This window comes from Lampetra planeri, chromosome 38, assembly GCF_965212315.1.
Source record: "Lampetra planeri chromosome 38, kcLamPlan1.2.h2, whole genome shotgun sequence".
NCBI lineage: Eukaryota > Metazoa > Chordata > Hyperoartia > Petromyzontiformes > Petromyzontidae > Lampetra > Lampetra planeri.
Genome location: NC_136144.1, coordinates 3,798,455 through 3,859,402, shown reverse-complemented (window position 1 = coordinate 3,859,402; position 60,948 = coordinate 3,798,455). Strand labels below are relative to the sequence as shown.

Sequence of the window (60,948 nt, the reverse complement as noted above, 5' to 3'; positions counted from 1 at the left end):
CCTTTGACTCCATTAAAACGGTCGATGGACAACTTTGTGATACGTTTAAACAAGCGTGCCAAGGTTTGGACCTTCTGGAAAGCGAACATCATTTGCACCAGGCCATGCGAGAAGCAGTAGACTGTCGAGGACCGTCAAAAATACGCGATCTATTCGCTATTATTTTGACTACGTATACTCCAGCTAATGCGAGGGACCTGTGGGATGCTTACAAACATCACATGGCTGAAGACATTCTGTTTCGCTTTCAAAATGAGTCCAACGACCAAGGACTTGAATTGTCCGATGCTATGACTAATGAGGCTTTGATCTTGATTGAGAACATCACTTTGTCTATGGCGGGCCGACCGTTGGACCACTTTGGTCTGGATCCACCTCGACGAGACCTTGGAGTGCCCCTTTGTGCTGAAATTGTTCGGGAGCAGAACTACGATACTATTGCTCTCTCATGTTTAGTGGACCACAATCTGCCTCTATTGCAGAATGTGCCTGCGCAACATACGGCATATGTATCATTGATAGAAAAGATCTACTCCGGACAAGGTTCCGTCACCTTCCTCGACGCATCTGCTGGCACTGGGAAGACGTTCCTCATCAACACCATAGTAGCCTCTGTCCGGTGCAAAGGAGATATTGCGTTAGCAACAGCTTCTTCTGGCATTGCTGCTACTCTTATGGATGGGGGACGCACAGCTCATTCCACATTCAAGCTACCTCTGAATTTGACACGTGAAGATGCCACTTGCAATATCTCCAACCAAAGTGGTACTGCCAAATTGTTACGTGCTTGCAAAGTCATTGTTTGGGATGAATGTACCATGGCACACAAAAGAGCTGTAGAACTCCTCGATGAGACTTTACGCGATATACGCGAACACGGTCAAGTCATGGGAGGAGTCTGTGTCATTTTATCAGGGGACTTTCGTCAGACCCTGCCTATCATTACCCGGGGAACCATGGCGGATGAGGTCCATGCGTGCTTGAAGAAAAGCCGGCTTTGGACCCAGGTCGATAAGCTAAAGTTGACTACTAACATGCGCCTATTGACCAGTGGCGATGTGTCGGCTCAACGTTTTGCCGACACATTACTCCACATTGGGAATGGGACTATGCAGCCAATCCATAACGATGACGTTGCACTCCCTATCGACTTTAGTCATATGTTGTCGTCTCCTAGCGACTTAAAAGACAAAGTCTATCCTGATATCGCCACCAAACCTATGGGAGATGAATTGTGCACTTGGCTATGTGCACGAGCTATACTGTCACCCCGGAACGATGATGTCAATGCAATCAATGCTCATATTTTGGGGTTGCTGCCACAGCCTGCTGTGACGTACAAGTCGTTCAACAAGACACTTGAAAATGACGATGCAGTACGCTTTCCCACTGAATTTCTTGACTCTCAAGAATTGCCAGGCACGCCTCAACATAAACTGGAGCTGAAAGTTGGTGCACCTATACTTTTGTTGCGAAACCTCAATGCTCCAAAACTCTGCAATGGTACAAGACTTTGTGTCAAGTCTTTGTTTCCTAACTTAATTGAAGCACTATGGGAACCTCATTTGCCAGTAAAAATATGATAATTGGTTCTTTACCCTTCTATCTGTCAACAAAACTGACACCTTTTTACAAGGAGTCATGTTTGCATAGACCGCAATACCTGCAGTCATAATACAAACAAAAGAACATAACTCTGATAATGTGCACTGTCCTTAAAGTTGATTGATCCACACCCGAGACAGCTTTCCTTAGAGCCTTTTGGCGTCATCTGGTCCAACCCATATGAGACTAGGCTCTAAGGAAAGCTGTCTCGGGTGTGGATCAATCAACTTTAAGGACAGTGCACATTATCAGAGTTATGTTCTTTTGTTTGTATTATGACTGCAGGTATTGCGGTCTATGCAAACATGACTCCTTGTAAAAAGGTGTCAGTTTTGTTGCCAGATAGAAGGGTAAAGAACCAATTATCATTTTAATTGAAGCAGTTGTGTTGACTGGCAGTCACAAAGGGGTTGAAGTGCTATTGCCACGGATCCCCATTATTGCCGAAGATGTCCCATTTCCCTTCAAGCGAACGCAATTCCCCATTAGTTTGGCTTATGCAATGACCATTAACAAATCTCAAGGTCAAACATTGCTAATTGCTGGGATCAATCTGTAATGTAGTAACTCGGCGGGAGACGACTTCACGGGTAGCACACTCTTTATTTCACCAACTTCGTTTCACAGGTGACTAACACCCACTGTAGTTACTCGGGTGACTAACACCCACTTGGTTACTCGGGTGACTAACACCCACTTGGTTACTCGGGTGACTAACACCCACTTAGTTACTCGGGTGACTAACACCCACTTAGTTACTCGGGTGACTAACACCCACTCAGCTACTCGGGTGACTAACACCCACTGAGCTGCCCGGGTGACCAACACCCACTTAGCTACTCGGGTGATTAACACCCACTGAGCTACTCGGGTGACCAACACCCACTTAGCTACTCGGGTGACTAACACCCACTGAGCTACTCGGGTGACCAACACCCACTTAGCTACTCGAACACGGCCCCGTAGCCTCTCGGAACACACCCAGCCGGGGTGTTCCTCTCGACTCTGGGTCCCACAGTCCCGACCCACATGGGCGTCGGACCACGGGTCCCACAGTCTCGCCTCCGAGCCACACAGGGCCCCGGTCCCAACAAGGACAGCGGGACTAGGGGTCTCAGGGCACTACCTCTTCCCTCCGTCTTCGATCTTCAACTGGTTAACAACAACCTCGAGTGCTCTCGCGCGTCACCCTTTATACACTCCCTGCGGACGTCGCTGAGAGCACTCATCCCATTTGACCAATCACCGGGCGCTGGCTACGATCCTGTTTTCCCACAGTGTCAGCGCGCCCCACCACTCACGCCGCGCCGCCCCGTGATCTCTCACTCCCGGCGCGCGCGTCCACACCACGCCCACAACGCGTGCCCAACCCCGCACCCCGTGCCGCCCCGTGATCCATCACTGTCGGCGCACGTCAACACCACCACTACAAATCTACAAACGGCTTGCTTTGCCCACGGCCAACTATACGTGGCCTGCTCTCGCGTCGGATCCGCCAAAAACGTATTTGTTTACGCACCTGGCGGTGTGACAAAAAACATTGTGTACCCACAAGTTCTCATTGATTAGTTTTTAAACTTCCCTAATAAATTATCTTTAAACACTTCACTTAAACACACTCTTTACTTACCTATTTCTAACACTCCTTAATAAATTATTCTATACACTTTTACATCTTTCTCTGTCCCCACTTATGTACCCGCCACAAGCGGAACGCGTCCTCATGCAAACCTCAAAATACAAAGCCTCCAACTCAGACAACACGTGAGGACCCGTGCAACGCCGGGTTTTACTGCTAATTGCCAAAGTTGTCAATATGTGTGTCTGTTCAACATGTTAACCGTATTTCCCGACATGCAACAAACAGCTAATTTCTCATGGGGGTACTTTGCAGACTGTACACCATGCAAACATTCTCAAAATACACTTTTTTTAGGGGAGGGGGTGAGCTCAATAATGCATATATTTTTGCACAACAATTGAGCTGTGACGTCAAATCTCTCATGTGACCCGCGCATGTGTCAGCGTAACGCATTGGAGTGTCGTGGTTAGCGCGCCGCGCTACGAACCCGGCGACCCGAGTTCCATTCCCGCTCACGGCCACCACCGGTGACGATTATTTGAACCGGTCGTGGGCCTCCCCGACTGATGTGGCGTATGGACATCGCCACTGGGGAGACAAAGGCGGTCGGCCATGGTGGATCCAAGTCCCGGGCGAAGCCGGGTAGTACAGCTAGTTAGTAGATAAAATAGTGAATGTGTGAGTGGGTGGGTGAGTTAGAGAGTGAGTAGGTGGACGGATAAGTGAGTGTGGGTTTGAATGGGTAAGTCTGTGGGTGAGTTACTGAGTGGCTTGGCAAATGAACGTGTAAACAGACCCCAACCTTGAACTGAGAAATGCGGGAAAACGGAACACGCTGCGACTTCTGGCTGCCGCCGTGCGGTTTGAACGTCTGCGCGTGACCATTGGTGTATTCGTTATGACGTTTTCACCAGAACTGACGACCATTCATTCTCTTTGGTTCTTTCGGTAAAGTCATGTAGAAAGAAATTTAAATATATCATAATAAAATACGACGTTTTGATTGCAACACAACGTGATGGTTGCTTGTTTTGCAATCGAAACGTCGTATTTTATTATTATATAATTTAATTTCATTATACGTGACTTTACCGAAAGAACCAAAGAGTAATTCCTGCAGTCACAAAAACTTAGAATCTAGTTTGGACCATTCCTTCCTTTTCGCGTCGATAAAATAAACAAGAGAGTTAAATATATTAATTTTCCTGAAGTTCACTGGCAAAGTATCCATGGCAGAAGCAACAGCAGAGAAGCAGGGAGGCAAATGTCAAAAACACTTCAGCCAGTTCCTGACCTCGACGTGATTTGAACACGCAACCTTCTGATCTGGAGTCAGACGCGCTACCGTTGCGCCACGAGGTCCCCTCTATAGTGTAGGGGGCCTGATGCGCTAAATATAAACAAGGTGGATATCGACTATTGATTGCGCAATAGGGAGATGCCGACAATCGACAACTTTTCCACTATCAGCCAAACCCAGTCAGCCTATGTGAGTGAGCAGATGGGTGGACGAGTGAGTGGGTGGGTGAGTGGGTGAGTGAGTGGGTGGGTGAATGACTGGATGGTGGGTGAGTGGGTGATTGAGTGGGTGAATTACTGGTCGGGTGGGTGAGTGGGTGAATGAGTGGGTGAATAACTGGATGATGGGTGAGTGGGTGATTGAGTGGGTAAATTACTGGTCGGGTGGGTGAGTGGCTGAATGAGTAGGTGAATGACTGGATGATGGGTGAGGGGGTGATTGAGTGGGTGAATTACTGGATGAATGGGTGAGTGGGTGAATGAGTGGGTGAATAACTGGATGGGTGGGTGAGAGAGTGATTGAGTGGATGAATTACTGGATGGATGGGTGAGTGGGTGAGTGGGTGGCTGAATGACTGGATGGTGGGTGAGTTGGTGGTGAGTTATTTGGCAAAGAGATCAAATAATCAATGAGTGAATGCGTGAGTGGGTGGGTGAGTGAATGAGTCGAGCGGTTGCCACCTTTTCCACTGGCCACCAAACCCGGACACATTTTTCAGTCAGCCAAGGTTAGTGACCGAGTCACTGGGTGGCTGAATTAGGGAGTGGATGACTAAACGGGTTAGTGGGTAAGTCAGTGGGTGAGTGTGTTACTGAGTGACTTGCAAAATTAATTAGTATTTGCGTGGGTGAATTAGTGTATGAAATGGTGAATGTGTGAGTGGGTGGATGAGTGATTAGGTGGGCGGATAAGCGAGTGGGGGATTGAATGGGTAAGTCGGTGGGTGAGTGAGTTACTGAGTGGCTTCGCAAATAAATGAGTGAACAGGACCCAACCTTGAACTGAGAAACGACCGCAAATGTAACACGCTGAGACCGTGGGCTGCTGCCCTGCTGATGACCATTCCTTCCCTTTAATGTCGATTAAAAAAAACATGATGATTAAAAAAGAGATTGAGTGATGTAGCACAGGAGGATGTGTTAAAATATATTAGTTTACCTGAAGTTCACTGGCAAAGTATCCATGGCAGAAGAAACAGCAGAGTAGCAGGGAGGCGAATATCAAAAAACACTTCAACCAGTTCCTGACCTCGACGTGATTTGAACACGCAACCTTCTGATCTGGAGTCAGACGCGCTACCGTTGCGCCACGAGGCCCCTTCTGCAGTTTGGGGGCCTGACGCGCTAAATATAAACAACAAGGTGGATATCGACTATTGATTGCGCAATCGGGCGATGCCGACAATCGCCAACGTTTCCACTATCGGCCAAACCTAGTCAGCCTATGTGAGTGAGAGGATGGGTAGACGGGTGAGTGGGTGAACGAGTGGGTGGGCGAGTGGGTGGGTGAGTGGGTGAATGAGTGGGTGATTGACTGGATGGGTGGGTGAGTTGGTGGGTGAGTGATTTGGCAAAGAGATCAGATAATTAATGAGTGAATGCGTGCGTGGGTGGGTGAGTGAATGAGTCGAGGGGTTGCAACCTTTTCTACTGGTCACCACCCCGGACACATTTTTCAGTCAGCCAAGGTTAATGACCAAGTCACTGGGTGGCTGAATTAGGGAGTGGATGAGTAAGCACTTTAGTGGGTAAGTCAGTGGGTGAGTGAGATACTGAGTGACTTGGTAAATTAATCAGTAAATGCGTGTGCGAATTAGTAGATAAAATGGTGAATGTGTGAGTGGGTGGGTGAGTTAGTGAGTGAGTAGGCCGGCGGATAAGCAAGTGGGGGAATGAATGGGTAAGTCGGCGGGTGAGTGAGTTACTGAGTGGCTTGCCAAATGAATGAGTGAACAGGAAACTACCTTGAACTAAGAAACGAGGGCAAACGTAACACGCTGCGACCTAGGGCTGCCGCCGTGCGGTTTGAACGTCTGCGCGTGACAATTGGTGTATTCGTTACGAAACTTTCACTAGAACTGATGACCATTCCTTCCCTTCAGTGTCGATAAAAAATGATGATTAAAATATATTAATTTTCCTGAAGTTCACTGGCAAAGTATCCATGGCAGAAGCAACAGGAGAGAAGCAGGGAGGCGAATGTCAAAAAACAATTATGCAAGTTCCTGACCTCGACGTGATTTGAACACGCAACCTTCTGATCTGGAGTCAGACGCGCTACCGTTGCGCCACGAAGTCCCCGCTGAAGTTTAGGGGCCTGACCCGCTAAATATAAACAACAAGGTGGATATCGACGATTGATTGCGCAATAGGGCGATGCCGACAATCGCCATCTTTTCCACTATCAGCCAAACCCAGTCAGCCTCTGTGAGAGAGGTGAGTGGATGTGTAATTGGGTGAGTGAGTGAGTGGGTGGGTGAGTGGGTGAATGAGTGGGTGATTGATTGGTTGAATGACTGGATGGCGGGGTGAGTTGGTGGGTGAGTGATTTGGCAAAGAGATCAGATAATCAATGAGTGAATGCTTCAGTGGGTGGGTGAGTGAACAAGTCGATGGGTTGCCACCTTTTCCACTGGTCACCAAACCCGGATCCATTTTTCATTCAGTTAAGGTTCGTGTCCGAGTCACTGGGTGGCTGAATTAGGGAGTGGATGAGTAAGCGGGTTAGTGGGTAAGTCGGTGGGTGAGTGAGTTACTGAGTGGCTTGGCAAATGAATGAGTGAACAGGAACCAACCTTGAACTGAGAAACGACGGCAAATGTAACACGCTGAGACCGTGGGCTGCTGCCCTGCGGTTTTAATGTCTGCGTGTGACAATTGTTGTATTCGTTACAAATTTTCACCAAAACTGATGACCATTCCTTCCCTTTAATGTCGATTAAAAAAAACATGATAATTAAAAAAGAGATTGAGTGATGTAGCACAGGAGGTTGTGTTAAAATATATTAGTTTTCCTGAAGTTCACTGGCAAAGTATCCATGGCAGAAGAAACAGCAGAGTAACAGGGAGGCGAATATCAAAAAACATTTCAACCAGTTCCTGACCTCGACGTGATTTGAACACGCAACCTTCTGATCTGGAGTCAGACGCGCTACCGTTGCGCCACGAGGTCCCTTCTGCAGTTTGGGGGCCTGACGCGCTAAATATAAACAACAAGGTGGATATCGACTATTGATTGCGCAATCGGGCGATGCCGACAATCGCCAACGTTTCCACTATCGGCCAAACCTAGTCAGCCTATGTGAGTGAGAGGATGGGTAGACGGGTGAGTGGGTGAACGAGTGGGTGGGCGAGTGGGTGGGTGAGTGGGTGGGTGAGTTGGTGGGTGAGTGATTTGGCAAAGAGATCAGATAATTAATGAGTGAATGCGTGCGTGGGTGGATGAGTGAATTAGTCGAGGGGTTGCAACCTTTTCTACTGTTCACCACCCCGGACACATTTTTCAGTCAGCCAAGGTTAATGACCAAGTCACTGGGTGGCTGAATTAGGGAGTGGATGAGTAAGCACTTTAGTGGGTAAGTCAGTGGGTGAGTGAGTTACTGCGTGACTTGGTAAATTAATCAGTAAATGCGTGTGTGAATTAGTAGATAAAATGGTGAATGTGTGAGTGGGTGGGTGAGTTAGTGAGTGAGTAGGTCGGCGGATAAGCAAGTGGGGGATTGAATTGGTAAGTCGGCGGGTGAGTGAGTTACTGAGTGGCTTGCCAAATGAATGAGTGAACAGGAAACTACCTTGAACTAAGAAACGAGGGCAAACGTAACACGCTGCGACCTAGGGCTGCCGCCGTGCGGTTTGAACGTCTGCGCGTGACAATTGGTGTATTCGTTACGAAACTTTCACTAGAACTGATGACCATTCCTTCCCTTCAGTGTCGATAAAAAATGATAATTAAAATATATTAATTTTCCTGAAGTTCACTGGCAAAGTATCCATGGCAGAAGCAACAGGAGAGAAGCAGGGAGGCGAATGTCAAAAAAGAATTCTGCAAGTTCCTGACCTCGACGTGATTTGAACACGCAACCTTCTGATCTGGAGTCAGACGCGCTACCGTTGCGCCACGAAGTCCCCGCTGAAGTTTAGGGGCCTGACCCGCTAAATATAAACAACAAGGTGGATATCGACGATTGATTGCGCAATAGGGCGATGCCGACAATCGCCATCTTTTCCACTATCAGCCAAACCCAGTCAGCCTCTGTGAGAGAGGTGAGTGGATGTGTAATTGCGTGAGTGAGTGAGTGGGTGAGTGGGTGAATGAGTGGGTGATTGATTGGTCGAATGACTGGATGGTGGGGTGATTTGGTGGGTGAGTGATTTGGCAAAGAGATCAGATAATCAATGAGTGAATGCTTCAGTGGGTGGGTGAGTGAACAAGTCGATGGGTTGCCACCTTTTCCACTGGTCACCAAACCCGGATCCATTTTTCAGTCAGTTAAGGTTCGTGTCCGAGTCACTGGGTGGCTGAATTAGGGAGTGGATGAGTAAGCGGGTTAGTGGGTAAGTCGGTGGGTGAGTGAGTTACTGAGTGTCTTGGCAAATTAATCAGTAAATGCATGGGTGAATTAGTGTATGATAGGGTGAATGTGTGAGTGGGTGGGTGAGTTAGTGAGTGAGTAGGTGGGCGGATAAGTGAATGGGGGATTGAATGGGTAAGTCGGTGGGTGAGTGAGTTACTGAGTGGCTTGGCAAATGAATGAGTGAACAGGAACCATCCTTGAACTGAGAAACGACGGCAAATGTAACACGCTGAGACCGTGGGCTGCCGCCCTGCGGTTTGAATGTCTGCGTGTGACAATTGTTGTTTTCGTTACAAATTTTCACCAGAACTGATGACCATTCCTTCCCTTTAATGTCGATTTAAAAAAACATGATAATTAAAGAAGAGCTGGATTGCTGTAGCACAGGAGGATGTGTTAAATATATTCATAAGATTGCAGAAGCAACAGGAGGAATAGAGGGAGGCGAATGTCAAAAACATTTAAACCAATTCCTGACCCCGACGTGATTTGAACACGCACCCTTCTGGTCTAGAATCAGACTGGCTGATGCACCACCTGTGCCCCCTACTGTGCCAACTTGCTGTGTTTTAGCCACCCGGCCGTCCGCTCGTTGTTGTGAGCGTCGCTCCTCCGCCCTCCGTTATTGTTGGAGGGTGACTGCCTTCAACTGCCCAGTCGCGTCCTTCACGAGCCTCCTCCACAGAGGCCGATCTTGACACGGCTGGTACCAGTCATCGGCAGTCCATTGAGCTCCACATCCTCCTGTGCCACATTACTCCATCTCTTCTCTAGCCCGTGCCGCACCCGTTTAGCCCCCTCGATCCGGCCAAACAAAACCTGTTTAGGCATGTGGTGGCTGGGCATGTGGGCTACATGACCCAGCCAACGCAGCCTTGCCTGTCGGAGGAGCTCACCGATGGGACTTTGTCCAGATCTTTCGAGGATTTGTGAGCTCCTCACACAATCCAGCCTGCTTAAACCCAGGATTGGTCGTAGGCAGGCCAGCCTAAATGTTTCTAACCGGCGGAGATGTTCCATTAAAGGGGTCCACGTTTCACAAGCGTAGAGAAGGGAGGGAATGACTGGCCGAGAAGACCTGGATCTTCGTGCGGAGTGATAGACCAGGTAGTTTCCACACAGCCTTACGCAACTGATGAAAATATAATGCCGCTCGACCGATTCGGAGTCAGACCTCTGCTGTTAAACCGGAGCCGGTCATGAGCACACTGCCCAGGTATGGGAAACTCTCCACTCTCGCCACAATTGCCCCATCACCGATTGGGAGTTGTGGGGGTGGAGTGCCCGATGGTACAAAATACCCAGGCAGGTGCTTCGTTTTGGTGGGGCTGATGCTAAGGCTCCACCTCTTGGTGGCAAGCTGGTTTACACACGGAAGAACAAAGTACATTTGATACATATCATCACACACACAGTAACACACACACAGTAACACGCACACAGTAACACACACACAGTAACACACACACAGTAACACACACAATAACATTAACACAGTAACACACACACAGTAACACACAGTATCACACACAAAGTAACACAACAACAACAACAACCGCCATTCGCCACTAAGTGGCGGTGACGTCACCACGACGCTTGTGCCAGGCCATGTGCACCTTGAGGCCACGTGAAGTGTCGAACGCCCGCTGGCAGGAGGTCACGGGGCAGACCCAGGTGCCACGGGTCGACTGACCGAGATGACCGAGATGACTGGCTGATGCACCACCTGTGCCCCCTACTCTGCCAACTTGCTGTGCTTTAGCCGCCCGGCGCTTCGCTCGTTGTTGTGAGCGTCGCTCCTCCGCCCTCCGTTGTTGCTGGAGGGCGACTGCCTCCAACTGCCCAGTAGCGTCCTTCACGAGCCTCCTCCATAGAGGCCGATCTTGACACGGCTGGTACCAGTCATCGGCAAGTCCACTCAGCTCTTGTACCACATCGCTCCGTCTCTACTCTATCCCGTGCCGCGTCCGTGTGCACACAGACACACACGCGCGCACACAGACACACGCGCGCGTGTGCACACAGACACACACGCGCGCACACAGACACACGCGCGCGTGTGCACACAGACACACACACACGTGCGGACACAGACACACACGTGCACACACAGACACACACACACGTGTGCACACACAGACACACACACACGTGTGCACACAGACACACACGTGTGCACACAGACACACGTGTGCACACAGACACACGTGTGCACACAGACACACGTGTGCACACAGACACACGTGTGCACACAGACACACGTGTGCACACAGACACACGTGTGCACACAGACACACGCGCACGTGTGCACACAGACACACGCGCGCGTGTGCACACAGACACACACGTGCGCACACAGACACACGCGCGCGTGTGCACACAGACACACACGTGCGCACACACACACACACGTGCGCGCACATAGACACACACGTGCGCACACAGACACACACGTGTGCACACAGACACACACACACGCGTGCGCACACACACACACGTGTGCACACAGACACACACACGTGTGCACACAGACACACACGTGTGCACACAGACACACACGTGTGCACACAGACACACACGTGTGCACACAGACACACGCACGTGCGCACACAGACACACACACACGTGCGCACACAGATACACACGCGTGCACACAGACACGCACACAGACACACACACACGTGCGCACACAGACACACACGTGCGCACACAGACACACACACACGTGCGCACACAGACACACACTTGCGCACACAGACACATGTCCGCACACAGACACACAAACACGTGCGCACACAGACACACACGTGCGTACACAGACACACACACGTGTGCACATAGACACACACACACGTGTGCACACAGACACACGCACGTGTGCACACAGACACACACGTGTGCACACAGACACACGTGTGCACACAGACACACACGTGTGCACACAGACACACACGTGTGCACACAGACACACACGTGTGCACACAGACACACACGTGTGCACACAGACACACACGTGCGCTGCTGAAGTCAGATCTGAAATTGACGAAGCCCGCCACTGGGAAGAGACGTTAACGGCCTCGGATAACGACGAGATGTGCCAGACGTCACCTATTGTGTTCATTTATAATTTGTGTATATTATTAACAACGTTTATTTACACTTCTAAAGCCCCCTTTCATCCGGAGGTCACAAGGCTCTATACAAAACACGCAGCGCACACGCACTCAGGCTAACCCCAATCACATCCCACTCCATAACAAAGGAATCAAGGAATAGAACAAAGCCCTTAGAAGCGAGTTGCGTCTTCAGGCGCGATTTGAATGCAGCGGGCTTGGTGGGAGTGAGCAGATGGAACTTTCGGCTTTAAATGATTTTGCTGCTATCAGTTTGCATGTGATAAGCCACTTCGTTGAGCTATCATTTTTTGGCAGGTCGCTTCCTGAAGAAAAGCTTAATAGCTCAGTGGGCATTCCCATGTGTTTTAAAACAATTTTGACATAAAAAAAATATTTTTTAAACACATGGGGCAAATTAGGAGGTGCTTTGTTTGTGTGTATTGTATATTTAACTTCTTTCGCACCGTACGTATCCAACCGTGCTGATCGGAGCTGCGGAGGAAGGACAACAACCTAAACACAAAAATCAGTTCTAAAGAGATGAGTTCGTCAATCTAGACGAGTGTTTAAACGTGCACAACCCCAGTGGATTCCTGCTATCGGAAGGGAAGAGCGTTCCAGACGGCCGAAGAAGCAGCGCATCTGAAAGTGCGCGGTGCGGTGACTGCCGTCTTTGTATTGTGAACACGCGATCTTATGGGACTCAAGATTGAGAACATATCATTGTAGAGTTGTTCTGAGCACAGGGCATTCCGAACACATACAACACAATTATCAACACCCATGTTCTGAGCACAAGACTCAACGCATCAGTCAGTAACACTGCGTTAATAGGAAAATACGCGCGTGACGTTTCGCGCATTTGCCCTTCTTAAGGGTTAGAGACGACACTTTACATAATCACATGGCTGAGTCGACCTAGAGGAGGCTCAGGACCGGTTCAGATAATCGTCACTGGTGTTTTGCTGCGAGTTCGGGTGCAGCGCGCTAACCGTTGCACTACCGCTTGGAACAGTTCCTGACAGAATCAGTTCCTAACACAATCTGTTACTGACATAATCAATTCCTTACACAACCAGTTCCTACCACAATCTGTTCTTCACACAACCAGTTCTTAACACAACCAGTTCCTCACACAATCAGTTCCTCATACAACCAGTTCCTAACACAATCAGTTCCTAACACAATCAGTTCCTCATACAACCAGCTCCTCATACAACTAGTTCCTAATACAATCAGTTCCTCATACAACCAGTTCCTAACACAACCAGTTCCTAACACAATCAGTTCCTAACACAATCAGTTCATCATACAACCAGCTCCTCATACAACTAGTTCCTAACACAATCAGTTCCTCATACAACCAGTTCCTCATACAACTAGTTCCTAACACAATCAGTTCCTAACACAATCAGTTCATCATACAACTAGTTTCTAATACAATCAGTTCCTCATACAAACAGTTCATGACACAATCAGTTCCTCATACAACCAGCTCCTCATACAACTAGTTTATAATACAATCAGTTCCTCATACAAACAGTTCATGACACAATCAGTTCCTCATGCAACCAGTTTCTAATACAACCAGTTCCTAACATAATCTGTTAATCACACAATCTGTTCCGAACACAATTACAGCACTGTAGTTCGAAACGCACACAGCTCCGAACACACACAGCTCCTTAAACAATCCGTTCCCAACACACACATCTCCGAACACAATCCGTTACGAACACAATCCGTTCCGAACACACACAGCTTCAAACACAATCCGTTCCGAACACAATCCGTTCCGAACACACACAGCTTCGAACACAATCCGTTTCGAACACAATCCGTTCCGAACACACACAGCTTCGAACACAATCCGTTATGAACACAATCCGTTCCGAACATACACAGCTTCGAACACAATCCGTTCCGAACACAGTCCGTTCCGAAGACAATCCGTTCCGAACATACACATCTTCGAACACAATCCGTTCCGAACACAATCAGTTCCTCACACACACAGCTTCGAACACAATCCGTTACGAACACAATCCGTTCCGAACATACACAGCTTCAAACACAATCCGTTCCGAACACAATCCGTTCCGAACACACACAGCTTCGAACACAATCCGTTCCGAACACAATCCGTTCCGAACACACACAGCTTCGAACACAATCCGTTCCGAACACAATCCGTTCCGAACACACACAGCTTCGAATACAATCCGTTCCGAACACAATCCGTTCCGAACACACACAGCTTCGAACACAATCCGTTATGAACGCAATCCGTTCCGAACACACACAGCTTCAAACACAATCCGTTCCGAACACAATCCGTTCCGAACACACACAGCTTCGAACACAATCCGTTCCGAACACAATCCGTTCCGAACACACACAGCTTCGAACACAATCCGTTCCGAACACAATCTGTTCCGAACACACACAGCTTCGAACACAATCCGTTATGAACGCAATCCATTCCGAACACACACAGCTTCGAACACAATCCGTAATGAACACAATCCGTTCCGAACATACACAGCTTCGAACACAATCCGTTCCGAACACAATCCGTTCCGAACACACACAGCTTCGAACACAATCCGTTCCGAACACAATCCGTTCCGAACACACACAGATTCGAACACAATCCGTTATGAACGCAATCCGTTCCGAACACACACAGCTTCGAACACAATCCGTTATGAACACAATCCGTCCCGAACACACACAGCTTCGAACACAATCCGTTACGAACACAATCCGTTCCGAACACAGTTTGTCCGGAACGCAGTCAACTTCAAACAAAATTCGTTCCGAACGCAATTACAGTCGTGCAGTTCGGAACAACACAATCCGTTCCAGAACACAGTTCAGTTGGGAACAACACAACACGTGTTGTTGTGTTGTTGTTGTTGTGTGTTTGTGTGTGTGGTGTTTTGTGTGTTTGTGTGTGTGGTGTTGTTGTTGTGTGTTGTGTGTGTGGTGTTGTGTGTGTGGTGTTGTTGTTGTGTTGTGTGTTGTTGTGTTGTGTGTTTGTGTGTGTGGTGTTGGTGTGTTGTGTGTGGTGTTGTTGTGTTGTTGTTGTTGTGTGTGTGGTGTTGTTGTTGTGTTGTTGTGTGTTGTTGTTGTTGTTGTTGTGTGTGTGGTGTTGTTGTTGTGTTGTTGTTGTTGTGTGTGTGGTGTTGTTTTGTTGTTGTTGTGTTGTTGTTGTGTGTGTGTTGTTGCGCATAGGCAGCAGCAGTAGTAGCAGCATCAGCGGTAGCAGCAGCAGCGTTCGCTGCCGCGTTCGTCTCGTGCCGCACAAACGCCGCAACCACCGCGCCCGCCCGCCCGCTCGCTCCTGCGAATACGGCGAATGATAAACACCGGCGAACACACACACACCGCACACCAACAAACAACAACAACAACCACCACAGATAAAGACGACGACGACGAAGACCAACAAACAGCGAGGGTGTTAGAGGGCCGAGGCCGCGGGGTGTCGACGCTGCGAGGCGGCCGTGGCTGTTCAGGAAACCGCGGCGAAAGCCTGCCCTAGGCCCCACGGTGAGACATTCGCGGGCGAGGGGCATTCAACACGCGACTTCTTTAAATGTTTATTAAGATCGCGAGATTTCGGTTGGTTTTTAAACCACTATCGGCGTTATTGAGTATGTTTAGATTAATATTTATTTATTTTTTTAAACTGCCGAACGATTGTTAATTGTCGCGTTCATGCGCTTGCCGTTGGCGGTAATTTCTTTTCGTGCGATTATAATGTTGGTGGTTGTTGAATGGTTTGGATGTTGGTTGGCTGGGGCCTGTTCACGCGTGTTCATGTGTGTTTGTGTTCACGCGTGACAGCAAGGGAACGCACCAGTCAACACCGTTCTTATTACACTATCATTGTCCATGTGCTGTACACACACACCCACACCCGCATGAACACGATGTCTATGTGCATAGGTGAACACCTTACAACACGCATAGCTACACGCGTGAACGTTGTAATCGGTCAAGGCACGGCTGTACATTTAAACATTTACACGTGGACATTCAGCTGTGTTGTACAAGCCTGCACGTGAGCGCGCGATGTAGATTGTCCCTTACAGGTGAATACACCTGCAATGCACCGTAGTTTTACACATGAACGCGCATTCAGTAAACACAGCGTAAAAACTAAATTAAGTACACGCGAACAGATATGCTGGACAAACCCACATGAGCATTAACAAAGATACAGATCCCCCGGCCGTCTTTGTCTTCCCCAGTGGCGATGTTTACACCCCGCACCAGGTTACTCATTTGAGGCTGAGTCGACCTAGGGGAGACCCAGGACCGGTTCAGGTATTGGCCAGCGGTGTTGGTCCTGTGCGGGAATCGAACTCGGGTCGCCGGGTTCGGAGCGTAGCAGAGTGCTCACCGCTACAAGTTTGACACGTTCACGTGTTTAGTAAAATAATAACACAGTTATTAAAACCACATATTTGTCAGTAACAATACTTGTGTGTGTGTCTGTGAGGCCTTAAAAGGAAACGTATGATGGGCGACGTTTCGGGCAATGGCCCTTCTTCATAGCACACAGAAAGGCGATGGAGACAGAGCGGATAAAAGTACTTTGTGAGACTGCGTATCACACCGTGGCATATATCTACACGCTAAATTAAACATCGTGAACATTCATGGACGAACATCTTTATCACGAATAGCATCGGTCGTGAACGTCTACGTTCAACGTGCACACACGGATTTAAATCCCTTCGCACGCCCAACGGAGGGCATTTAAATGCCCAAGAGATGACATTCTTACGAACTTTGGCAGATTAACTGTCGTACACATACAGGAGACAAAGATCCCCCGTATAGCCTGAACAGACTGTTGGGGCAAGTGCTGTTAGCGAGCACCTATGAAGGCCACCACGGCACGCGAGGGGGTGGGTGGCCAACACCACGCCCGGCCGCCTTTGTCTCCCCAGTGGCGATGATTACACACCGCACCAAGTACTCGCTTGAGGATGTATCGACCTTTGGGGAGGCCCAGGACCGGTTCAGATCATCGTCACCGGCGTTGGCCGTGAGTCGGATTCGACCTCGGGTCGCCGGATTCGTAGCGCAGTGCGCTGACCGCCACACGATCGCTCCCCGCATACAGTAGCAGACACTCACGGACACGCATACGTTTATAGCACCCGCACACACGCGCGTGGACACGCTGTCAGTGTATGTGTTTGCGAAACACAGGTATTGTTAGGAATGCGCCACTTGTGCAACACCATTCTTTGCACGTTTCGCACTTTACCTACCTTCCACGTTCTGTGCTGTCGTGACTGCATTGGAGCTCACCGCTCCCCCCCCCCCCCGATGGTTACTCAAGCAAATTGTGCTCCCAGTTCTCCCAACGCTTTGTCAGCGAGGTCGGCCACTCAAGAGATGGAGCGGCGATCAAACGGCGGCGAGATGTTAACTACCTCGCCTGGTGTACAGGAGGCCGCGGGTTCGATCCCGACCCTGACGCCTGCTGTATATTTGGAGTTCAGTGATACACTTCGCTGCTCCTGAAATTTTAGTTGTTGCTGTGCATCTACATTAGTAGCCGTACGATCGAAGAAGATTGTGTGTTCTCTCTCTCTTCTCGTAGTCGCGTGGATTTTTTTCCGGGTCCTCCGGTTTTTCCCTCCACGTTTTGAATTCGCACGCGTTTAGAGTATTTGGATGCTGTAAATTCCCACGCGATAAGCCACTTCGTTGGGCTATCATTTGTGGCCAGGTCGCTTCTGAAAAAGAGCCACATAGCTCAGTGGGCCTTACCTGGTGAAATAAAACATCGTTTTATAGTTTTAGTGTAGTTCATAGTTTAGCTCTGTGACAGGGGACCGCAGGTTAGGATTGCACCGCAGGATTGCGAGAGATGGCATTGGCTTAGAGGACGCTTTCATCCAGCAGCGGATTGACCATGGCCGACGATGATGATGAATTTGTACACGAGAAAAGTCTCTCGCTAAACCAATTCTATCGCTTTCTGATAGCGACCCCACACAAGAACTCTCTGGGGATTCGACCCCTAACCCAGGACACGGTGGTCAGCCCTAAATCTCTGCAGAACAGGGAATGGCAGATGCAGCCACCTCCTTTAATCGGTGAATAATAAAGAGCAGTCGGCAATGCGACTGGTACGGTACGTTGCACGGGTGGCTACGTACGGTGCGAAAGAAGTTCAACATACCAGAGCCAGACCATGGATCACGTGATCCCACGCTGCACCCTGCACCTCCGATTCACAGACCACGGGTTGCACGATTCCACACTTCACCCTGTGCCACCGATATCGTGAGCAATATCACGTCGTCTGTCAAGTCTCCAAAGAGGCTTTCGAATGGCTTAATGCCCTCTATATGAGCGGGTGGCCAACCCATAGCAGACCAAGAGCCAACCAGTACCCATGAGTTCTGCAAAGAGCCAAGTATATATTATATGAGTGTATATAAGTGAGCTATATATGTCTGGCCATCACAAATGATAGCTCAACGAAGTGGCTTAACATCACGTGGAAATGTATAGCAGCCAAATACTCGAAATGCACGTTGATTCTATATATGGGGGTAAAACCCGGAGGACCACGTGACCATGAGGGGAGAGAGAGAGAGACACGCAAACTCCAAATTTGCAGGCGTCATCAGGGTCGGGATCAAACCCACGACCTCCTGTATACCAGGCGAGGTAGTTAACATCTCGCCACCGAAAGTGCGTAGCGGTTCGCAAGCGGAATGTCGCGAGGTCAACTCCTCGATTGGAGTTGACCTCGCGGGGGGGTCGATGATACCAGCACCACATTGCGGGGAGGTCAAGAGTGGTTGTCCTATGGAGAGACTCGGCCCCTGCCCTAGCAATGTGGAATTTCCACCACTGGCTCTGCAGGGCTGTAAACAGGAGGTGAGCACGGATGCCTCGATGCTTGCTTGAGCAAGAAATCACTTTGATCTCTTGGCTGTTTTAATAGGGTGCCACAGTCGCGAGATGTTAAATACCTCGCGAGGTATACAGAAGGTCGTGGGTTTGACAATAACGCCTGCTGTACAGAGAGTATTTGCCTGCTATGAAGTTCCACATGATAAGCCACTCACATTGAGCTATCATTTGTGGCCAGGTAGCTTCTGAAAAAGACCTAGGTAGCTCAGTGGGCTGCCGCTGCATAGTGGTCTGCGCACAGGGATCCGTTGCCGCGAGATTGTTTTATTGTCTTGACACCGCGGCAAGCGTTTCCAGGAAGTACGGACGACGCGTTAGACGGTCTCAAGCGAAGTCTCACGAATCTCAAATTTAACTAACACATCTTGTCGTGGGAGTTGCTCTCTTGAACTCGCCCCGCGGTGAGTGGGTGAGCAGGCGGGTGCGCAAGGTACCGGAGAAAGTGAGTGAGCGCCGATACCTCTGTGGGGAGCGGTGGTGCAGCGGTTGGTGCACTGAGCTATGAACCCGGCTACCCGAGTTAAATTCCAGCTCACGGCCAACACCCAGTAGCGATTATCTGAACCGGTCCTGGGCCTCCCCTAGGTCGACTCGGCCTCAAATGAGTACCTGGTGCGGTGTGTAATCTTCACCACTAAGGAGGCAAAGGTGGTTGGGCGTGGTGCTGGCCACCCACCCGTGCCAGCCTTCATAGAACTGCTTTCTGTGTTTAGTTTGTTGTCCTTCCCCCGCACGTCCGATTAGCACGGTTGGCTATGTACGGTGCTAAAGAAGTTCGCCATACATCGTTGTGCTACTCGCTAAGAGCACTTGCCCCAACAGTCTGTTACGGGGATCTTTGTCCTTGCTGCTAAATCTGGCTGTGCGAGTCACTCTTTAACTCACCCGCAGTGAGAGGGTAAGCCCAGTTGGTGTGTTAGCAGGGTGAGTGGGTGAGTGTGTGCTGCTGAATATGGCTTTGAGAGTCGCTATCCAACTCCTCCCACGGTGAGTGGGTGAGTGGGTGAGTAAGTGAGTGAGCAAGTGCATGAGTGCTGCTGAATCTGGCTGTGAGAGTCACTCTCTTACTTAGCCATGGTGAATGGGTGAGTCATTTGGTGTGTGAGCGGGTGAGTCGGTGAGTCTTGTTGAATCTGGCTGTGAGAGTCACTCTCTTACTTAGCCATGGTGAATGGGTGAGTCAGTTGATGTGTGAGCGGGTGAGTCGGTGAGTCTTGTTGAATCTGGCTGTGAGAGTCACTCTTAGCCATGGTGAATGGGTGAGTCAGTTGGTGTGTGAGCGGGTGAGTCGGTGAGTCTTGTTGAATCTGGCTGTGAGAGTCACTCTCTTACTTAGCCATGGTGAATGGGTGAGTCAGTTGGTGTGTGAGAGGGTGAGTCGGTGAGTCTTGTTGAATCTGGCTGTGAGAGTCACTCTCTTACTTAGCCATGGTGAATGGGTGAGTCAGTTGGTGTGTGAGCAGGTGAGTCGGTGAGTCTTGTTGAATCTGGCTGTGAGAGTCACTCTCTTACTTAGCCATGGTGAATGGGCGAGTCAGTTGGTGTGTGAGCGGGTGAGTCGGTGAGTCTTGTTGAATCTCGCTGTGAGAGTCACTATCCAACTCACCAGTGGTGAGCGAGTGGGTGAGCGATCTGAGATGATAGTAATAATCGGCGGGTCAATCAACAGCTTGTGCACCGCGTGGCAATTACCGTAATTTCTCTCAGTTGTGTCTGGTGGTGGAGGGTCTTGTGACACAAATTTGGCCAAATCATTACGTAGTTTAACGCAAAAATATATTTTAAATTGTACAGTGATTTGTCGCGAGGAATGGCGTTCAGTGAAATCCTGTTATTCAGATTCCAAGAACACAGGATGAGATGTTACTATCCTTTGTGCAAGCACTTCCAAGAGTTCATGAACAGTGAGCCTGGTGAAATTTGGGGAGCGCATCGTCAGTAGTGAACCTTTGGTTCCTAGGGTGTTTCGGCCTTTCATACTATACACCCTCCCCAAAGGCGGGCAGCGACAGGGTGATCAATCCTACGCTTGCGTCCCATTCCCAATTAGTCATAGGAGTTGCCTTGTTGTTGATAGCCAACATTCCATGGGACTATGCATGGCAGGGGCTTCCTTCTCCCTGAGTCAAGCATTGTTGACCGCATACCTCCTGGCCCTCTCACTTCGGGGCCCAGCTGGGGTCTTTCCTCTTCATCCAGAGCCACTGACTGCTGCCTTCTGCCGCCTCCGATACAGCTCTGATTGCCGAACGCTGGCTCTGGCCCTTAATTCCCAGGTCTCTAAGCAGTCTGGTTGTAGATGTTGCCAAAAAAACCTCTGCAGCCCACCTCCACTGGTCGGACTTCTGTGTTCCAGCCATGATGCCGTGCTTCTGCAGCTAGATCGGCATAGTGCAGATGTTTTCGCTCATAAGCCTCATCTACTGAGTCCTCCCAGGGTACTGTGAGCTCAATGATGAAGACCTTCTTGAGCGAACGGGACCAGAGCACCATGTCAGGTCTTAGGGTGGTGGTTGCGATCTCCGGAGGAAACACAAGTTGCCGGCCAATGTCGGCTAGCATTTTCCAGTCGCGGGCCAAGCGCAGCTGGTCTCGCTCTAATGGTGTAGAGCCGCTCTTCAGTGGTTTAACCCCTTCGCGGACAAAGGTCGTCCGTAAGGGGTGTGATGCTGCTGGGGGTGGTAGGGAGTTGTTGGCAGCTCGCTTGTCCTCCAGGGCGGACGCAAGGTTTTTAAGGACTTGGTTGTGACACCAAGTGTAGCGTCCTTGGGTGAGGCTTGTTTTACACCCTGTGAGAATGTGCCTGAGGTTGGCTGGCATGGAACAGAGAGCACAGTCCGGATCTTCACCATACCATTGGTGAAGATTAACTGGTGTTGGAAGGACGTCATATGTTGCTCTGATGGAAAAGCTCAACCGCATCGCTTCCATGGCCCACAGATCCTTCCACTTTATCATTGCTTCGCTTGCAATATCTGTTCATGTTTGTTAACTTAATTTTGTAATTGTGCTATGGTCGACCTAAATATAATCTCTGTCTGAGCCAACTTGTACTACAGGGACTGTAATATTTAAAATTGATTTATGTAAGTGCAATTTTTGTCATTTGGTTAAGTTGTTTTTGCTCTGATTTTTTTTTGCTTCATTGCTATAATTGATTTATTTAGCTTTTGTCATTTTGGTAGACCAGGTGACCATTGCAAAAGTGTAGCGGTTAGCGCGCTGCGCTACGAACCCGGCTACCCCAAGTTCGATTCCCGCTCACTGTCAAAATCAGTGACGATTATCTGAACCGGTCCTGGCCCTCCCCTAGGTCGACTAAGCCTCAAATGAGTACCAAGTGTGGTGCCTAAACATCGCCACTAGGGAGACAAAGGCGGCCGGGCGTAATGCTGGCCACCCACCTCCTCGTGTGCTGTGATGGCCCTTCATAGGTGCTCGTTAACAGCACTTGCCCCTACAGTCTGTTAAAGCTATACGGGGGGCCTTTGTTTTTTTGGTGTGTGTGTGTGTGGCTTGGCGCTCCGCACGGTGACATCGGTGATCGCCAATTGTCTTGCTCTTCCCCCGACCCTTAGGATGATGAAGAAAAGAGTCGTGAAGACTCCGAACAGCCCGAGTGAGACTGTGGAGAAAGGCACTCAGACTGCGCAGTGTGACCATGTCTGCTGCCTGGGTACGCACGCACACACGTGGGTCTGTGTGATTCTATGGGTCTTTATGTGATTTTTATGGGTCTCTGTGTCAGTCTATGGGTCTCTGTGTGAGCCTATGGGTCTCTGTGTGATTCAATGGGTCTCTGTGTGAGTCCATGGGTCTTTGTGTGAGTCTCTGTGTCTCTCTGGGTCTCTCTGTGTGAGTCTCTGGGTCTCTCTGTGTGAGTCTCTGGGTCTCTCTGTGTGAGTCTCTGGGTCTCTTTGTGTGGGTCTCTGTGTCTCTCTGTGTGAGTCTCTAGGTCTGTGTGAGTCTCTAGGTCTGTGTGAGTCTCTGTGTCTCTCTGTGTGAGTCTCTGTGTCTCTCTGTGTGAGTCTCTGTGTCTCTCTGTGTGAGTCTCTGGGTCTCTCTGTGTGAGTCTCTGTATCTCTGTGTGTGAGTCTCTGTGTCTCTCTGTGTGAGTCTATGGGTCTTTGTGTGATTTTATGTGTCTCTGTGTGCGTCTATGGGTCTCTGTGTGAGTCCATGGGTCTCTGTGTGAGTCTCTGGGTCTCTCTGTGTGAGTCTCTGGGTCTCTCTGTGTGAGTCTCTGGGTCTCTCTGTGTGAGTCTCTGCGTCTCTCTGTGTGAGTCTCTAGGTCTGTGTGAGTCTCTGTGTCTCTCTGTGTGAGCCTCTGTGTCTCTCTGTGTGAGTCTCTGTGTCTCTCTGTGTGAGTCTCTGGGTCTCTCTGTGTGAGTCTCTGTGTCTCTGTGTGTGAGTCTCTGTGTCTCTCTGTGTGAGTCTATGGGTCATTGTGTGATTTTATGTGTCTCTGTGTGCGTCTATGTGTCTCTGTGTGAGTCCATGGGTCTCTGTGTGAGTCTCTGGGTCTCTCTGTGTGAGTCTCTGGGTCTCTCTGTGTGAGTCTCTGGGTCTCTCTGTGTGAGTCTCTGCGTCTCTCTGTGTGAGTCTCTAGGTCTGTGTGAGTCTCTGTGTCTCTCTGTGTGAGCCTCTGTGTCTCTCTGTGTGAGTCTCTGTGTCTCTCTGTGTGAGTCTCTGGGTCTCTCTGTGTGAGTCTCTGTGTCTCTGTGTGTGAGTCTCTGTGTCTCTCTGTGTGAGTCTATGGGTCATTGTGTGATTTTATGTGTCTCTGTGTGCGTCTATGTGTCTCTGTGTGAGTCCATGGGTCTCTGTGTGAGTCTCTGGGTCTCTCTGTCTCTCTGTGTGAGTCTCTGTGTCTTTCTGTGTGAGTCTCTGTGTCTCTCTGTGTGAGTCTCTGGGTCTCTGTGTAAGTCTCTAAGTCTCTCTGTGTGAGTCTCTGGGTCTCTCTGTGTGAGTCTCTGTGTCTCTCTGTGTGAGTCTCTGGGTCTCTCTGTGTGAGTCTCTGGGTCTCTCTGTGTGAGTCTCTGGGTCTCTCTGTGTGAGTCTCTGGGTCTCTCTGTGTGAGTCTCTGGGTCTCTCTGTGTGAGTCTCTGGGTCTCTCCGTGCCCACTGCGAATGTCCTCGCCGCTACAAAGCCAGCCGCTCGATTCACAACCTGGGCATCGATTTTTCATCGCCAGCTCGGCCCGACATCCGCTACGAAAGCAGCACGGGAAGGGAGGCGGGGACCTCCCGATGTGGCCTCGCAGGCTCTGCGTTGTGCCTTCACAGCACTCACTGCCACGCTAGTCTCTCTGTGGCTCTGTACGGCTCTATGTATTAACAACCATAGTCTCTTCTTGGTTCTTTCGGTAAAGTCACGTAGAATTGAAATAATAAAATAATAAAAATAAAACATAATAAAATAATTATCACGACGTTTCGGCCACAACGCAAGTAGCCGTCCTCAGGTGGAGAACAGGTCTGTCGAGGAGACAGAGGAGACAGAGTCATTCAGACTCTGTCTCCTTTGTGGCCGAAACGTCGTGAGAATGATTTTATTATGTTTTATTTTTATTATTTTATTATTTCAATTCTACGTGACTTTACCGAAAGAACCAAGAAGATGAATCCCTGCAGTCACGAAAGCTTTAAATCGAAACCATAGTCTCTACACGAGTCCGTGGGTCCCTACGCGAGTTTGTACGTTGCTGTATCTTCACGACGCATGCCTCGTAATAGGTTTTTACCCTTTCAACTGGTACAAAAACTGACACCTTTATACAAGGCATCATGTTTGCAATAACCATAACACAAGCAGTCAAAATGCAAACAAAAAGAAACAACTCTGATGATGATAATGATATGCACTGTCCTTGAAGTTGATTGGTCCACACCCGAGACAGCTTTTCTTAGAGCCTAGTCTCTATTGGTGTTGGACCAGATGACGCCAAAAGGCGTACAACTCAAAGACAGCGCACTATCAGAGTATTTTGTACCAGTCGAAAGGGTAAAAACCTATTACTATATTTTGTCACTAGTAAAGGAGATGTCTCATAGTGACGCATGCCTCGTTGCTGCTCGCAGGCCACAGCACGGAGCTTGGAGACCCGCCGCTCCTGCAGAGACAAGCTTCCACTTCCAAGGCTGGCATCCAGCAGATCATCGAATGCTTCCGCTCCGGTACGGCCAGCGCAACGGGCAAAACGCTCTCGCAGCCTCTTCCCCTCCGTGGTAACACGCAGGGCGAGGTCTGTGAAAAAGAGCTTCATAGCTCATCGGATTCCTCCTGTATAAATACATATTCTGATTATGATTCTGAACATGTAACGTGTTATGTACGTACGGTATGTTCTCATTTAACGTGGTAGAACGCCGCGTTTATGGAAAAATTGCATTATAATAAAGATAAATAATATATAATATAGGGTACAGCACAGTCTGCGATAACACACAAGATGCGTACGCAGGCTAAGCAAAGACTGAGGCGCATGAGTAGGCATCCGGTAGCATCCCAATGCCTTGTGTGATGCTATGCTGAGTCAGCCGTACAACCCGCTTATTACTGCTCGGGCGACGATGTTCTGTTTTCTCGATCGCGTTATTACCAATTCGCATCCGCGTTATAAAAAATGCATTCCCTAATATATTCATCGGGTTATATCCAATTCGCGTTATAAAAACACCACGCGTTATAGGAGAACAACCCATATGTATGTTGACTTTCTTTCGCACCGAACGTAGCCAGCCATGCTAATGGGAAGTGTGGGGGAAGGACAACAAACTAAACATAAAAAGCAATTCTAAAGAAATTAGCTTTCAATCCAGATGACGTAAAAGTGCACCGCTCCAGTAGCTCCGTAATCTCGAGAAGGAAGAACTTTCCAGACGGCTGCAGAAACGCATCTGAAAGTGCGCGATGCGGTGAGCGTCTCTTTTATCGACGGCTAGCTAAAGGCCGCTGCTGAGAGGATGACCGGAGTTCGCGTGATGATGGTTTATGCTCCTTGGCGAGATCAGCGAGGTCTCATTTGTGGCAAGCACTTTGTGTGTCATGAGCACTCCCCTGTAATGTATTCGTTCAGCCACTGGAAGCTCTGTAACGCGCACCGCTCTTGTGTCAATCCGGGGGTGGGGGGGTGGTCACCCTTGCTAGGGTAAGGGGCAGTGGGTGGTGGCGCGGTGGTAACGTTAATGCCCAGCTGCAAGGACGGACCTGGGTTCAATTCCTGAACCCGGCCGCATTGTTGCGCGGAGTTTGTGTCTTCTCCCCCTGTTCTACAGTGTGAGTTATATGATTGGAGTTTATTTATTCTCTCCCCCTGTTCCACGTTGATTCCCTCCGTCCCTCCCTCCCTCCCTCCCTCCCTCCCTCCCTCCCTCCCTCCCTCCCTCCCTCCCTCCCTCCCTCCCTCCCTCCCGCCCTCCCTCCCTCCTCTCCCTCCCTCCCTCCTCTCCCTCCCTCCCTCCCGATAGGCACCCGGGAGCTGAGGAATCTCCTGCTGCGGGAGGTTGACACGATCTTCGAGTGCCGTCTGTGCCGGGGCCTCTTTCGGGGGCTGCCCAACCTGGTGACGCACCGCGAGCACTACTGCCGCACCGCGCTGCCCGGCAGCCAAGGTTCGATCTCCCCGCCCACCCGGCCCACCCCGCCCACCCAACTACCCGTCCACCCTCCCGCCAACCCGCCCAACTACCTGCCCAAATACTCGCCTACCCACCCAACTACCCACCTGCTTGTTCAAACACCCGCCCACCCACCCAACCGCCCAACTACCTGGCCACCCTCCCGCCAACCCGCCCAACTACCCGCCCAAATTCCCACCCAAATATTCGCCTACCCACCCAACTACCCACCTGCTTGTTCAAATACCCGCCCACCCACCCAACCACCCAACTACCTGGCCACCCGCCCAACCAAGTACTCCGTGCCGTGTGTGAGCATCAGCACTGGGGGAGACGGAGGCTGGCCGAAATGAGTTTTCAATCGATAGGCTTTAAAAGTGCGTAGCTCCAGTGGCTTCCTAATATCGGAAGGAAGAGTGTTCCAGACGGCCGCAGAAGCGCATCTGATGGCTAGCCAAAAGCCGCTGCTGCTGCTAGGATGACTGTGGTTCGCGCGATGGTTTATGCTCCTTGACGAGATTGTGATTAATTTGTGTGTCATCTTTCTTCTTCCGTGCGGCGGATGTAGATGCAGAGCAACAACTACAATTTCACTTTCAGGTGGTCTCGGCAGATAGCCGCATCAGGAGCGGTAGTGGAGTGTATCGCTGCGATGTCTCCTTCGTATTTATAGATTTGGCATTGCGTCGTTATACGGTCTGTTCAGGATGACCACAGTCGCACACTACTGGAACGTTTTTAATTGTTAATTTGTGCATCAACTATCCCCATCTGCCATGGTTTGTGCAGTGGATGTGGTTTAGGGTGGACCATGAGACTAGGGTTGCTAATGTCTAACGTATTTCTTCGGCCACCGGAAGCCAATGCAACTGGACGAGCACTCGACTGACACGATCGTGTGTGTGTGTGCGCACGTGCGTCTCGTGTGTATGTCTGTGTGTGCATCTCGTGTGTATGTGTGTGTGTCTCGTGTGTATGTGTGTGTGTGTGTGTGTCTCGTGTGTATGTGTGTGTGTCTCGTGTGTATGTGTGTGTGTCTCGTGTGTATGTGTGTGTGTCTCGTGTGTATGTGTGTGTGTCTCGTGTGTATGTGTGTGTGTCTCGTGTGTATGTGTGTGTGTCTCGTGTGTATGTGTGTGTGTGTGTGTGCGCGTCTCGTGTGTGTGTGTGTGCGTCTCGTGTGTGTGCGGCATGTGTGTGTGTGTGCGTGCACGTGTGTCTCGTGTGTATGTCTGTGCTTGCGTCTCGTGTGTGGCTTGTGTGTGTGTGCGCGTCTCGTGTGTGTGTGTGCGTCTCGTGTGTGTGTGTGCGTCTCGTGTGTGTGTGTGTGTGCGGCTTGTGTCTGTGTGTGCGTCTCGTGTGTGTGCGCGTCTCGTGTGTGTGTGTGTGTGCGCACGTCTTGTGTGTGTGTGTGCGGCGTGTGTGTGTGTGCGCGTCTCGTGTGTATGTGTGCATGTTACGCAGACGAGCTGGGCCGTGGCGATGAGCCAGGCCACACGCGCGTCGCTCGGGACCTGCTGGACGCGATGGCGCCGCGAGACGACATCGGCGAGGGCGGCGACGGCGACGCCCGCGCGGCGCCGGACTACGTGCTGCGTCTGCAGGCCATCGGCGGCAACCCCCACGCCGTCTTCCAGCACGTGAGCAGCGCCGGCGCCTCGGCACGCCGGGGCCCTCCGCAGGACGGGCAGCCCGTGCCGCAGCCGCCCGCCGCCGCCCTGGCCGGCGGGAGAGACGCCGGCGCGGTGGGTGAACTGGGCGGTCTTTCGTCGATGCCGGCTCATTGTCGCCGTGGCGAGATGTTAACTGCCTCGCCTGGTATGCAGGAGGTCGTGGGTTCGATCCCGACCAGAGGTCGCAAACGGGTTTTGATTCCTTACCCGTACCCGTACCCGGCCGCACCAGGGTCGCAAATGGGTACCCGGTACCCGTACCCGGCCGGGTACAGGTACCCGTTCCCTACCCGTACCCGTACCCTACCCGAAATGAGCGACAAACGGTGACTCACCAGTGACTCACGGCCTACCCGTACCCGACCGCACCAGGGTCGCAAACGGCTACCCGTACCCATACCCGGCTGGGTACGGGTAGCCGGGTGTAGGGTACGGGTATCGGGTACCCGGTTGCGACCTCTGATCCCGACCCTGACGCCACCTGTTATGTATTTGGAGTTTGCGTCTCTGTCTCTCCCCCGGTGTTGGTCGCTTTTTTGGCCGCTTTAAATTTCCACGTGATAATAGGCCGCTTTGTTGAGCGATCATTTGTGACCGGGTCGCTCATTGGGCCCCTTACCTGGTCAATTAAAAATAGTTTAGTTTTGGCGTCTCTGATGTAACCGCTGTGATTCCCCTGCAGGAGAGAGAGGGACACCCAGGCCAGAGTTGAGATCCAGGGTCTTGGTACAGACATACCTCCTGTAGCGCGACGGATGCATCCTTCGTAATGCTGTACGAAACGGCGCTTTCGGAGGTCATGAGAACATGGTTCCGCTGGAGATGCGTGTGCGCTGATCCACGCACGAATTTTCCTCCAGGACAAAGAGCGTGATGAGGAAACGGCGTTATAGGAGGCAGCACTGTAAGAGGAATGCCGGTATTGCTGGCTTGGTGTCTCCATTGCCACCGCTCGTGCAGTGCCGGCCTTCATAGGCGCTCGCTAACAGCACTTGCCCCAACAGTATGTTAAGGCTATACAGGGGATCTTTGTCTTTGTGCACGTGTGTGTGCGGTAGTGCAGTGGTGAGTGTGCTATGCTACGTATGTATGTGTTGAACTTTTTTCGCACCGTACATAGCCAACCGTGCGAATCGGGGGTGCAGGGAAACAAACGAAACACAAAGAGCGGATTTAAAGAAGCCGTTGTCAAAGGAAAGAAATGCGCTGCGAAACCGGCGACCCGGGTTCTAAATCCCGCCCACAGCCAATACCGGTGACGATTATCTGAACGGTTCCTGGGCCTCCCTTGGGCCAACTTAGTCTCAAATGAGCACTTTGTACGGTGTGTATACGGGGATCATTGCCTATGTTGTGTGTTCCACTTGAGAGCTTTTGACACTACTTTGGCCTCAAAGTTTAACCATCCCGTAGCTGGGTCTGATAGCACTGTGGTGCATTCCTGGTGTGGTGCGCATGCGTCTTCACGCGTCTTCACGCGTCTTCACGCGTCTACCACGCGTCGTCACGCGTCGTCTAGGGGGGAGAGGCAACGGCGGCCGGGCCCTCGCCCCACCAGCCCGTTGAGGCCTACACGGGGGACCTTTGCCCTTTGCCTGTCGTGAGCAGGACCGGGGCGAGCGGGGCAACGCGGCGCAGACCGCCGCCGGCGCCCCCTTTGCCGGCGTCGCCTCTGCCGGCGCCGCGACCGCGACGACCCAGCCGAGCGGCGGCAGGGAGCGACCGCGCAAGAACCGCAAGCTCTCGCGCTGCACGTTCTGCAAGGGCACGTTCACCTCCAAGATCGGCCTGCGCCTGCACACGGCCCGGGCTCACCTCGGGCTGCTGCGCACCGGGCGTCCGGACGCCGCCTCGGCCGGCGTCGGCGCGGCGCCCGCGTCCCCGTCGTCGCCCGCCGCCGAGGGCCGCCGCGACCGGACGTTCGGCTCCGGGGCCGAGCTCCTGGAGCGCTTCCCGGAGCGCGACGGCGGCGAGCGCGGGGAGGGGCCCGGCGACGGCACCGCGTCGCCCGTGTCCGGCTCGCGGCCGCGGGGAGCCGCCGCCGGCGGCCACGGCCACCCCGGCGCGGAGGAGGCCTTCGCGTCGGGTCTCTACTCCCCGCTCGGCGCGCCGCCGTCGCCCGACCCGCCGCCCGGTGGGGCCCCGGGGCCGTCCCGGCGGCTCTCCGCGCCGAGGGCCGACGCCGGGTTCGTCGACTCGGCCGGTGGCAGGGAGGGGACGGCCCTGGACGACGACGGAGTAGACGGCGGCAGAGACGGCGGCGGCGGCGACGGCGGAGGAGGAGGAGGGAGGGGGAACTCGGCGGTGGCCGAGCCGGGGGAGGTCGGGTCGTCGGCGACATCGGTGCTGGCGGCGACGCCGCAAGGCGACGGGCCGGCCGGCGGCGACGCGGGGCGGGCGCGGGGCGGGAGCCGGCGTTCGCTCAAGGCTCGCAAGAAGAAGTTCTGTCCCCTGTGCTGCAAGGCGTTCTTTGACCACCGCGGGGTCAAGAAGCACCTGAAGAAGGTCCACAAGGTGAGGAGGAGCCAAGCGACGGCAGCGGCGTCGGCGTCAGTGGGAGACACCGAACGGAAATGCGAGCCCCCCGGCAGAGCGTCGGGCGAGCCGGAAGCGCGGGCCGCCGATCCGGGTCTCGACAAATCTCCTGGCAGAGCCGCGGGTAGGGTAAGGAAGCCCCGCGGGGTCGGCGATGCGAGTGAGCGCACCGAAGGCGGCGGCGGCGGCGACGGCGGTGGTGGTGGGGTGGGTCGGCGCCCCAACAACGTTTGCCCCGTGTGCGACAAATCATTCTCGAGGTCTAGCCACATCGTGCGGCACATGGAGACCATGCACACGGCCACGCAACAACCCGGCGCCACCGCCGGCGCCACCGCCGGCGCCAGTGCCGGCAACGCCGTTGTCGGGGTGAAGGAGACGCCGCTCAAAAAGAGCCGGTGCGGTAAAAATGCTCCGGCCGGCACGAGGGCCAAGAAGGCAACTCGTAAACCGACGCCTCCACCGCCGCCACCGCCGCCGCCGCCCCTGCCCCTCGCTGACGCCCGGGGAAGCGACGCTCGCTCGAGGAGGGACGCCGGGCAACCTCGCGGCACGGGTCGCGCAGGCGCGCGGAAGCGCGCCGCCGAGTCTCCCTCGCCGGTTTCGCCCAAGACGCCCAAGTTGACGCCCAAGTCGCTGCTGCCCAAGCCGCCGCCGAAGTCGCCGCCGAAGTCGCCGCCGAAGTCGCCGCCGGCGAGGCCGTCGTCGGTCGCCGACGCCGCCGCCGTGTCGCCCGCGGAGGGTCTGGCGTACGTGCGCGCCGTGTGCGATGACGCGCGCCTGCGCTGCGGCCTGTGCTCGCAGCGCTTCCGGGCGCCGGCGGCGCTGCGGCGCCACGCCAGGACGCACTTCTCCCGCGACCGCCGCTTCGTGCGCCTCTTCCGGTGCCCGCGCTGCGACTTCGAATCGTGCTGCCGCGACGCCGTCGGGGTGCACCTCGTGGCCACGCACCGGCCCAAGACCAAGGATCGGGCCGCGCTGCTGCTGCGCGTGCACAAGGAGCAGATGCTGAGGCCCGCTAAGGCCGCCCTGCAGTCCATCCTGCGGCGGCAGCAGCAGCTGCAGCAGCGCGACGTGCGGTGACGCGTCGGTTGCGTTCGGGTGGTCCGGGGTGGGGTACGGGGGGGGGGGGCCTAAAGGAGGAGGCTGCCGTGCGGGCCGACGCGGTGGCAGGGTTTGCGGTGAGCACGGTCGGCTACGCGCGGTGCGGAAGACGTTCAACGTACGTACTGGCGCTGGCTAGGATCGTTGGCTCGGCGTGGTTTTGCCCGGTACCCTTTGCTGTAGGAGAGGGGAGGTTACCATGAGTGTGCGTGTTTGTGTGTGTGTGCGCGTGCGTGTGCGTGCGTGCGTGTGTGTGGGGGGAGTGGTAGTGTAGCGGTTAGCGCGCTGCGCTACAAACCCGGCGATGCGAGTTCGATTCCCGCTCACGGCCAACACCGGTGACGATTATCTGAACCGGTCCTGGGCCTCCCCCAGGTCGACTCTGCCTCAAATGAGTACCTGGTGCGGTGTGTAAACACCGCCACTAGGGAGACAAAGGCAGCCGGGCGTGGTGCTGGCCACCCACACCCTCGTGTGCCGTGCCGGCCTTCATAGGCGCTGTTGTTGCTCGCTAACAGCAGCTATACGGGGAATCTGTGTCCCGCCGGGTGGTCTGGAGGTCCGAGCGTGAAGCGAGGCGCCGTTGATGGCCTGGACCCGGATCCCAACCGCTGTCACACGTGGGTACGTTGCGTCTACAAGCGCTGCCGTGTTGATTGTCTTGGCATGGCCATCAGGGACTGCACAGTAACCTTCAGGTCAATTGATATCATATATTTATTAAAATGAACTAAACTAAAACTATAAAACTACTTTTTATTTTACCAGCTAAGGCCCAATGAGCTATGTAGCTTTTTTTTCAGAAGTATCCTGGCTATCAAAGCGAATGACATCTCAATGAAGTGGATTATCAGGTGGAAAAGTATAGCAGTCAAATGCTCGAATTCTAAATGTGGAGGGAAGAGCCGGAGAAAAATCCACGTGACCACGTGGAGAGAGACACGCAAACTCCAAATATACAGCAGCAGGCGTCAGGGTGGGGATCGAACCCACGACCTCCTGCACACCAGGCGAGGTAGTTAACATCTCCTAGCCACCGTGGCGCCCATGGTGGAGAGATGTTATTAATTCGCTCGACCCGGCCAATCTGCAGCCGTGAGTAGTAAACATTTATTTATTTGGTGATAACGGAACACAAACACTCCTTTTGCAGAGCATTGTGGAATTCAGCTTCAGAAGTGGTTCCTGCATTGTCATCATCTCCCTTCCTGCTCTCATTCCTTTTGTTTTCCGATTCATCAACATCCTTTCAGAATCAGAATCTTGATTTAGACTGGAGAAGGAAATCTGAAGAGCCGTGAAGCTCTTTTTCACGGGGTCAGCAAAATCACAACAGCAAACGATACAAAAACGCAATCGGGAGTGCAGAATATGAACAATGTTGAGCAAGTCACTAAATTTAATTAAATGGATTATCTAAGTCCGATTTATCATGATTGGGCAGGGCAGCCCACAACAAAACAGTCCCAGACCACACCAAGAGAACACCACGCATTGCACTACCGATACCACACAGGTCACCATCACAGTCACAAATCGCAGTCGCGAATGTGACCGGCCGTATCCGGCACTACCAATTTTCTGCTTCAGGACGTATGTTTTTGTTTCGAAGGAACATTTTCACGAATGTCGAGGGAGCGAAACGAGCGCTGTCCCAAAACGTCGTTGCCCCAACGGCAAAGGCTTTCGTCACCTACCAGAGATGCTTGTGCCCGACACAGGGCGGTGCCACGCTATATATAGCGGCTCGCTTCACGTGCTCTCGTTTAGCGCGAGCGAGTGGCTTGGGTCACCGGAATAACGAGAGTAAAAGCACCAGCGGCGAAGCGAATAGAAATTCGACGCAGCAGCAACAACAGCGGCAACAACAACAACAACAACGGAAACAACAACAACAACGGCAACAACCGATTGGATGTCAGAGCCCGGGCGAGCGAGTAGAAATCGTAGCAAAAACGACATGCGTTCTTGCGGAAGGAATCGAAAACGACATGAAATGAGTCTCGATTTCGCGTGGCGAAAGTTTGCTCGGATAAATCGCTTTTAAACATTAAGCTTTGGGCACGTTGTTTCGGAGGGGGCTTGTTTGCGGACGTACTATCCTAGCCAATCAGAGCCCAGCCCAAATCCTACCCCACAGCGTTCACTCCTGGCTTCTCGGCTCTTGCGGAAACCTCATTGCTCGCTATTTTACTTTTATCCTCACCGTGAAGTCCGCCCAGTGTCTCGCACGCATCGGCCACCCCTGGCTTTCTCCGGGTAAACAATTTATTTATTAATCGGTAGAGCACATGTGTGTATACGTGCACGTGTGTGCAACTGTGCAGTGAGTGGGGAGCGGCGGTGCAGCGGTTAGCGCACTGCTACGAAGCTGGTGACCCGAGTTAGATTTCCGCTCATGGCCAACACCGGTGACGATTATCTGAACCGGTCCTGGGCCTCCCCTAGGTCGACTCAGTCTCAAATGAGTACCTGGTGCGGTGTGTAAACATCGCCACTGGGGAGATAAAGGCGGCCGGGCGTGGTGCTGGCCCCCCACCCCCTCGTGTGCCGTGCCAGCCTTCATAGGTGCTCGCTAACAGCACTTGCCCCAACAGCCTGTTGTAGGCTATACGGAGAATCTTTGTCTTTGTGTGTCTGTGCGTGTATATGTTCACATGTACATTATTGTACATTACATACAGGGTGTGTGTGTGTGTGTGCTTTCACGTGTGTGTGTGTAGGTACATGTAGGGGGAAGGGAGTGGTGGCGCAGTGGTGAGCTCATTTGCGCTTCCGAACCCAGCGAGTGTCCCGAGTGTGATACCCAGCCCACGGCTAACAACAGTGGCCCACCCCCCACCCCTTCACGAACCCGCATTGACCAGCGTGGTGAAGTATGGTCAAACAAACCGGGAGGAGGGGGGGGGGAGCTCCAACAGTGGAGTGTAGAATAGTATCTAAACGTAATGATTTATAATTATTTAAATGTACACATTAAACATGTACATAGGTTAAGTCGCACGCAGAGCTGCGGGCGGAAACATTTGAACCTTGGGCGTGATTAGTCGTCCGGCTCTCGGGTCGACTCAGCCCTAAATGAGGTCCGACTGTGCTGTGTAAACATCATGCACAAGGCGGCTTGGGCGTGGTGCCGACCACGTAGGCCTTCATAGGCGCTCGCTAGTTCTCCTTCCCCCGCGCCTCCGATTAGCACGGTTGGTTACGTACGGTGCGAAGGAAGTTCAACACGCGTACGTACACGGGGGGGGGGTGTGTTTCTACTTGAGTGCATGCACGGCGAGCGGTGGCGCAGCGATTGGCGCACTGCGCCACGATTCCAGCGGGCCAGGTCCGATTCCCGACCATTGCCAACGCGAAACGTTTGGCCGTCCGCTAAATCGACTCAGCCCTGAATGAGTAGCACCTGGCACGGTGTGTAAAGCATCAACACTGGGGAGACAAAGGCGGTCGGGAGGGGTGGGAGATGTTCTTGTCTGCGTGGCCGTACGGGGGGTGGTGGGAGACGGCATTGTACATTCTTTTTTTTTATGTATATCGTGTTTTCATGAATAAATTGTGTTTGTCCCTTATTTAGGAGGTGTGACCCCACAGAGTGTGTGCTCCCCCGTGCTGATGGAGGGAAGGAGGAGGGGGGGACGGGAGGGACTGAAAAATGTGTGCAAACGTACGCAAGGGCGCCGCGGTGCTAGAGGTCTTTGCAAAGGTTGACTTGCACATTAATTGCCGCGTAACCTTACCCCTCCGCTCCCCTTCTACTCTGCCACGCTCTGTTGTCGTAAGTCAACGCGTGCGCGCACACGCGCGTGTGTGTGCGTATCCATCGTAAGCGGTGCACCACACGACAACAACAGCCGCCATTCGCCACTAAGTGGCGGTCACGACAACCACGGCGGCCGTGGCAGGCTAGGTGCACTCCGAGGCCGCGTGGGGTGTCGAAGACTCGGTGGCAGGAGGTCACGGGACAGAGCCGGGTGGTGCCGTGGGTTGACTGACCGAGATGACCGGCAGATGCTCCGGCCGCGCCCCCTACCGTGCGCGCGCGTGGGGCCCTCGCGCGTCGGCCGGTCGTCGATGCTCTCCACTGGGCCGCCAACGACTGCACAATAGACGCGCAGAGGATGTGCTCCGGCGTCGATGACGCGGGGTACGAGAGGAGGACGTGCAATCGGGAGACGGCGGTGGCGGTGGCGGCAGCGGCGCGGTGTGCGGAGCCGCCGCCTAGGGGTAACGGCCAATCGGGGAGGTCCCCCCGGGCCCCGCACTGTGGGGGGCTCCCCCCCCCCCCCTACCCCCGCGCGCCGCGACGTCGCGCCGTCAGATGTGATATTTCCGGTTTAGTTTGAAGGCGTCGGCAGGGGCAGGGGGTAAAAACGGGGGGCGGACGGAGGCCCACACGGTGGGGTTAGCCCCGGGCCCCGCACACCCCCCCCATGGACGGCCCTGGCGGCTGGCGTGGGGTGGGCCTTGGTGCGAGGAAATGAAACGGGGCCCTCGCTGCCGAACGTCGCTCCCAACTCCGTATTATCACTGTTGTGCTCGTTCAGCGTGCGGTTCGGAGCCCGATGTGTCCGCGTGTGGTCCCAGTGGAGTACGCGCGCAGCTAACTCCTGCGGCGTTGGGACATTTTTAGCCAATACTAGTTATTTTGTACATATGGGGGAGGCGGTTGTCTTTTTGTTGAGTTCCGAGTGGAAGCCGGGGAACCCGGAGGGAAGCGATGGCAGCACAGGGCTCGGGGCACCCGAGTCGGGAGTCGAACCTGGGCGCCGCTACCCCAAACGCGATGCGCGCCAATACGGCGAATCTTTCAAGAATCGGAATCGGAATATTTGTATTTATCGAGGGGAAAATCGGTTAGCTACAGACGTCGCGGTGTAGAGGCACGCACGCACGGCGGAGCGGAACGTGCGGCGTTGTACAGAATCACGCAGGGCTTGTACAGAGACGTGTTTTGAATGAACGCAGAGGTCACGGAATTGTGTACAGATATTTGAGGAATAGGGGTAAAGACTTAAACACGGGTAATGGCAACGCACGGCGTCGAGGAACGGTGACGCGCCGACTGTTATTGTTTCAGCTCGACTCGCCCACCCACTCACCAATCCACTCGCCAATCCACTCACCCACTCACCCGTTCACGCACTCACTCATCCTCTCGGTCACTTACCCACTCACTCACCAATCCACTCACCTACTGACCCACTCATCCCAAGGCCGTAACCATGGAGTCAACATTTGGGGGGGGACCAAATCTTCCAGGGGGTCTGAGGGTCCCCCCCCAGAAAAAAATCTACATTTATTTCCTGCCTAAAAAATTCACTAACACGTGGGATGGACTTTTTATTTATTTTTTACAATAATGTCTAATAGTGTATTGTATTACATTGCTCTGTTGTTTTTTCTTGTTCATTGTATGTAATGGCAGAGATTAGGGATTAATAAACTACAACCATAACCACAATCATATGAACAGAAATCAATTTTATAGCAATATATTGTGGGGGGGGGGACATTTTGAGCATATTTGAGGATGTGAGCATATTTGGGGATGTGTCCCCCCCCCCAATATTTATTATAATTACGGCCTTGACTCATCCACTCACCCATCCAGTGACCCACCGACTCGCCCACTTACCCACTCACTCACCCACCTACTTGCTTAGCCACCCAACTGCTCACCCACTCATTCTCTCACCCACTTACCCACCCGCCCACTGGCTCAACCACTGACCCACTCACTCACCCTCCCACTTGCTTACCCACTCACCCTCCCACTTGCTTACCCACTCACCCAACCACGTGATCACTGTAGGTAGCTAGAGAGCGACTCGCAGCCGGATTGAGCAGCAGCTAGATCTGAGATTCGTGACGTTTCGCTTGAAACTGCGTCGGGCGAAATTAAAATGTATTCCGAATTCGGCTGTGAGGATCGCTCTCCAACTCTCACCCGCTGTGAGTGAGCGGCTGAGTGAGTGAGCGGCTGAGTGAGTGAGCGCGTGGGTGGGTGAGTCAGCGAGTGGGTGGGTGGGTGAGTGGGTGGGTGAGTCAGCGGGTGGGCGAGCGGGTGGACGAGCGGGTGGGCGAGCGACGTGAAGCGATAGCAGTCACCGCGCTGTCCCAAAGCTCTCGCGCCACGTGACAACTTTCATTTGGCCGCGTCGGGTGGCGGAGAGTTCCCAAACGACACAAATCCTACCTGGATCGTCACGTCGCGCAGGCCTAACCCCCCACCCTTAGCCAGCCCCCCCCCCACCCTCCCCCTCCCAACAAAAAAAATCACGAATCGAAACGTGTGGCCGCGAAAGTAGCTCCGCGTGCAGGATACGCTGAATGACGTTTCAAGGAAACACTTTGAAGGGTCGGGTCACGTGGGCACAATCTGCCCATTGACGTCAGCACTGAGAGGTCGGTGGCAATCCCAGCAGCAGCATCGCGTGGCGTGGCTTGCGGCACCACCTGTAGTCAGGCGCGCGCCGTGAGCCGTTCCCACCCTCCGGTGCACCGCCACCCATCAGGGTGGCGAGCGGCACCGTGACCTCGCTCGCTCGCTCCTCGGCGCGTTGCGAACGTCGACGGTGCCGTGATGCACGCGTAGTCTGTTGCACTTTACGCGTGTCCAGCCCCCCCACCACCCAACACCACCCCCTTCTCTCCTCCACCCCCTACCCTCCCTCCGACCCCACCACCTATTTTTTATTCCCCAAACATTCTCGTGGTTTTAGTTGCCGACGCCTGACCTGGGGGAACGTCATCATCATTGTTATTATAACCACCCAGCGCCCAGTCGGACTCTCGGTGGCCTCTTGTGCTGGAAAAACAACAACAACAACAGCAGTGACAACAACAACCAATACAATTCGAATCAGAAATCTCTATTTAGACTGGAGGAGAAATCCGATCAGCCGTGAAGTTCTTTTTCACACGTGTCCAGCAGTTCACGTGGCGGTGACGGTCACGGCTGCGCTTGTGCCAGGCTATGTGCACCTTGCCGGGCGATTACTGGACATCTGTGAAAAAGAGCTTCATAGCTCATCGGATTCCTGCAGGGTAAATACATATTCTGATTGTGACATTCTGACATGACCACACACACACAGGGAGAGACCCCGAGTCGCGTGTGTGTCACTGCAAGGGGGGGGGGAGGAGGGCGCAGTGATCAAAACGCATTCGAAACGCGTCGCTGCTTTCCAGCTTTAAAACATCTCGGCACTCCGCTGCCCCGATTCATTTCGGCCGACGACGCTTCGGGGAGCGGGGGATGGGGGCCGTGTCCAAGCGCAAGGCCTCGTGAAATGAAACGTCGCGCCCCGCGTCCTGCTCACGGCTCCCCCCCTCCCCTCCCTTCCCCCCCGGCTGTGAGATAATCTGGAGATGCTTCTCTCGGGAAGTTTGTGTTGGTGGGAGATTTCGACTGTGAATTGCGCCGTTGCCGATGACGACTTGTTTGGGGAGGTAGGGTCCCAGAGGGCGATTGAGCAAAGCAAAGCCATGACCCCCCCTCCCTCACCACCCCTGACCCCCCCCCCCCTTCCTCACCACCCCTGACCCCCCCCCTCCCTCACCACCCCTGACCCCCCCCCCCTTCCTCACCCCCCCCCCCGCCTTTGACCCCCTCTCCTGCCCCCCTCCTGCCCCCCCCTCCTGCCCCATCTCCCCCACCCGCCACCCCCGCCTCCCCTTCTGATTTTAGGAACCACCAAAGGTTCAGAGGTCACCGATCTCAACGTTGTTTGGGTGGTTATTTGCTTGTTCTGTAACGGTTGCTAAAGCGAAGGCCCCAAAACACCAAAGCGGCCAGCGACAAACAGCACCGACGGCTAAGCGCGTTCGCTGTCGGCAGCTCCTGATGGGCATCACGGGAGGGGGGAGGGGCAGGGGGGCATCGCATCTTGGGGCCCTCCTGGGGAATGACCGGCGTCGTCTTCTACTACAGAGACCCACTCACACAGAGACCCATAGACTCACACAAAGACCCATAGACTCATACAGAGACCCATAGACTCGCACAGAGACCCATGGACTCGCACAGAGACCCATAGACTCGCACAGAGACCCATAGACTCACACAGAGACCCATAGACTCACACAGAGACCCATAGACTCACACAGAGACCCATAGACTGGCACAGAGACCCACAGACTGGCAAAGGCTGGGTTGTGGTGATGAAACTGGGTTCTCAAGTGCAGCGGGTTGATTGTCTCAGCCCTGTCTCCCAAACAAAAACAAAAAAACGATCACAATTTGGTTTCTGCGCTTGATTTGGCTAAATCCTGGCTCCGTGGAGTGAAATGATGCGTTTCACTGTCATCCAGTGAACATGAATCTCCCAGAGAGCGGGTCGGGAGAGTGCTATCCGCTTGCTGTGTGTGGCCCGGAGCGGTGACTCGAGAGGAGCGGATCTCCAAGGTAGATCTGCGACATCCACTTCCGTGGGCCATTCCCTCGCACAAAGGGAGATCCGTACCCGCTCTGCGAGATTTCCAAATGGATTCTTCGTCTCGGGATGAACGTTGCCGGGGCGGGGCTGGGATGTAAACGACAGCTGATAACGGAACCCACGTGGAATTTTACAGCGGCGGCAAAAAAAATTACACATTCGACGTACCGGATGATTGGTAAACCGCGAAACCCACTGGGTGACGTGCATCGCTGGGACTGCAGTTTCGATGCGCTGTCCCTAGAGCTGTGTCGTAGCGGTCGCTCGCCCGAGGTTTAATGAGCGGGCCCACACTCCAAACCACGCCGCAGTCTTTGCTGCCAGAAGAAAAATACATATAATGATAGTAATTTACAACGAAAACAAGTTTTTTGTTTGCATTCTGACCACAAGTATTGTGGTTAATGCAGTGACATGATTCCTTGTAGAAGGTTTCGGTTTGGTGTTCTAACATCTTGACACAGCTGTTTTTGTTTGCCGGAAAAAAAGGGGAACACCTATTCTCATAATTTGTCTTGTGTTCGGTTCTTTGTGGTTGATGTTAAATAAAGTGTCCGTATAGATGATATATATACACACAAGTGATAATATATGCACAGTTCACTCTGTAACGTGTTGGCTTCTCTCTCCGCTTGCCACTCGTGCGTAAGGGATACTCGCAGTGGCGAGTGTTGTTTGTGTCGTGTGACCAGTCCGGTGGCGTTCGCGTTCACCTGCCGGCTGGCGATTGGTAAATAAATCTCTTGAATTTCACGTCCGTTTGAAGCCTCCTATTATCACCGTGGTTCTCCTGCGGCGAGACTTGACCCGCCTTAAGAATGTGGAATTTCCACCGCCGCTGGATATGCACAGACAGGAGGTGGGCACCAATGCCTCGACGCTTGTCCAAACAGGAAATTACTACGCGCATGGAACGTCCCAACTTACGAACATCCGCACTTACGAACGAGCTTCCGTGAGATTCACGTTTCAACCATCCGACTTGTGAACAAGGACTCGCACTTGTAAACCGAACTACGGAGTGAGTGTGGGTGCGTGCGTGCACACGTGTGTGTGTGTGAATGTGAGTACGCATGTGTGCGCGTGTGGGGGCCAGTATGCGTAGTGGTTAGCGCGCTGCGCTACGAACCCCCCGAATCCGAGTTCGATTCCCGCTCACGGCCAACACCAGTGACGATTTTCTGAACCGGTCCTGGGCCTCCCCTAGGTCGACTCAGCATCAAGTGAGTGCCTGGTGCAGTGTGTAAACATCGCCACTGGGGAGACAAAGGCGGTCGGGCGTGATGCTGGCCACCCATCGCCTATTGTGCCGTGCCGGCCTTCATAGCTAACAGCACTTGCCCCAATGGTCTGTTAAGGCTATAAGAGGGATCTTTGTGTGTGAAAATGAGTGTGTGTGCGTGTGCGTGCACGCGCATGTCCCCGTGCGTTTGTGGGTAGCGGTCGTACAATGGTGAGCACACTGCGCTACGAACCCGGCCACATGAGTTCGATTCCTGCTCACAGCCAACACTAGTGACGGTCCTGGGCCTCCCCTAGGCCGACTCAGCCTCAAATGAGCGTCTGGTGCGCTGTGTAAACATCGCCATTGTAGTGGAGTGACAACAGCGGCGTAAATTATTACTTTTTTTATTTAAATACAATTGTTGATATGTTTTACAACAATACAGACAGTACACGTCACAGAACAGGGTGGCCCAGATAATCTTGTGACCTCAATGAATTAACCCTTAACATTTGAGTTCCTTTGCACATTAATTTATGTTTTAAATAAATCTTTAAAAAAAAAATCTTACGTTTGTATGCGTGTACGTTGAACTTCTTTCGCACCGTACGTAGCCAACCGTGCTAATCGGAGGTGCGGTGGGAGGACAATGGAAACGGGGCTCACCTGGACCACCTGGACCACCCTGTGACGCACCTCCCCGGCTTAGGCCGCGTGGGATACGACGACGGATATTGAAACGACTTCAAGCCACAGCGCTTCCCCCCCCCCCCCAACTCGCCAAACTGCCGTACATAAATAACAACAACAACAGCAACAAGAATACCTTTGTACTCGGCGGTTCGGTACATTTCTATTGCGCGCGACGCAAAGTCGTGGTTTGTGCAGAGGGTGCGGTGGCCGAGAGGCGACGTATAACGAGACGGGGCGGACGGTGCCCGCAGCGACGTGAGTGTGGGGCTGAGGCGACGCGAGTCGGGTCGCCGTGTTCATTATCAAGTGACGACGTGCTTGCGAATCCACTTAATTTTTTTTTTTATTATAATATTTTACAAGTTAATGGGTTGACCTTTCTTACACTTTACACTCCTATCGTGTTTTTTTTTGCATTGTTTTTGTAGCGCCCTGACCCCGTGCCTCCCGTACTGGACATCAGTGTTAATCAATACTCCGAGGCGTTCCTGCAATGGGTCAGGCAGCAGAACCAGCGTGGCACGACGCCTCGTGTCATCGTCATCCTCCATGCGCCAGGACGCGTGCCTTCCATCACTCCATTCACACCGCCCGCCCGTCACCGCCCCCCACCGCCCCCATCCCTGACCGCGCGGCGTCCCCAGGGTCCCCGGGGTCCCCAGGGTCCAGGCGCTACCCGGACACCGCGGGGTCGTTCGCGAGCGCGGCGCACGCCCTCTGCAGGACGGTGGCCTCGTGCAGCGCCTCGCACAGCACGGCGCTCACGTCGAGCTGCGTACAGGGGGAGGGGAGACGCGGGCTGTGAGTGAGAGGGGCGTCACGGTGGCTAGGAGATGGTAACTTCCTCGCCTGGTGTGCAGGAGGTCGTGGGTTCGATCCCGACCCTGACGCCTGCTGCTGTATATTTGGAGCTTGCGTGTCTCTCTCATCATCATCACGGTGGCTAGGAGATGTTAACTATCTCGCCTGGTACGCAGGAGGTGGTGGGTTCGATCCCGACCCTGACGCCTGCTGCTGTATATTTGGAGTTTGCGTGTCTCTCTCATCATCACCACAGTGGCTATGAGATGTTAACTACCCCGCCTGGTCTACAGGAGGTCGTGGGTTCGATCCCCACCCTGACGCCTGCTGCTGTATATTTGGAGTTTGCGGTGTCTCTCTCCCCGTGGTCGCGTGGATTTTTGTCCGGGTCCTCCGCTTTTTCCCTCCACATTTAGAATCGACATCACGCGTTTACAGTGTCTGGCTGCTATGAATATCGACGTGATAATAATGAAGAGAACGATTAGCCCGCTTCGTTGAGCTTTCATTTGGGATAGCCAGGTCGCTTCCGAAAAATAGCTTAATAGTAGCCCAGCGGGCATTATTAGCTGGTAAAATAAATGCTTAAAAGTTCATAGTTGAATTGTTTTTGGTCCGACCGGTGACTGAGAGCGTGGGGCCGCAGGTCACCAGACGCTGATCAGGTCCCGGAGTAATCTCGCGGTTGCTGAGCACAAATGCCAAAGGGGCCGAACGTCAAGAGGCCAGCAACAAATGGCACCGTCGTCAAAGCTGTAATGTGGATGGGAATGTAACGCGCGCGTTGAGTTGAGGATGATTGCTTGCGCAGTGCGGCTTCGGAGGGAGGTAATTGGGGCACGGCTGGATTTAATAATGGAACAATTAATTTCGGGAGGGCTCTCCGCCTGTATAAAGGTTGACTGGGCCAGAGATCGGGAAGCTTTGCGCTCTTATCGTGTTTTTATATTGTAGATTTGAAGTTTTCGTGGCTGCAGGGATCCATACTCTTTGGTTCTTTCGGTAAAGTCACGCGGGTATAAAATAAAATAAATTAAATCACGACGTTTCGGGCGCAACACAAAAACGTCCCGAAACGTCGTGATTTAATTTATTTTATTTTACACCGACGTGACTTTACCGAAATAACCAAAGAGTATTTTTATATTGTGTTTGTTGTTGTATTGTGTTTGTTGTTGTATTGTGTTTGTTGTTGTATTGTGTTTGTTGTTGTATTGTGTTTGTTGTTGTAACTTTCTGAGCCGTGCCCCGACTGGACATCTGCGAAAAAGATCTGCATACTCTTTGGTTCTTTCGGTAAAGTCACGTAGAAAGAAAATAAATTAAATAATAGAGTGCGACGTTTCGATTGCAACACAAGCAGTCGTCATCAGGTATAACTAAATTTGAGAGAGAGACAAAACACAGACACACAACATAGACACACAGAGTGTCTATGTTGTGTGTCTCTCTGTGTGTGTCTCTACGTTGATACGCTCTGTGTGTCTATGCTGTGTGTCTCTCTCTGTGTGTTTTTGTGTTGTGTGTCTCTCTCTGTGTGTCTATGTTGTGTCTCTCTCTGTGTGTGTCTCTGTGTTGTGTGTCTCTCTCTGTGTGTCTATGTTGTGTGTCTCTGTGTGTGTGTGTCTATGTTGTGTGTCTCTCTCTCTCTGTGTCTCTGTGCTGTCTCTCTCTGCTTGTGTGTCTGTCTGTGTGTCTATGTGTCTATGTGGTGTCTCTCTCTGTGTTTTCTCTCTCTCTGCTTGTGTGTCTCTCTGTGTGTCTATGTGTCTATGTTGTGTGTCTCTCTCTGTGTGTCTATGTTGTGTGTCTCTCTCTGTGTGTCTCTGTGTTGTGTGTCTCTCTCTGTGTGTCTCTGTGTTGTCTCTCTCTGCTTGTGTGTGTGTGTGTCTCCGTGTCTGTGTTTTGTCTCTCTCTTAAATTTAGTTCTACCTGATGACGGTTTCTTGTGTTGCAATCGAAACGTCGTACTCTATTATTTAACTTATTTTCTTCCTACGTGACTTTACCAAAAAGAACCAAAGAGTAATTCCTGCAGTCACGAAAGCTTCAAATCAAGTTTAAGAGCTTCATAGCTCTTCAGATTCCTCCTCCAGTGTAGATACAGGTGCTGATGAGCTCTTGGGAGATGGGTTAGCTGGTGTCTACGGCGCGGCCGGGTATCTTTCTGATATATTTTAAGCATTTTTCTTTTTACGATAACTTTTACACTATTCTACATAAAGGATACCTGATGGATTCCTGAACCTGCTGTGGCAGCTTCGATAACACCTCATGACAGAGGCATCGTCAGGGTCGGGGTCGAACCCACGGCCTCCTGCATACCAGGCGAGGGGGTTAACATCTGCCTCGGCGGCGCTGTGCTGCAGGGGAGGGAGCATAGAAGTGCAGTACAGTACCTTCCTTCTCACGCTCTTCAGAAGACGAATCTGCCTCCTCGCAGCGCCTCGTGGAAGCTGCTGCCACTCGTCCCGGTGCGAGCACTGAAAGGACGCAACAACAAAAAAATACCGCGTAAAATAAATAAAAAACCCATAATTAATTTTTAAAATCCCATGAAATCCAAAAATGTAAGGGGATTGTTTTCCCGTTCAGCAGTTCCACTGCTGGATGATATTTTTTCCGCCTGAAGGCGACCGCTTGTGTTGCGATCGAAACGTCGTGATTTATTTAATTTTCTACCCACGTGACTTTACCGACAGAACCAAAGAGTATGGATTCCTGCAGTCACGAAAGCTTCAAATCAAGATTATTCTTTATTTTTATTAACTTCTTGCCTTGCTCTATTCGTTGTGCACGGCTGCACTTGCTGTGAACTATTTTCACTATTGTAATTATTTTGACCAGGTAAGGTCCACTGAGCTATATAGATATTTTAAGAAGCGACCTGGCCACAAATCATAGCTCTACGAAGTGGCTTATCGCGTGGACATTTATAGCAGCCACATTCTAAATGCTGAGGATAAAAAAACCGGAGGACCCGGAGAGAGAAAAAAAGAATCCACGCGACCACGGTGAGAGAGGCACGCAAACTCCAAATATACAACAGGCGTCGGGGTCGGGATCGAACTCACGACCTCCTGTATAACAGGCGAGGTAGTTAACATCTCCTAACTACCGTGGTGATGATGGTAAGAGAGAGACACGCAAACTCAAAATATACAGCAGCAGTCGTCAGGGTCGGGATCGAACTCACGACCTTCTGTATAGCAAGCGAGGTAGTTAACATCTCCTAGCAATCTGCTTTGCTCGCTCCGTGTTAGCGGCCGAGGATTGGTTCAACACGTCGGGGTTTCGCGACCGATAATGATCTATGATTGAGGTTTTTGGGTTGGATGTCGTGAATATAAATGCGTCGTTAAACCGCCGGCCACAACTCTGACTGTCGCCTGATGATGCTGGTTGCGGTTACTGGCTAAACGTCGTACTCGAATTATAAATGTTGTGGGTTTTACTCTCCAACACACCGGTGTGGTGCTGTACTAGTAACGAAATGCCACGTTTTGTTCACGTGACAAACCTTACTAGTTGGCTGTGTTGGGTGGTGGTGGGTTTAACGACACATTTATATGATTACGCGATCTCACCCAACACCACGATGCAAAACCTTGATCAGGCAGCTCCCGTGAGAGGGGGCGGGCTGCCTGTTCCAACGAGTAGCTGGTGCGGCGTGTGGCAATCAGCGCCACTGGGGAGACAAAGGCGGCCGGGCGTGGTGCTGGGCACCCACCCCTTCGTGTGCCGTGTCGGCCTTCATAGGTGCTACTCGCTAACAGCACTTACCCCTACAATCTGTTAAGGCTACACGGGGGATCTTTGTCTTTAAAAGTAAAAATATATATTGTGCGACGTTTCGGGCAATGACCCCTCTTCATTGCACTTGAGTGAAGAGTGCTATGGAGAAGGGCCATCTCCCGCAACGTCGCCTGTTGTATATTTGTTTTACTTTTGAGGCCACACTCATACTTTTTTTGACCAGGTAAAACCTATTGTTATTTTTTCAAACTTTTTATTTGACCAGGTAAAACCTATTCTCAATTATTTTAAAACTTTTTATTTCACCAGGTAAAACTTATTCTCAATTATTTTCAAACTTTTACGTGACCAGGTAAAACCTATTCTCATTTTTTTTCAAACTTTGACCAGGTTAAACCTATTCTACATTTTTTTAAACGTTTTACTTGACCAGGTAAAACCTATTAAAAAAATTGTTCATACTTTTTACGTGACCAGGTAAAACCTAGCCTCAAATTTTTCAAAATTTTTTTATTTGACCAGGTAAAACCTATACATTATTCTTAGTTTTTTAATTTCCCAAAAAAATTTCTGCTCACCGCGGAGTTACGTGCGCGACCCCAGGCCCCGTGTAGGGCGTTGGCCGAGAGGCTGACCCTTCGCGCGAGGACCCCGAGCCGGAACTCCGTGGCCGCGCGCACGAACACCCCTCGCTCGCCCACGAAAAGCTCCACCAAGTGGGAGAGCACGGCGCCCATGTGCTCCGCCTGCACCCGTGGGAGGGGGTCACCCACGCCGCCGTTGTGAAACGTCCGTCTCATCGTCGTCGTCATTGTCATCATCGTCATCATCATCGACATCATCGTCGTCGTCATTGTCATCATCGTCATCATTATCGACATCATCGTCGTCGTCATTGTCATCATCGGCATCGTTATCGACATCATCGTCGTCTTCATTGTCATCGTCTTCACCATTATCGTCATCGACATCATTGTCATCGTCTTCATTATCAACATCATCATCATCATCATTGTCATCATTATTATCATTGTGTTCACCATTATCATCATCATTGACTTCTTCTTCGTCGTCATTATCATCGACATCATTGTTATCGTCTCAATGATCGTCTTTATCATCATCATCGTCATCATCGTTGTCATTATCATCACCATTAGCATCATTGTCATCATCGGACGTAGGAGGGAAGCGGGGATTGGGGGTAGATGGAAGGGGGGAGGGAGGGGTAGGGGGATTGAGGGATGGGGGAGGGAGGAGAGGGAGGGGGCGAGGGAAGGAGGAGAGGGAGGGGGCGAGGGAAGGGGAGAGGAAGAAGAGGGAAAGAGCGAGGGAGGAGAGGGAGGGAGCGAGGTTGCCCTGCGGGCTGTAGGCGTTGAGCCGCCCAGGGTACCACGTGCTTTGTCTCTCACCGGGATGTCGCTGAACTTCTTGATGACGATCCGCACGTTGCCTCCGCACGATTGTGGGACCTGCGTGTGCGTGTGTGTATGTATGTGAGTGTGTGCGTGTGTGTATGTATGTGAGTGTGTGCGTGTATATATGTATGTATGTGAGAGCGTGTGTGTATGTATGTGAGTGTGTGCGTGTATGTATGCATGTGAATGCGTGTGTGTATGTATGTGAGAGCGTGTGTGTATGTATGTATGTGAGTGTGTGCGTGTATGTATGTGAGTGTGTGCGTGTATGTATGCATGTGAATGCGTGTATGTATGTGAGTGTGTGCGTGTGTGTATGTATGTGAGTGTGTGCGTGTATGTATGTGAGTGTGTGCGTGTATGTATGCATGTGAATGCGTGTGTGTATGTATGTGAATGCGTGTGTGTATGTATGTATGTGAGTGCGTGTGTGTATGTATGTATGTATGTGAATGCGTGTGTGTATGTATGTGAGTGTGTGCGTGTATGTATGTGAATGCGTGTATGTATGTGAGTGTGTGCGTGTATGTATGTGAGTGTGTGCGTGTATGTATGTATGTATGTGAGAGCGTGTGTGTATGTATGTGAGTGTGTGCGTGTATGCATGTGAATGCGTGTGTGTATGTATGTGAGTGTGTGCGTGTATGTATGTGAGTGTGTGCGTGTATGTATGCATGTGAATGCGTGTGTGTATGTATGTGAATGCGTGTGTGTATGTATGTATGTGAGTGCGTGTGTGTATGTATGTATGTATGTGAATGCGTGTGTGTATGTATGTGAGTGTGTGCGTGTATGTATGTGAATGCGTGTATGTATGTGAGTGTGTGCGTGTATGTATGTGAGTGTGTGCGTGTATGTATGTATGTATGTGAGAGCGTGTGTGTATGTATGTGAGTGTGTGCGTGTATGCATGTGAATGCGTGTGTGTATGTATGTGAGTGTGTGTGTGTATGTATGTATGTGAATGCGTGTGTGTATGTATGTGATTGTGTGCGTGTATGTATGTATGTGAATGCGTGTATGTATGTATGTGAATGCGTGTGTGTATGTGAGAGCGTGTGTGTATGTATGTGAGTGTGTGCGTGTATGTATGTGAATGCGTGTGTATGTATGTGAGTGTGTGCGTGTGTGTATGTATGTGAGTGCGTGTGTGTATGTATGTATGTATGTGAGTGTGTGCGTGTATGTATGTATGTGAATGCGTGTGTGTATGTATGTATGTGAGTGTGTGCGTGTATGTATGTATGTGAATGCGTGTGTGTATGTATGTGAGTGCGTGTGTGTATGTATGTATGTATGTGAGTGTGTGCGTGTATGTATGTATGTGAATGCGTGTGTGTATGTATGTGAGTGCGTGTATGTATGTATGTGAGTGTGTGCGTGTATGTATGTGAATGCGTGTGTGTATGTATGTGAGTGCGTGTGTGTATGTATGTATGTGAGTGTGTGCGTGTATGTATGTATGTGAGTGTGTGCGTGTATGTATGTATGTGAATGCGTGTGTGTATGTATGTGAGTGCGTGTATGTATGTATGTATGTGAGTGTGTGCGTGTATGTATGTATGTGAAAGCGTGTGTGTATGTATGTGAGTGTGTGCGTGTATGTATGTATGTGAATGGGTGTGTGTATGTATGTGAGTGTGTGCGTGTATGTATGTATGTGAATGCGTGTGTGTATGTATGTGATTGTGTGCGTGTATGTATGTATGTGAATGCGTGTATGTATGTATGTATGTGAATGCGTGTGTGTATGTATGTGAGTGTGTGTGTGTATGTATGTGATTGTGTGCGTGTATGTATGTGAATGCGTGTATGTATGTATGTATGTGAATGCGTGTGTGTATGTATGTGAGTGTGTGCGTGTATGTATGTATGTATGTGAATGCGTGTGTGTATGTATGTGAGTGTGTGCGTGTATGTATGTATGTGAATGCGTGTGTGTATGTATGTGAGTGTGTGCGTGTATGTATGTATGTGAATGCGTGTGTGTATGTATGTGGGTGTGTGCGTGTATGTGAGTGCGTGTGTGTGCGTGTATGTATGTGAGGAGCGATGTGGGGAGCGATAGTGTAGTGGTTAGCGCGCTGCGGTACGAATCTGGCGACCCGAGTTCGATTCCCGCTCACGGGCAAAATCAGTGACGATAATCTGAATCGGTCATGGACCTCCCCCTAGGTCGACTCAGCCTGAAATGAGTATCTGGTGCGGTGTGTAAACATAGCCACTGGGGGAGACAAAGGCGGCCGGGCGTGGTGCTGGCCACCCACCCCCTCGTGTGCCGTTCAGGCCTTCATAGGTGCTCGCTAACAGCACTTGCCCCTACAGTCTGTTACAGGCTACACGGGGGGTCTTTGTCTTGTTTTTGTATTGCAGTGGTAAGCGCACTGCACTATGAATCCAGCTGAGAAGCACACGTATCCATAATAGAGTTGTTTGGGTGTGATCGTGTAAATATAAATGTGTCGTTAAAACCCGCCACCACCCGACACAGCCAATCAGTAAAGGTTTGTCACGTAAACAGAACGTGCCAATTCGTTACCGGTGTGTTGAGAAGTAAACCCACAGAATTTACTATTCGATTACACTGACGTTTCGCTCGTAATTACAACCAGCATCATCAGGCGGCAGACAGAGTTATGGGGACATCCTCCTCCTAATTCTAGATTTGAAGTTTTCGTGACTGCAAGGATTCATACTCTTAGGTTTTTCGGTGAAGTCACGTAGGCAAAAAATTTAAATTAATAAAAGTTAAATAAAAATAAAATAATAATTACGACGTTTCGGAGGCAACACAAGCTTCCGTCTTCAGGTGGAACCGTCACAGCACGATAGCTGTATCAAGTGAAAGAAACTCCAAGAAACAGCATAACCAGTATATATGCAAATGCTGTTTCTTGGAGTTTCTCTCACTATATACAGCTATCGTGCTGTGACGGTTCCACCTGAAGACGGAAGCTTGTGTTGCCTCCGAAACGTCGTGATTTTTATTTTATTTTTATTTTACTTGTATTAATTTTAATGTTTTACCTACGTGACTTTAACGAAAAAACCTAAGAATATGAATATCCTCCTCCTGCTTCGCTCTTGAATCGAGTGACGCATTTTGTGTCGACATCTGTGAGCCAATCGGGTGCAAGGACCAGAAACATGACAATCGATACCATTACCGCTTTGGGTTATTCATGGGGCAATCAATACACTCCAACGCACATGGGGTAATCAATATACTCCAACACACCGGTGTTGCTGTACTAGTGACGAATGGGCACGTTCTGCTTACGTCACAAACCTTACTGATTGCCTGTGTCGGGTGGTGGCGGGTTTTAACGACACATTTATATTGACGCGCTCTAACACAAACACCTCTGTTATGGATGTTCGTCGCGAAAGCCTCCTCGGTGTTCAACACACGTAGGCATGCATGTTGAACTTCTCTCGCACCGTACGCGGACAAAGGCCAACCAACTTATCACGCGAAGCAGTTCTCGAGAAATTCCTTTTTAATGCTCTGTGGTTCTTTCGCTAAAGTCACGTGGATATAAGATAAATGAAATGAATTCACGACGTTTCGATCGCAACACAAGTGCCCGTCATGTGTTGCGCCCGAAACTTCGTGATTTAATTTCTTTTATTTTCTACCCACGTGACTTTACCGAAAGAAGCAAAGAGTATGGTTCCCTGCAGTCACGAAAACTTCAAATCGTTTTCAATCTCAACGAGAAACAGAAAGAGGAGCACGCAAGGTCGAGACATCGCACTGATTTCCACCCAGCGGTGGATAGAGCAGGGTGAGTTGTCAGCCAACACCGGTTACAACCCCAAGTCGAGGTCCACCTATTGTTCTCTTTTAGCCCCGCCCACCCCCCCCAACACGTTCCATTCATTGGCTACCACATTCAGGTAAGCCCCTCCTCCTTAACTTGTATTTAAGGGCTTGTCTCTTGGAACTTTGCCTCACTTGATACAGTAAATTTTAGCTGTGACGGTCCCACCTGATGACGGAGACTTGTGTTGCCTCCAAAACGTCGTGATTTATTATTTTATTTAAAAGGGGTTTTTATTATTTAATTATTTTTTGATCGATTTAAAGCTTTCGTGACTGCAGGGATTCATCTTCTTGGTTCTTTCGATAAAGTCACGTAGAAGGGAAATAATAAAAATAAAACATAATAATATTTCTTTATTATTTTTTATTTTTCCCTACGTGACTTTACCGAAAACACCGAATAGTATGAGTACAGGGTGCTTACACTTAGACACCGAGAGGAACACGTGGGGCAAACACACGCGGTGCTCGTGACGTCATCATCAAATTTAACTTCGTCCAGCTGTGGATAGACGCTGGCTGCTGATGATGATGATGACGAGGATCGGGTGTGATTACCGCTTTGCTGAGCATGTGGAGTTGAGCTTCCTTGACTGCCGCGCACAGGAGCTGGGAGTCGCAGTTCGAGTCCGGGACGTGAGCTGTTGTCTCCACCACCGCCGTCATCGCGACCATCACCGCCACCGCTGTGACGAGTTCGCTGAGCCTGGCCATGGTGTCACCTGGTGACAGGTAGAATGCGATGAGGATTAATTATTAATCAATCATCATTAATTCTAGATTTGAAGCTTTCGTGACTGCAAGGATTCATATTCTTAGGTTTTTTCGGTAAAGTCACGTAGGTGAAAAATTAAAATTAATAAAAGTAAAATAAATGTAAAATAAAAATCACGACGTTTCGGAGGCAACACAAGCTTCCACCTGAAGACGGCAGCTTGTGTTGCCTCCGAAACGTCGTGATTTTTATTTTATATTTATTTTACTTTTATTAATTTTAATTTTTCACCTACGTGACTTTACCGAAAAACCCTAAGAATAATCATCATTCAACTAAACTTCCGTCTATTTTCCCGGGTGAAGCCCACTGAACCGCGTAGCTATTTTCAGAAGTGACCTGGGCCACGAATGATAACGAAGTGGCTTATCGCATGGACATTCAAATCAGCATGGAGATGTCTTTATCCAGCAGTCGATAGACCACGGCTGCCGGTGAGTGATGGCGAGTGGAGACGCGACGGCTCACCTCGTGGACGTGAGAGGCGATGGAGATCAGACAGGGAGGTGACCTCGTCCGAGCAATGACTGAATGTCCCAACTTGGCCATTATATATATCTGTGAGGAGTTTCCGAAATCCGTGTCGGTGGGGAAGGGAGGGAGGGGCTCGAAACGTTCGCCGAACGTCCGGTGAACGTACCGAAATTGATGACGTCACACCGGTCTCAAGGTGGGCGGTGGTGACGTCGACCGCAAGCGCTCGTGCCAGGCTAGGTGCACTTTTGAGGCAGCGTGCGAAATGTGGCAGCCGTGGTGTCGAAAAGGCGCTTTGCGCAAGGCACAAAGACGAAGATGCCCCGGATAGCCTCGTAGCGGGCTGTTGGGGCAAGTGCGCTGAGTGATCGCCTTTGCAGAAGGCTGGCATGGCACGCCGATTGAGATGGTGGTTTGGCCAGCACCACGCCCGGCCGCCTTTGTCTCTCCAGTGGCGATGTTCACACACCGCACCAGCTACTCATTTGAGGCGGAGTCGACCTAGGGGAAGGCCCAGGATCGGTTCAGATAATCGTCACTGCCGTGAGCGGGTATCGAACTCGGGCGGCGTGGGTTCATAGCGCAATGCGCTAACCGCTGCGCCACCGCTCCCCAACACCCCCACTCTGTAACAGACGAAACAAAGAAAAAACCCCCACACTTTCCCGTGTCGCCTTTCGAGACTTTTTGTTTGCGAACAGCGATTAAGAACGGCACGGCGCGCCTATAAGGCGGGTGGCCATCACCACTCCCGGCCCCCTTTGTATCCCCAGTGCGAATGTTTACACACCGCCCCAGGTACTCGTATTAAGGCTGAGTCGACCTAGAGGAGGCCCCAATTATCCGGTTCAGACTTCCGCCACTGCTATGGAACCGTGAGCGGGAATGGAACTCGGGTACGTGGCTGAGCGCGCTAACCACTCTGCCACCGCTCCACTTAAGACGCAGACAACAACAACACACTAAGCGGCGGTGATGTCGCCACGGCGCTTGTGCCAGGCTAGGTGCCCTCCGACGCCACGTGATGTGTCGAAGGCTCGCTGGTAGGAGGTCACGGGACGAGGCGCCGTGGGTTGACTGATATGAGCGGCAAATGCACTGTGCCAAATCTCATCATTTTATACCGCCCGGCGCTCGGCTCGTTGTTGTGAGCGTTCGCATCCTGCGCCCTCCGTTGCTGCTGGAGGGCGACTCGCACACAAACAACGCGCAGACAAAGATGCCCCTGTAGCCTTCACAGACCGGTGGGACAAGTGCTGTTAGTGACTCACGTACTCACTCACTGGAAGTAAAAACAAATATGCTGTTAATTATTTGGTTGCTGCTATTGCTGCTGTGTTGGCAGAGGTTCGCGGTTCGATTCCAGTGGGCCGCCCTGGTTAACACCGTCGTGTGTATTCACCGTAAACAGAACACGTACTCATCATTTGGTTGCTGCTGCTCAGCTGGCAATGGTGCACAAGCACAGCCAACAACAACAACAACAACTCAGCACGCGCCGTGTCAACAGCAACAACAACGCGTGTGTGCGTGTAATAAGTGCTATGAAGAAGGGTCATTGCCCGAAACGTCGCATGTAATATTTGTTTTTACTTTTAAAGACAACGACAAAGATCCCCCGTATAGCCTTAACAGACTGTAGGGGCAAGTGATGTTAGCGAGTAGCACCTATGATGGCCGGCACGGCACACGAGGGGGTGGTGTGGCCAGAACCACGCTCGGCCGCTTGTCTCCCTTGCGGCGATGTTTACACACCGCACCAGGTACTCATTTGAGGCTGAGTCGACCTAGGAGAGTCCCACGTCACCGGTGTTGGTGGCCGTGAGCGAGAATGGTCTCTGCCGAGTTCGTAGCACAGTGCGCCAACCGCTGCGCCACCGCTCCCCAACATCCCCGCTCTGTAATAGACGAAACAAGGTCAAAAACCCCCCACGTTTTCGTGTCGCCTTTCGAGACTTTTTGGGAAAGTGTTGTTTGCGAACAGCGATTAAGAGCGGCACGGCGCGCCTATAAGGGGGGTGTGGGTGTCCATCACCACTCCCGACCGTCTTTGTATCCCCAGTGGCGACGGTTACCCACCGCAACAGGAACTCATTTGAGGCTGAGTCAACCTAGGGGAGGAGGCGGCCAGGGACCGGTTCAGATAATGGTCACTGGGTGTTGCCCCGTGAGCGGGATTTGAACTCGGGCCGCCGGGTTCGTAGCGCAGGGCGCTGACCGCTGCACTACCGCACCCACACAGACACACAGACACACACACATAGACACGGACACACACACAGACACACACACAGACACACACACAGACACACACACATAGACACGGACACACACACAGACACACACACAGACACACATACAGACACACACACACAGACACACACAGACACACACACACAGACACACACGCACAGACACACACACATAGACACGGACACACACACAGACACACACACGGACACACACACAGACACACACAGACACACACACAGACACACACACAGACACACACACATAGACACGGACACACACACAGACACACACACACAGACACACATACAGACACACACACACAGACACACACAGACACACAGACACACACACACAGACACACACAGACACACAGATACACACACAGACACACACACACACAGACACACACGCACAGACACACACACATAGACACGGACACACACACAGACACACACACGGACACACACACAGACACACACAGACACACAAACAGACACACACACAGACACACACACATAGACACAGACACACATACAGACACACACACACAGACACACACACAGACACACACGCACAGACACACACACATAGACACGGACACACACACAGACACACACACGGACACACACACAGACACACACAGACACACACACAGACACACACACGGACACACACACAGACACACACAGACACACACACAGACACACACACATAGACACGGACACACACACAGACACACACAGACACACACAGACACACAAACGTACGACTGCCACACGCCTCTCAGTAGCGGTGACGTCACAACAGCGCTGGTGCCAGGCTAAGTGCACGGGACACGGTGATCCCTGGTGTATGGACAATGCCGTCGTGATCGTCGGGGCTAAGCGCTGTCAGCGAGCTCCTATTAAGCCCACAATGACGCTTGACAGTGTGCGGGGGAGGGGTCAGTCTCACGCCCAGCCGCCTTTGTCTCCCCTGGTGGCTGTGTTCACACAGCAGCTACCTCGGCGAGAAGAGGACCGAGACAAATCCGGATTCCTGCCACTGATGTGGGCCGTGAGCGGATTGAATCGATCTCTCGCGGGTGGAGGGAGGGGGGGTACGTGGTCGCGTGCCGCGCCAACCTCTGCGCCACCGCTCGCCACTCAAACAACGACGGCCACCACCAACCCCTCCACCACCACCACCACCATCACAAACCCCTCCACCACCAACCCCCCACCACCACCCCCACCTCCTCCTCCCCCACCTCCACCACCACCACCACCACCCACTCCACTCTCCGTGTTGTCTCCCAGCGGACGCTTCGGGGCGACTCCACCACGACGCGCGACCCGGGGGCGACTTGTTTATTTGTGTTGTTGTTTATTTGTATTGTTGTTTATTCGTGTTGTTGTTGTTTGTGTTGTTGTTTGTGTTGTTGTTTATTTGTGTTGTTGTTTATGTTGTTTATTTATGTTGTTGTTTGAGTTGTTGTTTATTTGTGTTGTTGTTGTTTGTGTTGTTGTTTGAGTTGTTGTTTATTTGTGTTGTTGTTGTTTGTGTTGTTGTTTATTTGTGTTGTTGTTTGTGTTGTTGTTTGTGTTGTTTATTTATGTTGTTGATTGAGTTGTTGTTTATTTGTGTTGTTGTTGTTTGTGTTGTTGTTTGAGTTGTTGTTTATTTGTGTTGTTGTTGTTTGTGTTGTTGTTTGTGTTGTTGTTTGTGTTGTTGTTTATTTGTGTTGTTGTTGTTTGTGTTGTTGTTTGTGTTGTTGTTTATTTGTGTTGTTGTTGTTTGTGTTGTTGTTTGTGTTGTTGTTAATTTGTTGTTGTTTATTTGTGTCGTTGTTGTTTGTTTGTGTTGTTGCTTATTTGTGTCGTTGCTTGTGTTGTTGTTTATTTGTGTTGTTGTTTATTTGTGTTGTTGTTTATTTGTGTCGTTGCTTATTTGTGTTGCTTGTTTATTTGTGTTGTTGTTGTTGTTTGTTTGATGGACGCGCTAAGCGAATTGGCGCGCTGCCGTGCTATGGAACGGGCGGACGACGAAACTTTCTTCCTCGGCTTTCGCTCGCGGCGGCTGCTGCTGCGGTTGCCTGCTATTGCGGGCAGGTGGAACTCTGTCCCTGCTGCTGACTCCTCTCTGTGGGCGGACACGCGTGGTGAGGATCGCAGGCGGGGCGAGAGGCGCAACCGAAACATCGCGACGCGGAGGGGAGTTCCCCCTCCAGCCCCCACCCCCCAGCCCCCACCCCCCACACACCCAGCCCCCACCCCCCACCCCCCCAGCCCCCACCCCCCCAGCCCCCACCCCCCGTCCACCGCGTTCCAATGACTCAATCGCTTCCTGGTGGCTCTGCGCGCCACAACTCAGCGTGACATAGAGTGTTGGTGTGTGTGTATCTGTGTGTGTGTCTGTCTGTCTGTGTCTGTGTGTCTGTGTGTGTGTGTCTGTGTGTGTGTGTCTGTGTGTGTGTCTGTGTGTGTGTGTCTGTGTGTGTATCTGTGTGTGTGTCTGTCTGTGTGTGTCTGTGTGTGTGTGTCTGTGTGTGTGTCTGTGTGTGTGTCTGTATGTGTCTGTGTGTCTGTGTGTGTGTGTGTGTCTGTGTGTGTGTGTCTGTGTGTGTGTGTCTGTGTGTGTGTCTGTATGTGTCTGTGTGTCTGTGTGTGTCTGTGTGTCTGTGTGTGTGTGTGTCTGTGTGTGTGTGTCTATGTGTGTCTATGTGTGTCTGTGTGTGTGTCTGTATGTGTCTGTGTGTTTGTCTGTGTGTGTGTGTCTGTGTGTGTGTGTCTGTGTGTGTGTGTCTGTGTGTGTGTCTGTATGTGTCTGTGTGTCTGTCTGTGTGTGTGTGTCTGTGTGTGTGTCTGTGTGTGTGTCTGTGTGTGTGTCTGTATGTGTCTGTGTGTCTGTCTGTCTGTGTGTGTCTGTGTGTGTGTGTCTGTGTGTGTGTGTCTGTGTGTGTGTGTCTGTGTGTGTGTGTCTGTGTGTGTGTGTCTGTGTGTGTGTGTCTGTGTGTGTGTGTCTGTGTGTGTGTCTGTGTGTGTGTCTGTGTGTGTGTCTGTGTGTGTGTCTGTGTGTGTGTCTGTGTGTGTCTGTGTGTCTGTGTGTGTCTGTGTGTCTGTGTGTCTGTGTGTGTGTGTCTGTGTGTGTGTCTGTGTGTGTCTGTGTGGGTGTCTGTATGTGTCTGTGTGTTTGTCTGTGTGTGTGTGTCTGTGTGTGTGTGTCTGTCTGTGTGTGTGTGTCTGTATGTGTCTGTGTGTCTGTCTGTCTGTGTGTGTCTGTGTGTGTGTGTCTGTGTGTGTGTCTGTATGTGTCTGTGTGTCTGTCTGTCTGTGTGTGTCTGTGTGTGTCTGTGTGTGTGTGTCTGTGTGTGTGTCTGTGTGTGTGTCTGTATGTGTCTGTGTGTGTGTCTGTGTGTGTGTCTGTATGTGTCTGTGTGTCTATCTGTGTGTGTGTGTCTGTGTGTGTGTGTCTGTGTGTGTGTGTCTGTGTGTGTGTCTGTATGTGTCTGTGTGTCTGTCTGTCTGTGTGTGTCTGTGTGTGTCTGTGTGTGTGTGTCTGTGTGTGTGTCTGTGTGTGTGTCTGTATGTGTCTGTGTGTCTGTCTGTCTGTGTGTGTCTGTGTGTGTGTGTGTATCTGTGTGTGTGTCTGTCTGTCTGTGTGTGTCTGTGTGTCTGTGTGTGTGTTTGTCTGTGTGTGTGTCTGTGTGTGTCTGTGTGTGTGTCTGTATGTGTCTGTGTGTCTGTCTGTGTGTGTGTGTCTGTGTGTGTGTCTGTGTGTGTGTGTCTGTGTGTGTGTCTGTATGTGTCTGTGTGTCTGTCTGTCTGTGTGTGTCTGTGTGTGTGTGTCTGTGTGTGTGTCTGTGTGTGTGTCTGTATGTGTCTGTGTGTCTGTCTGTCTGTGTGTGTCTGTGTGTGTGTGTGTATCTGTGTGTGTGTCTGTCTGTCTGTGTGTGTCTGTGTGTCTGTGTGTGTGTTTGTCTGTGTGTGTGTCTGTGTGTGTCTGTGTGTCTGTGTGTGTGTTTGTCTGTGTGTGTGTCTGTGTGTGTCTGTGTGTGTGTCTGTATGTGTCTGTGTGTCTGTCTGTGTGTGTGTGTCTGTGTGTGTGTCTGTGTGTGTGTGTCTGTGTGTGTGTCTGTATGTGTCTGTGTGTCTGTCTGTCTGTGTGTGTATCTGTGTGTGTGTGTCTGTCTGTCTGTGTGTGTCTGTGTGTCTGTGTGTGTGTGTGACTGTGTGTGTGTGTCTGTGTGTGTCTGTGTGTGTAGTCCGGCAAAACAACCTGCTACCTCCTCGCGGTGCCGGACGGGCAACACTGTCGTGGGCAGTGCTGTGGGGGGAGGGGGCCAATGCCCATTGGCCCTCTCCCCTCATGGCGTCTGTGACCACCACAGTGGCTAAACGGGGGCTCTGGACGGGTGCGAGGGGCTGGTAACCCCTCCACCTTCAATTAACCACCACTAAACTACGAATTAAACATAAACCTGTAATTAATAAGCTTGTGCCGGAGGCCCCGGGGGGTCAGGCTTTTATGACGTCTCCTGGCCAAACCCCATTTGGCGGAGCCAGGAGATTGAATATTCACCCTCGGGGCTTCTCCAGAAACAACGAAAAACCATTGCGGATGGCCACGTGGAATGTTCGAACGCTCACTGCGGAGGAGAGGCTGCCACTCCTCTGTCAGGAGCTGGACCGGTACCCGCCTGGATCTCTGTGGCATTCAGGAGGTCCGGTGGACCGGTTCTGGCTCCTGCCACCATGAGGGGTGGACAGTCCTCTACTCGGGGCAGGAGACTGCCAAACAACAGGGTGTGGCTCTTCTTCTGAACAAAAGAATGAAGGGGGCGTGGGAGCGTGGCGGTGAGGTGTGGGAAGCTGTAAGCCCCAGGATACTTTGGGCTCGCCTTCCCATCAACCAGAGGCGAGGAGTGGTGGTCGTGGTTACTTATGCCCCCACCGAAGACGAACACCCGTGGAGGGATGCAGGCAAAGCCGATGAGTCGGACGCTTTCTATGACCTCCTGTCACAGGTGCTGGCTAAAGTGGCCACTCGGGACAGAGTCATCTTGTTGGGTGACTTCAATGCCCGAGTTGGTCATGATGCTGGCACCTGGTCTGGAGTGATTGGAAGGCATGGGCCAGATCAGCTCAATAATAACGGTAGGAGGCTGCTAGATTTTTGTGCAGCCTATGGGCTTGTAATTACCAACACGCTCTTCCGGCATCGGCGCATCCACACAACATCATGG

At 51.6% G+C, this 60,948-nt stretch overlaps 1 protein-coding gene and 5 non-coding genes across 6 annotated transcripts; 1 reads left to right on the top strand and 5 right to left on the bottom strand.

Annotated features, from left to right (window-relative positions):
• Positions 1-4,477: 4,477 nt before the first annotated feature.
• Positions 4,478-4,549, bottom strand: TRNAW-CCA (transfer RNA tryptophan (anticodon CCA)). The gene has a single exon. It is a non-coding gene; the product is annotated as a tRNA-Trp (tRNA).
• Positions 4,550-5,731: 1,182 nt separating this feature from the next.
• On the bottom strand, positions 5,732-5,803 carry TRNAW-CCA (transfer RNA tryptophan (anticodon CCA)). The gene has a single exon. It is a non-coding gene; the product is annotated as a tRNA-Trp (tRNA).
• Positions 5,804-6,712: 909 nt separating this feature from the next.
• Positions 6,713-6,784, bottom strand: TRNAW-CCA (transfer RNA tryptophan (anticodon CCA)). Its single transcript has one exon. It is a non-coding gene; the product is annotated as a tRNA-Trp (tRNA).
• Positions 6,785-7,586: 802 nt separating this feature from the next.
• Positions 7,587-7,658, bottom strand: TRNAW-CCA (transfer RNA tryptophan (anticodon CCA)). Its single transcript has one exon. It is a non-coding gene; the product is annotated as a tRNA-Trp (tRNA).
• An 881-nt stretch (positions 7,659-8,539) lies between these two features.
• Positions 8,540-8,611, bottom strand: TRNAW-CCA (transfer RNA tryptophan (anticodon CCA)). Its single transcript has one exon. It is a non-coding gene; the product is annotated as a tRNA-Trp (tRNA).
• A 6,648-nt stretch (positions 8,612-15,259) lies between these two features.
• LOC144731208 (uncharacterized) lies at positions 15,260-30,012 on the top strand. The gene is made up of 5 exons (XM_078612206.1): positions 15,260-15,731; positions 22,709-22,806; positions 25,212-25,307; positions 26,601-26,744; positions 28,215-30,012. Exons 2-5 carry the CDS (start codon positions 22,710-22,712, stop codon positions 28,751-28,753), a joined length of 876 nt encoding a protein of 291 aa, XP_078468332.1. The 5' UTR covers positions 15,260-15,731; position 22,709; the 3' UTR covers positions 28,754-30,012.
• The last annotated feature ends 30,936 nt before the right edge of the window (positions 30,013-60,948 follow it).

Coding starts and splice junctions, on each gene's coding strand:
- LOC144731208 (XM_078612206.1), top strand. CDS start 22,710: ATGATGAAGAAAAGAGTCGTGAAGACTCCGAACAGCCCGAGTGAGACT. Junction 22,807..25,211: donor TGACCATGTCTGCTGCCTGG/GTACGCACGCAC, acceptor TGCTGCTCGCAG/GCCACAGCACGGAGCTTGGA. Junction 26,745..28,214: donor CGCGCTGCCCGGCAGCCAAG/GTTCGATCTCCC, acceptor CATGTTACGCAG/ACGAGCTGGGCCGTGGCGAT.